Here is a 72,089-nt window from a genome sequence, read left to right as displayed (position 1 = left end):
TGTACCCGTCGCTAAATAGAAATCTCATACTAACTACATAGTCTCTAATACCACCAACTATTTCAGATCTACATCCACCTCGTGACCCTATCACAATTGTGATGATTAGGCAATTAATTAAACCTTCTTAATATCATACTTATCAACCAGATGTCAGAACCTGCGACACCTCAATGTACACAACTGAATGATCTCTCAATACTTTCGCATCTTTGATCTGGACGACACGTTGTAATAATGGTTGAGCAACCCTAGCTCCCTTATAACCCCTCTATAGTATCACGAACCATTGGCGCATTGTTGATACCGAGTGCACAATTTCATACACGAGTAGATGAAAAAGTACATAAGATATATGCTTCAAGCCGAATAAATGCCGCACGATAAGAAATGAAAGAAGTAAAATTTCCTAACAGTTCTGTAGCCTCTCGAAAATAAGTCCAGACATCTCCGTACCGATCCGCAAAACTCTACTAAACTCGTTCGTGACTCATAGAACCTATGAACCTAGAGCTTTGATACCAACTTGTCACGATCCAAAGTCCAACCACAAGCGTCGTGATGGTACCTAGTCTCTAAGACTAGGTAAGCCGATTTTCATGACATTTCGAAGCCATTTTTTTGTTTACTTTGTTTTTATAAACGAAACCAACAACGAAAATAATTATAACAACCTCCCAAGACTGGCAGTACTGAGTTATGAACTCTAACATAATACATGAAATGATCTCAATGATCGAATACTCAATACTGTTTGATTAAAAATTAACAGTGCAATAAAATGAACTAACTCCAAGGGACTGCAACGACCAAGCAACTCTACCATGAATCCTTGCGATCACACTCTAACTCTGTCCAGGTCCGATACCTCCAATACATGGCTCTGCACAAAAATGTGCAGAAGTATAGTACGAGTACACCATAGTCAGTACCCAGTAAGTATCAAGACTAACCTCAATGGAGTAGAGACGAGGTACAGTCAAGACACTCACTAGTCAAATAACCTGTACAATATAGCAGTATACAATAGTACTGGAAAACAACTAGCAATGATAACAACAAACTCAACTAGTGATATAACAACAAGGCAATAAGAGCATCATAATTATTACTCAGGCGAATAAGGAACACAAGTACAATCAACAAGTCAAGTCCTTCAAATATAAATCCTTCACATATTATTCTTTAAGATAAATATCTTACGAATATACTTCTTTTGAATAACTATCTTTCAAATATAATTCTTTTCAATAAATATATTTTCAAGTAAAAGTCACCATGTGACACCTCATTTCATAATCATAAAAACTACGGGTCTCAGTCCACCTTCATATTTTTCACGGCACCTCGTGCCCATATTTCTATCACCAGCACACCGACAACTCACTTGTCAATAATAAAATCATTATATTTTTCTCTGGCACCTCATGCCTATATTATTTTCATAACTGCAAGGACAACTCACGTACCAAAATATCAATGTATATAAGATCCGCATGATCAATTTATTTTCAATAAAGTAAGGTTAAAAATCTTTAAATCAAGTAAGAAATCAACAAAAATATAAGTTTATTTTAGAAATCGTTTGAGTGAGGAAAAATGACATTTCCATTAAAATAAAGCATCAACTAAACTACTGATTTGGATATAGAATTTATTAAATTAAACATACTAGAATTTTTTATTTATTTAAAACAACTCAATCATAAAAAACAAGTACAACCCAAAAATACAAATCCTCAAAGGCTTGTACGAAAAAGTCAAGGTCAACACAATACATCAAGAAATACAAAACACTTAATATTAAGTCAAATAATACATCACGGAAAATACAAGAATTTACAAATTACGGAAAAACAAAAATAACCAAAGGTAAGTGCATCCATAGAAAAAAATCAACAAAAGGGCACTCCTGAAGTACCGACTCGTAGTCCCAAAAGTAAATATGCAAGACAGAGAGAATCTCCCGAGGTACCGCCTCGTAGTCCCAAAAGTAAATATGGTGAGGAATCTCCCGGAATACCGTTCCGTAGTCCCAAAGTAAATGTGCAGGGAAATCTCTCGAAATACCGTTCCGTAGTCCAAAAGTAAATGTGTATGGGAATCTCCCGGAATACCGTTCCGTAGTCCCAAAGTAAATGTGCAGGGCAGGGGGATCTCCCGGAATACCGTTCCCTAGTCCCAAAGTAAATATGATTTCAACAACTGCACATCAAGTGCTCACATATCACAACTTGCCACATAAATCAACAATACATCATTTTCCACAATAAGGAGCCCATGGCTCGACCATAATGTGTACAAAATCTTAACAAAATATATTTCACATAAATTCAAGGTGGCAATCACACCAAATCATCATATAGAAATAATTTCAACAAACAAGGATCTAGGCATGACAAATAGAAGATTTAATAAGTGCCAATAATTTCTAATTTAATACATAAGGGCATCTAAGGATTTATAATCAATGAAAATCTAAGGATTTTTAATCAATGAAATTCACACATATAAACCAAGTACGTACTCGTCACCTCGTGTACATGGTTTTCAATTACACAATTTGCACATAAGACTCAATGCCTAAGGGAAAATTTCTCCACTCGAGGTTAAGCAAGACACTTACCTTTTTGAAGTTAGACCGATATTCCAAAATCGCCTTCTTGCTTGAATTGACCTCCGGATGGCTCCAATCTTTCTTGAGCCTTCCTTACATTACTACGAGGTTCCAAAAATTCTAGCAACTTCAATATATTTAGAAGCATAACAAAAGTGAACCATAATTAAGAAGATTTTCATGGTTTCAGCTCATTTGAGCATTTTATCAAACACTAGGTGTGCAAATTTGATTACAAGGTTCTTCTACAAGATTTTCCTTCATTCCACAACCCAATATTTACTTATTTGATATCAACAATCTTTCCACAAACCTTATTTTTACAAGCATATATACATAATACTCTTACATCCAAGAATCATACTCTCAATCACCAATCTTTTACCCCAAACTCGAAATTGAAGACTAGGGGTTGAATCTTACCTCTTTGATGAAGATCTTGTGATTAACTTCCTTGATTCTTGAAGATTGGATGATTAGAATGTTAGGTTCCTCCTTCTCTCTCTAAAATGCTCTCACCTCTCTCTAAAACCCTCAGAAAAATACCCCAAAATAAGCCCCAAAGCCTATTTATCAAAATGGGGTCGGGTTATGAAAATAAAAAAATTAACCCTCCGAAAGCAGGTATGTGGCCGCATAATGGACCGCATAATGGGTATGCGGGCCGCAAAACTAATCGCAAAATCGGTCCCAGAACTGGGCTCTTCTGGTCCATTATGCGACTAGTTTTGCGGTCGCAGAAACAGTTTTGCGATCGCATAATTGGTCGCAGAATTGCATTTTTTTCAGCCTTTGGCAATATGGTCATAACTTTGTGTAGAAGTGTCCAAATGACGAACGGTTTAAAGTGTTGGAAACTAGACACATATACCTTTCTTTTGATAGGTAACACACTATATAACTCTTTATATCAAGAGAGGTATGTTTGTTTGAAGCTAGATCTTATGCGAACTCACTTGAACTTTAGTCTATTATGAAATTTTCAACTTCAACATTCGATGCCGAAACCTATCGAATCAAGTCCATTGACCTCAAATTTTGCAAACAAGTCATAAGTGACATAGCAGACCTATTCCAATTTTCAGAATCATATTCTGACCTCGTTATCAAAAATTCAACCTTCGATCGAACTTTTCGAAAATCGTCTATTTTCCAACTTTCCCCAAAATGCGTCGAATTGTCTTATGGACTTCCAAATCCAAATCCGAACGCGCGCCTAAGTCCAAAATCACCATACGAAGATATTGACATCATCAAAATTCTATTCTGGGGTCGTTTGCTCAAAAGTCAACTCTTTCTATTTAAGCTTCAAAATGAGAATTTCTCTTTCAATTAAATTCTAAATCCTTCGAAAATCAAATTCGACCACACCCGCGGGTCATAATACATATTATGAAATTGTCCGGGACCTTAAATCGTTGAATTGGACGTTAATTATTAAAACGACAAGTCGGATCGTTACAGATTAGTAGGTTAATTCCTTGTGGCATTTGACTACAGCCTTGTAAATCAAATTATATTTGCAACGATCGCCGAGCATAGTTAGACCTGATCAGAAAGTCAATGCTAGAGAGTTATTGACAAATTCGAAGAAAGAGTAAAATATATTCATGTCCATTGTCCACACTGAAATTTCTGTGCGGCAAATTTCGACAGACATATAAAAAGGATATGACAAAACTTCAGAACTAAAGAATACAGTGGTAGGAGCCAATAGAATAGGTTCTGTTCTAGTAAAAGACCGTAAAAGAATACGACAAAGCTTGTGGGATTGTTTTACCTTATTTAGACATGTCCATTTCCACTATTTAATGACTAACGATTTTCTCACACCAAAAGTTCCGAACAATTTCTATTGACACATGAAAATTTGAACACTAACGTGAGGATATTGATACATGATTGAGCCTGAAAAATCTTTATTAGTTACTTACGGTTATGTGGATCTCTTGCCTGATTTTAACTTGTAATTGAAAAATAGTCATAATTTTAAAATTAATTAAAATTTAATTATTTTTTCATATAAAGATAAAATATGAACAAAAATATTTTTTAAAAGTCGGAAAGATTCCACCATAATATGCTGGAGTTCGAATTTTTTATATTTAAGATTCCAACATAATGTGCTGGAATTTCATAATGTGATGGAGTTCCAACATAATATGTTGAAAGTTTATACGCGGGAACTCTATAATTTAGTATATTATGCTGGAACTTTCCGTATTTCAGTTAAAATAATGATTATTTTTTAATGACTTTATAAACGCTAGCTATTTTTCAATTATCAATCCGAAAATTGACTCGCCCATGTTATTTTCACCTTTTATTTTGTTTAGTTTTACTGCAGTAGGGGGACATTTGGTTTAAAAACACGTTATGCATTACAATAACTATTTGAGAATCACCTTTACATATTTTGGATGAATACATTAGTTATATTTTTAGTTTCGTTTCCTTCTTCCACCATGTCATATAAAGGCTCCCAACAAAGCTAATGTAAAAGAGAACAAAAATTCTTTGTGAATACACTATAATTACATGTCCAATTTAATTATCAACAAATAAATTAAAAGTAAGGGGACCCTTGAATTGCCAATGTATCATCATAAAATAATATTCTTCTTTTCTTTTGAAAGAGAACTTTGGCATAACTGGTAAAATTGTTGTCATGTGACCAGGAGGTCACAGATTCAAGTCATGAAAACAGCCTCTTGCATAAATGAAGGGTAAAACTAGGTACAATAGACCCTAGTGGTCCGACCTTTTTCCGGACTTCACGCATAGCGGGAGCTTAATTAGTGCACCGGACTGCCCTTTTTTTTCATTAATGAGGTTAGAGTAAGCATAAGCAAAAGTAGGGCAGGGTTTTAACGGGGCAGGCAAGGGCGGAGGGAAAGTATTATCTTACGGGTTCACACGAACCCAGTAACCTTTTTGCTTAGACATTATATTTGTATTAGAATATCTATTAAATATGTATAGATACTTAATTGCGAACCCAATAACTAACGAGCTACGAGTTTGATTGCAAATTCAGAACCCATAAACTTTAAATTCTGTCAACGTCTATGAGATGAGAGAAGGGCAAGGAAATATTTAAACGGGACAGGGCAGGGAAATACTTAAATGGGGCAAAGCAGGGCAAGGTAGGGTGGGTCAAAAACAAATTGTAAGAAACTCTTGTTTCTATAACTACGAAATTTGAATGCAGGGTCTGTGCTATGCAAAAATGAGTTGCTTAATGGGCAAAGTATCAATAACTTCTTAGTTTGCTTCTTTTTTTTTTTCTTTCTTTTTTTAATTATTTATTTGCATTTTAGTTTAATATAGGCTTAAATATTTTATTAATTATTCAAATTAAAGTTTCAAGAACGGACAATTATCCTGTAATAGTCTCTTTTGTAAAATATATTTTCTTCTCCATGCAAGTCTTTGAAATGATAATACTACAATATTTTGGACCAAAAAGAAGATAATATTGCAATATCTCCTTTTCCAATTTATATTCTGGCACTTTTCACTCTAAACTTCCCGGAAAATTTATTGAGTCAACCTAATAATTTTTTCGGAGGAAGCAAAAATAGTTCTTTTGACCGACGTACTCTAATATTTTTCAATTAGTTGTATAATTCCAAGTAAATATAAATCTTATGAAGTACAATCTTTATTTTCCCTTTAATAAAGCTTGTACTTCATAAGATTTATATTCCCTTTAATAAAATTGATAATTTGTTTGTTTGTTAAAATTCTCTTATGTTAAACAGTTATCACATTTTAAAGGTTATTAAATTTTATTGGCATTGTTTTGTTTCACTTTTGCCCATTGTAACATTGATATTTATATTTATACTAAATAATATTACTTTTTTTTAATATACATAGACAACTCTTATTCACATGTTAATTTTAAATATTATATTAAAAAGGACAAAAAAATTAATAAAAATTGAATAGAATATTACAAAATAAAAAAAAATAAAAAATAAAGGAGAGTCTAAATGGGGCGGGACATGGCTTGATAGGGCGTGTCAGGGCAAGATAAAAGTTTGAAAAATTAGTAAATAGGACAGGGCAGGGCGGATCGACAACTTATATCAAGACAAAACTTATCTCGTCACTTTAATTGTTTTAAATTGAGATTGTATCTTGAATCTGAAATAGGTTAGCTTATATCATTATAGTTGTTACCCTTTTATATATGCTTTCCCAGGAAAAGAAAATTTAGAAAAATATATTTTCTCCAATTTTGCATCATTCTAGAAATTTTGGCAGACGCTTGCAATTTTCATGTTATATATAGGAATATTGGTTTTAATCTAGGATAGGTAGGTGATTTGAATTTCTTTTTTCCATTTTCCTTCCCAATAAAGTTAGTTAATTTCCATTTTTTAAACTTCATATTTATCTTGGTTTTCCGAAATTAGTAAAATGAATGGAGAGAGTACGTTAAAAATAAAGGAAGAGAAGACAAAAAATAAAAAGATACTGACTTTTACAGAAACCTATGCTATGCTTCTCAGCATAAAAGCATGCAAACTTTTACAGGGACAATAAGTATTTCCTTTTCTAGCTATACCAAAAAACTGAAAATTCCAATTTCTGTCTTAGAGCAAACTATAAGTTGAAAGATACTTCATAATTGTAAAAAAAAAAAAATATAATAATAATAATAATATCAGGGATTTTATTAAAAATGTCATATCAGAGAAAGCTACTACTCCTACTTGTTTAAAATTCGAAGAGCTTTCCTTTGTTTCATTAATTTGGATCCATTTTCTTTTTTAAAACTATTGATGTGACGGATCGTTTATATAAATAGTATGTTCCCACAATACTATCCGTCTATCCATAATATATCAACCCTAAATTCCTATGGTCTTGAATCTATCATGAATGAATATAATACGGTATTCAACTAAGCAAGATTGTTAGGTATATTTCTATCCTATCCGCGAAATTTTTCCCCGAGCCATGGGTTCAGAAACAAGCTCTCTCCAATTCTACTCTAATCTAAACACGACTTTCCCAATCATAGCATAGATAGTAAATAGAACTCAACCGATGGCCAAACAATTAAGCAATTATACACAGAATTAAAGAAACAACCAAAGATGATAACTCGAATTAACGGTAATATAATTAATAAACTTCAATATCTATGACAACCACAATCCTAGAACGTGAAATTTAGCTCCACATAGACATGGTAGAAAAATAACAAATCACCAAGAAAAAAAGTAAAGATTACTAAATTTGATGGAAGAAAGATGAGATCTGATGAATTCCGGCCTCCACGGCGGCTCCGTGCTATCCCTTCGTCAAAAGTCTCTCCAAAGTCGGTCTCCTCTCTCTAAAAATAGTGTTTAATGACTATTTATATGTGTAAGAAAAAGACATAAACAAAATAACTAAGTCCAAAATAAAAAAAAGAGACAAAATAGACTTGAAACCGGGAACACACTCGCTACATACCTCGCCTAGCGAGCTCAAACGCTAGCTCCATCTCGCTGCAGGCCTGGCGACGCGAGCTGTTTCGCGAGAAAATTCCTTCGCTACGCCTGTTGCTTCTCATCAATTCAATTCTGCTGCCTAACTCTTCAAAGTCACGTTTTCTCTTCTTTTTCAAAAATCCTTTGCATTATTTCCTAGCCAATCATTGCCCAATTCCAATGACTTTCGTTTCTTAGCTTTCCAATTCATTCTTTTGTCTTTTTTTCTCTCTTTTAAAAAAAAAATAATATTAACCTTAAATCATTGTACAATAATTAAATACTCATCTACCATTCTTGTAGCAGTGTATAAAATACACATGAAATCTCTACTTTGATTCCAATTTCGTCTTTAAAGAACCTACACATGAAATCAACTCAATTAAGCACAAATATAATATAGTTTAACATTAAAGTCCCAAAATATAAGGAAAGTAATGCACTAAAAATATGAAATTATAGCCAAACATCATATATACACATACTTGCTTTCATTTCCTTTGCATATTTGTTTCCAAATTAATAGACTCTATTTTATCTCAAATGATGATACTGATTTTTTATAGATAAAAATTGGCCGCAATATAGTTATATTAGACAATTGATAGAAATATATTAAATGTAAAAGAAGAAAGACAAATCTAGCAAACTTTTTATTTTAAAAAAAAAACAAAGGAAAAAAAAGTAGCAGACTATGCTAAGGTTGTGCTTTCTTGGCATAGGTAAATAATGATGGTGCCTTTTGGAAGGAGACAAATATACAAAAGAAAATGTAATAATAATGAAAAAATGCAGTACAAGTAAACTCTAATTCTTATAAAAATACGCATATTTGTTATTTCACAAAAGATAATTGTTTGACCAATCTTCACTTGGAAGTTGAATCCTTCAAAGACCGTATCTCATGGCTATGAGTAAGTCAAGAGTGTTAAGCATACCTTATCCTTCTCTAGTAAGGTAGAGAGATTCAAAATATAAAGAAATAAAAATTTAATGAAATTATATACCTATTTACATACCTAATGGTATAATTTTTCGACGAATGAATTTTTAACTATCGAACTTTGTGGTCACTCAGCTAATATGTGCAGTAATCGGGACTTTCTATTCTTTCATTACATCATAGTACTATGCAAAAAGTTGCATTTTATACTTCATTATTTCTATAACTCAAAACAATGTTTTCATAATAAATGTATGCCTTTATAAATTTAATAAGATTTTTTGCATATAAAATAATTGTCAAAGAATATAGTAGTAGATAACAATATAATGCACGTGCGTAAAAACTTGTTATAGTTAAATATGTAGATAAATTGAACTTTCATTGAAGCTACGAATTGTCAGCAGTTTTTCTAAATGAAACAATATTGAAAAAGTAAATAGATTGGAGGAGTTGATTTCTTTTATACAAAATAGTACTTAGTACAAATAAGGAACGAAGATGATAATACTAGTAAATTTAAATGTTGAGAGAGAAAAGTCTAAAGCTTTTCACCTTAGTACTACTTTAATGTTAAGCACAGAGCCTTTGTCCGCGATTTTCAGCAAAAAACTCGGAGCTTAATTAAGTCTTAAGAGGTAAAACTTTAAAAGGCTGACATATATTTGACTTGGTTAAAGTAGTTTGACTTGGTTCCAAATTGAATTAAATTGATTTAAAAGGTTGACATGTATTTGATTTGGTACTGACACTTAAACATCAAACTATATATATATATATATATATATATATATATATATATATATATAGCTTAGTCATATTTGCAATTCTTTTTTGCGATTTAATATTTAATGTGTATATATATATATATATATATATATATTTACAAAATAATTTAAAATATTAAATAATTTTTAGGAGAATATTAGCTAAGTCATATTTGCGATCCTTTCTTGGAATTTAATATTTAATGTGTGTGTGTATATATATAATTTTATAAAATAATTTATAAAATTAAATAATTTTTAAGAGAATATTCGCTTAGTCATATTTCGATCTATTTTTGGGATTTAATTATTTATTGTATAAGTATTGTAAACTTTCCATGCTTTATTCTAATGTATATGGTCACTTTTTTTATCAAGTCTTAATTAAATACTCTAATATAGCACTTTGTTCTTTCAAGCCAGAATTTTTTAAGCTCATACATATGGTGTATATATATACCTTTACCAATTTTGAGATATTGTTTTATTTACAATCTTAGAATAAACGAACCATATTATCTAGGAGTCATATTTTTCATTTATTAGAGTTTGGCTAAGCTTGAAATATATTAATGTAAAATTTTTGTTACATTTATGAAAAAGAAGAATTATCATGTATCACGAATTTTTTTGTCATAGATCATGACCTACCATCCTCCCATGGCCTTATCCATTTCATCTCCCATTGTGTTTGCCTAAATTATATATTTTCAAAAATATTTTTTACTACCTAACCAAACGTCAAATCAAAATAAGTAAGTTCTAAGGAAAATATTTCCCAAAGGTACCAAACAATCCCACAGTTGATTCAATTTTCTTTTTGATGAAAAGCGGGAAAAACAATATAATTTGTTTGAATATTCTATGTCTTTCTATTTCATCTTAGAAAAATCATGTGCATGCACGTATGTATACATGCATACATATGCACACGAAAAAAAACACTATTTTTACGTAAACCCCAAAATGAGCTTGTCTTAAACATTAATGAATTGAGCCAGGGCAGTCGTTTTCAAAATTTAAAAAGTTTAACCACTAAATTTGTTCTATATCATTTAGAATTGAAGCGAGGAAATAGTGTTGGAATATTTACGTACACACACAGTGGCGGACCGAGGATTTTGTGCAAGCGGGTTCAATCTTAGAAGTATATAAATTTAGTCGTAAAATAGTAGTTGTCAAGTGGATTCAAATAAAATATTTATGCAAAATTTAAACAACTTTAATCCTAATTTATATATATACACAGTATTATTTTTTGTGAAGCGGGTTCAGTTGAACCCGCTAGCCACCACTTGGATCCGCCACTGTACACACATATGTATACACACAAATAGCATATAAATATAATTGAAATTAAATACGCATGTCCTTGATTATCACTAAGAATATCTCCAATAATTTGATCTAAGAAATTTTAACATAAATATTAAATTAAGTATTGAGGGGAAAATCAATCTGGTTGTTATACTACTTTAGAATATTTATCTTATATGTCTTTCTCTATTTTTTTCCTTAGGAGATGGAGTATGACATAGCTCAAACTGTGTAAATACTTATTATGTCTAGTTTAACTGATTTTTAAAAAAATATATAATTACGCCTAAGGTGGCGTCCCCCTTGTATTGAACACCAAAAAAAGAGAGTTTACAAATTACAACAGCCCAAAAGGAAAGAGAGTTTAACTGATTAAAAGTCATAACAAACGGCTTAGTATTATTTTTCAAGATTACAATAACAACAAGAAGCCATTAAAATTTTACAAGTAGGGTCTGAGTAGAATAGTGTATACGCAGACCTTACCCCTGCTTCGGAGGAATATAGAGGTTACTCCATTGAGTGGTAAGCTCTCCTATCTCTCTCTCTAGAATTGTTTTTCAAGAGCTTCTCATTTTTCTGAAGCTCAATGTTTCTTAGTTGAACTATTAGGTTGACAAAAATGTTTGATTGATTTTTTTTATTTTGTTTTTCTGAAGCTCAATGTCTCTTCACTTTTTCCATTTTCCAAAGCTACTGAGGTTGAATATTTTCACCATTATCAGTTTAGTTTGGAAGATTAACAAGGTACCCAAAAAATATTACACATTTCTAGCTAAAATCTAAAATACTCCTAGCATGTGTAATTTGAGTGTATTATTTTGAACCAAAATCTACATTATCTCGCTTTTCTAAGCTCAATCTTTCTCATGCTGCACCTTTAATTTTTTTTAGGGTTTGCGACCTGGAATCTGATCTGTTTCTTGACGACCACTAAGAATATTGTAAGAAATATTTTTAATGGATTTCTTGTAGTGTCATAAAACTCCCCATTTTTTTCTATTTTTAAGAGCTATAGAATCTCCTCATAATCTCTGCCCGTTTTAGAAATATTTGAAGCAATTTAATTTAGACAACTTTTTACGTTGATGATTGTGGTTAGGCCATACAGATAGATGTCTTTCCAAATATCAAAGAAAGAATGTTTTAGGGGAGTTATAAACCACTGTTCTTAATTAAATATGGTGTTTTACAAGATTTGTAAAAACAAAATAGAATTGTACAACCCCTATAACGTCCTACTACTTACTGCACAAAATTCCGTCCCTTGCATTGCAGACTTGCAGTTGCAGTCCAGAAAAACCATCACCTTCTCCTTTTAAATTTTACTTCTTCTCTTTGTTTCTGAAGCTCAATCTTTCTTACTTGAACTTTTGGGGTTTGTGAGTTTATACAAGTTAGTAGAAACTTTTAGGTTGACAAAAATGTTTGTTTTTTTCGAAAATCTGGAAAACAGAAAAAAGTGATGCAACATACTTACCCATGTTGCATCCTGGAAACTGATCTGTTTGCCAAAATATTGTTAATGGATTTCTTGTAGTGTTTTGGTACTAAGGGGTTTCATGGTTTGGATTTATAAAAAAGGAAACAAAACACACCCTATATATATATCGCTTCATGATTTTCTCTTTTCTTAAACATACTTACCCATTTATGGTGTTTTTCAAGAATCGTTTCTTTCATTTTCTGTGTTGTTTGTTACGTTCTCCTTTTTCTTTTGTAGTCATAATGGCAGATGTAGAATTTAGTTTGAAAGATAGTGGGATACTTCTTCCGAACGTCCGAAAACAAGGCAGGATGAGTAAGTATGACCTATGTTTATGTGATAAATTAAATATCAATTATTTTATACTTTTTTAATACGAATTGATGGGTTGAGCAGTACAGTTAGACGTGAGATCAATTTAACTCATTAGGTAATTATATTAACCCACTATTAAATAATCTTGAAGATTTATGCAAACTGATAATCATACAAATTTTATAGTACTAGTTAATTACTACTAAGATGGTTCCGATCGAGTAGATGCACTAAACCAGACAAAGATATGTTAGCTCATTTTTTATCCATTTTAAATATGGGCACGTCCAATACTTATATATTGTCCATTTTACATAACCCGTCAACCCGTACATATTTGACCCGACCCGACCTGATCCGCATATTTTCTGCTTTAATGTTCTTATTGCATGTGTCTGTTGATGCCCTTTTATATTTTGTTATATGGCGATTGAACTCAGTTTTTTACCACACAAACTAGCTTTGTGCTGCTGTTTTGAATGAAATGTTACCGTTCCTCAAAAGAGTTTCTATTTTAATTTTATAGATGTGTGCTATGCATATAGCACGGGAGAAGCCGTATCGGCTCTATTTGCAAAAGAATTCAGTGAACCTCCTGTTGAACTCTCTATACAACAAATCGCAGATCTATTGCCAATAAACTTTAATTACGAAAATAGACTTCACAGAACAGATGAAGTCGGGTGTTATTTTGGTTCGCATGTTGATGCTCTTCTATACGCAAGAGACTTTGGTTTGTTCAAAGAATGTGACTATCCCAGAAGAGGGAGTAGAAATAAAGATGATATCCCTCCTATCCCTGATGTATGTATGTTTCTTCCTCTTCAAAAATATTTTATATTCTGAAAATATTAAACTTATTTCTTTATTTTTGTAACACATGTTAGAAACCGAGATATCGAATTGGACATGCCAATCGTGTGTGTATTGCTGGGGATCCACATAGGAAGGATTCTGAGAGATTAGTCACTGCAGAAGAGATTAATCGAGTGTTGGCATATCAACCTATGGTTGGTGCAATCGATATCTATGACAGTTTCGCCAACTTCAAGGGAGATGTATGTACTATTTTTATTCTTATACATAGTATTTAATTGTTGAAAGAATTACTAAATCTGTTTTTATTATAAAAGCTGAATTTAACTTAAATTGATATTGTTTACATTATTGTGTAGGGTGTCTATACGGGATGCATTGCTGAAGAAACGGATCAAGGTGGACATTCTATTCTCATAATAGGATGGGGCATTAAGGATGGAATAGAATACTACTTGATTAAGAACTCATGGAGTGAGAACTGGGGGGATGGAGGTTATGCTAAAGTTAGAAGGGATTTAGTATACAGGTTGGCTTATCCTGAAGGTGTCGATAAAGTGGGTAATCATTATGAGGATTATAACAGCAGTGAAGCCAAAAAGGAGAAGGGAAAAGATGCTCCTAACATCAGTAGGACCAAAAAGGAGAAGGGGAAAAGTGCTCCTAGCAGTGGTGGATCCAGAAAAAGAAAGGAGAAAGCCCGATAGATTATTATTTTTAGTATATGTTTATGTTTAAGTTTATGTTTTTGTTGTTAGAGCTGGTACACTCTACTATGCATATTGTTATAGAAACTAGCATATTAGAATCAACTGTGACAAAATATTTAAGAAAGCAGGATATTTTCCTAAGTTTATTTAGTACTACATAATGATGAAAAACACATTATTCTTCGTAAAGGCAGGGTCTTTAATGATGTAATCATTTTAGCTATGTCTTGAGAAACAACCATTTTTCTTTTTTTCTCTTAGAAATTGGATGTTTGTTTTCTTGCTATATGTAGGTCTTCCCATGTTGCTACATTTTGCTTTCAAATTTTTGCTCCATTTCATGTCTTATGTCTTCTAAGTGCTGTTGAACAAGCACATTCACCTCAAGATCGAAGCCTCTTGAAATAATTGCAATGTTCAGTTCAGATCATTGCAAGGACTACTTTCTGAAAGATTTTGATTACTTTCATCAACTATTTGAGGATTCTTAGGACGAATTTCATGTCTTATCGATATCCTCATCTCTTCTTCAATCGCTCAGATAAAGAGCAACAAAAGTGCCGGATAAGCGTTCCAAGTTTGGCTATTTTCACATGCAATTCTGGAAAAAGAATTGACTAAATTTTAGCTCACAACTGTTGACAAGATTATATTAAGTATTAATGTACCAATAACAAAAATATTTCAGGCAACAGTAAAACAATATTTTGCCAATTTATTTATATTTTGGTAGCTTACTGCTTAAAATCTCGGATGAATTTAGTTTCGATAGTAGTAGAGAATCCATCCCAAGGTTCAACGTCAAAATTATTAATGCTTTGTCATTTTTAAACTTAATACATATAATATATTTTATTCATATAAATTTATTCGACTTTTTTCAGTTTCCTTTTAGAAAAACTAACACAAATATAACCGAACATCAAAAGTAAACTTCTGGTCATTTTTTATTTGAAGGGTCATAAGTTTAGAAAAACCAACGTGACAAATTCATAATAAACTCCAAAATCCTAAAGATGATTCAAAGCAAAAATATTAATGGAGCTTTCTGCTTTTATAATAGTATAAGTATACTTATTTATCCTTAGCCAGAGGTCTCGGCTTCAAGCCCTAAATATAAGGTCGCTTTACCCCCAATATGCAATTTTTCGGCACAAATCCAAATTTAGTCAGGCTCCAATGCGGATACAGAACAATAACAACAACAACAACAATCTCACTATATTCCCATAAGTAGGGTCTAAGAATGGTAGTGTGTATGCAAGTCTTACCCCTGTCTAGTGAAGATAGAGAGGTTGTTTCCAATAGACCCTCGGCAATGCGGATACAGAACACCTGGATATAAAAAATTTTTATTAGGAAGCGCTTTACCCCAATATACAATTTTTCGGCATGAATCCAAATTTAATTAAGCCCCAATAAGAATAAAGAACACCGGATGAGAAATAAAAAAAAAAAAAAAAGCTATTGGGTACCGAAGTTAAACATGTTTCATGTAGAAATGACACTAGCTAGTCGGTCTAGAGGGCTATTATTTAGTATTTAGCCGGTCTATCTGCGTTATAACCCTATGAATATTCTAGCGAGCCTTTTTCTTTCCCCTCCTTTCGGCATTCACTGCTATAAGTTAAGTTTCATGTGAAAACTTCCATGTTTCTTTTAGTTCATGGTCATTTCAGAAAACACGTCTCAATTGCACTAAGATCACTCTCAGTTTTGTAGATTAGGGATAGCTACATTTAACAAAACAAAGTCATTAAAAGGCCGAGAATTTTCACTTTTTAAGTTTTATATACTCGATCCAATATGCTCTTGCTTGGAAAATTTGAAGTTCCAGATAACATTTATTTACACATAAAAGATTCAGTATCATTAGTTATTTTTTGAATTTTCGGCTTAAACAGAGAAAATATCTCATTTTAACAGTTGAGGTGTTCAAATGATTATATAGACTACACTCAACAGTAGCTATTTTATCACACCATCCACGTACTCATGATTAGAATAAAATTTAAGGCAAAGTATAGACATCTCCCTGAAGTTGGCCACTATTTTCGTTTAGCTACTTCAACTGAGTCTCGTACCTTTAGACACCCCAACCTCACTCAATATGTGTCTAATAAACAACTTGGAGCAGTATAGTATAGGCCAATTTTAGAGAGCCAAAAATTAACCAAAATAGTGTACTACCATAGATCAAAGCGAAACAACCAACCATCTACAGAGGATTTCTCAACACCAAGTTACTCTAATAAAAGCTTCCTCCTCAAACATAACCAGAATCATAACATCGGAGCACATTTTTCCTTGTCTTAGTAATAAAACACAGATAACCCTACATTCTTAAAGACATAACTAGGAGCGTAGATGACAAATCACAACAATATGTTTTCATGTCTTAGTAATAACACAACTAAATGACACTACATTCTCAATAATAATTAAGATAGTAGATAAGAGTTTAAAGAGATGACTAGTTCACTGAGTAGCTTTCACATCGACATTGGAATCAGGAGGCCGCTCACCACCTGCCAAAAATAAAATGATAATTACAACAAAGAAAAGCAGAGCAGGGCAGACCCAAAATAAATTTAAAGCATCAATTTTCTCATCTTTCTGTATATAAAACAATTTGGAACTTCCAAACTGCACAAAGCAAACACCTTGAAAGCTTGACCAGAAAATGCAGACCTTGCGATCGAGTAGACAAGTTGCAATGACAAGGGAGTTGAATGTTTTAGGTATAACATTATTTTGATGTGAAACAAAACTTCTGTCCTACTAAAGAATTTTCCAAAGGAACCTAACTATACTACGCGAAAACAGACTATACCCACGAAGTCGCCATGAAATCAAGGGTTTTTCGTGACGACATATAGTTGCATGAAAAGTAAAGAGTTTAGACCTGAAAAGTCGTCACATGTCATCGAGACTATAGGCTAAATTTTTGTCCCCTGAAAACAAAATATTTTGAAATATTCGGCATGGAAAGTTTTCGTGGTGACCTGCTGAAAGTCACCACAGATAGGCATTTGGGGTGACCTAGTCCCTTCGTTTGGTCCTTGTTTCCTGTTAAGCTGGAATCTTTTCACCAATGCAAGAAGCTCTTGCAATGAATCATGTACTCTTTGAGTAATTTATAACATCAGATTCCCTAGGTTAGAAAACAGTTTTTGTGAGAATCTGAATGAGTAATCATTTCTTGGTAGATAAGAAAAATGAGATGGGAAAAGAAGCAACACATTCTCTTAGTTCGACTCTTGAATGAATTGTTTCTTTTCTTCAGTACCAAAAGATCATTGCCATCATCAAGGAAAAAAAAAGCCGTATCCCCAAGGGGTGTGATGTAGACAGCCTACCCTAATGCAAGCATTAGTGGCTGCTTCCACGCTCGAACCCGTGACGTACAGGTCACACAGAGGCAGCTTCACCATTGCTCCAAGGAGTGTTCCTAAAAATTGTTGTTCATGGGAGACTTGTAATAACAACATCAAAACTGCAGCTAAAAGTGATTTTCTAATTCATTTCTTGACACAACAAAGAATGGCAAAACAAAGAATAACACATATCACAACAGCATTGATCAATGCAATCATGTGAATTCTCTTATAAACAAGAATATTCCCAAGGGCACTTATAGTTATGGTAAAGTGAAAAAATGTAGATACAATTTCTAAGTACTAAATTCCCCAGATCAATTTGACCATAATACAAAGAAAGAGGCTAAGTCTAAGTCTATAAGATCCTCGAAAGCTTTGTGGTTCTCTTTTTGTGTACATACAATTAAAATGTATTATGAAATTTCTCTATAATGATAATGTACTATGAAGTGTTGTGTACTCTATATCATGACTTTTATCATAAAAGACTTATTGAGAAATGTCTGCAAATCGGTGATGGTCGCTGGTATATTGTTGGGCAAACTAATAGGAACATACAGTTGATATAAATTAATTAAAATGAAATTGGTATTTGGGGCAACCCGCAGTCGCCACCAAATGTATGCTACAATAAACCAATAAATATCCGTGACGGCATGATCACATAGGATAGCCGCTACAGAGGTTTATTTGTGGCGACTAGGGCTGCCACTGAAAAGGAATGTTTTTTGTGGCGACTGATGTCGTAGCTAATATATACTTATTACACAAGTTGCCACTAAAAGCTACTCAACTATAGCGACTGCATAGTCACCACTAAAGGTCATTCGAGGCAAGTTTAGAGTTTCAGTAATGACTTAGTTGGCACAAAAGCCCTCATCTCTTGCAGTGCAATTAGACGAGGTAAGGTCAAAGACAACTAAAAGAGCCATCAACAGTCCAAGACATCACACTCAGCTGCACCCACGACTTTTATCCACATGGACATGAATTTTCAAGAATCTCAAGTCTCCATAGCAAAAGAAGGCTATGCATTAGATTTCGAAATTGTGAAAGAGACCAAAGACTTCAAATGCCTTTATGAGTTCCTATACCGACCAAACAAATATATCCACCAAGCCAGATCAAACCACGAGTATCGAAATAGTCCAAAATGTCAGTTGCTTGGGAAGCCATTTTGATAGAAGATATTCCACAAAGATGATTTCACTTAAGTTAGTCTTTGATGAGCTAAAAGATCATGGAGATGTTAATTATTTGATGTTAAACTTATCGCCAAGTGGACTACTGATACCTTTTTCGAATATAAAAGATCCAAATGGAGTGAAATGGACAGCGATATGACAGACCTCAGGATTGAGACATAGTTGTTGTAATTTGTTGTGTAGCAAAATGCACATGCATAAATCAATGGGTAGTAACATACACCACACACCTCCCCCCCCCCCAACCCAAACACACGCCGGTCAATGCAAGAAAAAAACCCCACAAGGGACAAGGTAATCCTAAGAGGGAACAAATATTGGAAGTTTATATATATTTAGCATAATCACGTTGCATATAAAAGCATTGTAAGTAACAAGGGAGAAGATGCATATTAAAAGGTTTACCTTCACCACTGGATTGTTTCTTAAGCCTGCAAAATATAACTTCTTTGTCTCCATCAATTCCCCACCACGCCAATGTTTGAAAGGTCTTTACAGCATCAGAAGCATCAGCATCCCTGGCTTGAAAGGTGATACGACACCAAAACCCAGCAGCAAGTGATGTGTTCACAGTCAAATTTTTGACAAATTCGTACCTTTTATTCTAACAAATAGAAGAAAGCCAAATTAAAAGGGACAGACAGAATAACATTTTTCTCCAAGGATAAGGCAATTATATAAGAAATATTTACTTACATTCTGTGAATTGAAATCGCCAATGGCCATACGAGACAGCTCGGTATATCTTGGGATGTTCTCGAAACCCCGTTGTGGATTAATTGGAGCCACCATACGAACCCCCAATGGCAAATCCAAATTGATATCAAAACCCTATTTTGCATAATACACGAACAACAAAAAGGACAAATCAAAAAAAAAAAAAAAAAAGACAAGTAGAAAAAGCATTGGTCTGGTCTAGTAGTCAATAAATTGGAACGAGAACTATAAGGTATAAGTATGAAAGGAGGGCAGGGTACGCACCTCGCTCTCATCCACCTGCCGATTATATTCCTCCCGAAGTTTCCGGGACATACTGCGACCGTCGACATACATACCATAATCGTGATCAGAATCAGAATCGGAATCAGCGACATTTGAACCTACTCCATTACTGCTCTCCTCTTCCAACTTTTTTTTCCCTCGGCCATCAATCTCTGGAGGTGCCATCTGCAATCGGAATCGGAAGCTGCTGAAAATGCGAGAGAGAGTGTCTTCTTAACCCTAACCCTAGAAACCTCTTTCCCAAATTCTGTAACGTTGAGATTTCCAATATATTTCGCTGGCAAGGGGGGTGGGGGCGGGGATGATAAGTATTTTCTACATGAGCGGTTCAAATGTTTATGTTGAGTTAAAAGAAAAATAGAAATATATCATAATATTTGTTGTATGGTTTAAAATTTGTGATGCTATAACAATATAACATAACTATAAAAGTTTTTTATTAAAGGTACAATAAAAAAATTTAAAAGTTAAAGTTATTTTAAATTTTGAAAAATATCATTCCTTTGGAACGAACTAAGAAGGACATATTGCTACATAACCACCTCTCGTAGTCAATAAAGTGGTTGAGAATCATAAGATCTCGTGTTCAAATCCTAGCAGAGGTTAAAAATATTAGGTGGTTTCTTCTCGTCTATCCATAGAGTTACATGGTACTTGTTGCTGGTGGGAGGCAACACATATCCCATATAAATTAGTTTTTAATTAAAAATAAGTGTGAACTTTATCGAAAATATTTTTTTGTTTTATCGATATATAGAAGAAGTATAATTTTTCTATATAATCCATGAAAAACATGTTAAATTTAACCAAATTAACTCAAAACATACTGAGCGGAATCGAAATGAAGGTACCGCTGCATAGAGTAATCTTCTTTAATTTGCGAGTTTGAAGGGTAGAGCAAGGGAAGATCAAGGCTTTCCTCTCATTACTTGTTCATCATTAGAGAGGAGACAACCCGCTCAAAAAATCTCAATTTTCCGATCAAGACAATCAAAAATAGCGGGCGGGGTGCAACTTATGCACTTCTACTAAAGTTAAGGCTAGTGTAACATACACATGAGACGCACAAGATGCATTCAATTTGTGGGCTCCCTTATGTTGAGAACTACTAACAACTTAGTGTTCGAATTATCTAATAAAAGAAGCCAATTTTAATTCTTTTACAAATTGACTATATATAACTTATTTAACACCTAATAATTTAGAGGGTAGTAATTGACCATAAAAAATTTAAGAAATCTAATTGAGTGATTTTTTAAGTACAATATGCATAGTTAAATGACTTTTCATTTATAAACAAAAGAAGCACGATGTTACTATGTAATTTCCAAGACGGAACGTGACTATTTGAATAATGAACTCGAGATACGAGCGTACCCAAATACTAGTAATAGTATTATAAAGTTTTGTTCATACTATCAAAATCAGACACAATAATGGAGGACTGTTGTAGTAAAACAAATGAGACTCGTTACAAACAAAACTATATTCACATCCCTAGTCTTCTTATAATTAAATTCATTGTTAGTTACAATTTATCTTTGTTGCAAATAGTAGAATTGGTCTATTTTTTATCATTCCTGAGCCGAGAATCTATCGAAAATAACATCTCTATTCCATCGGGGTAGGGTAAGGTCTGTGTATACACTACCCTCCTCAGACCCACTTGTGAAATTATACTGTATCGTTGTAATTGATCTATTTTTTATCAAACACGTCCACTTTTTATTTTAAAATTTGTTCATTTAGACGTTCAAACATAAAAGTTAAATCACAACTGGTAAGCAATTTCTAAATGAAGAAGCTCCATTGGTCCAATAGCAAATAAACCATGTTCACATATTTCAATTCGGATGTTATCAATTTGTCACTTAAAAGTTCACATAAATAAACATATCCCTCTCCATCCGATAAGTATGCAACACAGCATTGAAGATATTTCTCTCGGACATTAAATTGATAAAAATTACAGTCTGGTACACAAGACATCTTCTTCACGTAGGATCTGAGAAGGGACACACCCCAAGGGGTGTGATGTACACAGTTTACCTAAATGTAAACATTAGTGATTGATTTTGGGGTATAGGTCATACGGATACAACTTTACTATTGTTTCAAGACAGCCACAAAAAGTAAAAAAGAATAATGATAACTTGTGACACTGAATTATATGAACCTACCCCAAAGATAATTTTAAACTCAGCAAAACTCTTATCTCTTGAAAAAAAATCAGTGGTTAAAATCTGATGGTTCTGCCGGCGTCGCCCTTACTATGCCTCAAGTTTTGGCTAAATGAACTTGCACAAAATTCTGCGTACGCTATTGTATCCACTTACAACTGCTGTGAAAATGCCATATAAATCACACAGGAGAAGATGAGTCCTTCGGTGATAGCTACGACCCCACCTTTGCCACATGTCTTTATATTATTGGTTCTTCTTTACTTGATCCTACATTTCTTTTAACCCTCGTTATGTATAATTAACCATGTCTAATCCGATAAAATCCAACCATCTTTTAACCCAACCCCTAATTCCTTGTCACGACCCAAAATTCAACTAGTCGTGATGACACCTAACCCAACCCGCTAGGTAAGCAAATTAACAACTATCCAATTTAATGAAATTTTTTTAAAAACAAATAAATGATAAAATAACTTATTAAATCTCAGTGAAAAATATATTAAGGTTCAGTTATTTTATCACTCCGTCTCTATCCACATTCTACAACAAGTATGCACACAGAAATGGTTAAATTTCTGTAAAGCCAATTTTGACAGTCATATGAAGGAAAAAAAGAATATGATAAAACTTATGCAACTATAAGTACTCTCAACAACACTCTTTTACCTTTGGGAAGGAAAAACAACTGTGGTTAAAATCTGCTTGTGCCGGAATCGTTCCTGCTGTCAAGATGGCTAATTCTGCCTCAGTTTTTGGATGAACTCACTTGCACAAAATCATGTGTACGCTACTACAATTTGTACTTACAATAGCTTTGAATATGTAATATATCACACGAGACGACCTTCCTCAGGCGACAAGCTAGGATCCTAAACATCAACCTTTGGCATAAGAATGTACGAGGAACATGGACTTCAATGAACAAGAACAATAAAGATTTCGGGAAGATCCCCTTGAATTGAAACGTTCTTTCCAATTATTCAGCAGTGTGTTGTTTGCAGCCCTTAGGTCCATAATGCTGGGAGCTTCACTTCACTATCTTTCTACAAAAGTACAACACCAACAACATACTTAGTGTAATCCCATAAGTAGGGTCTGGGGAGGGTAATAAATACGCAGCCTTACCCCTACCTGCACTGAGAGGCTGTTTTCGATAGACGCTCGGCTCAAACCGGACATCTTTCTACAAAGGTAACAATAATAATTCTGGCATGCCCAGCATAATATGTGATTCTTATTACGAACCTGTGACGACGAAAAGGAAAAAGGGGTACAACTTGGTTACAAAATAAAACAGAAAGAGGGAAAATGAAGAGAATAGATCTGTTCAAAGGCCGTAAAAACAGATTTTCAACTACAAAAGTAGATGAGGCGAAAGACGGTAGATGTGACTATTTCTTTATTGATTATTCTTTTAAAACCAAAGACGGTATGTCGAAACTTATTTCTAATATGTTTAAGTGTCCTAAATGCCCTGCTATTATTGATAAAAAAATAATTAAATTTAGGCTTTAAATATGTTTGGGGGGGGTCAAGGTGACGTAGTTGTTGTTACTTGGAAATTTGATCAAGAAGAGTGTAGGAAGGCGTTATGTCGTATGGTAATAGTTGATGAACTTCCTTTTAGCTTTGTTGAGAAATAAGATTTTAGAGACTTTATGAAAGTGGCGTAACCTTATTTTCGGATCCCTTCCCATAGTACTATAACTAGAGATTGTTTTGATCTTTTTAATGAAGAAAAGCAAAAGTTGAAGAGGTCTTTTATAGAAACGAAACAAAGAGTATGTATTACCACTGATACTTCGACTTCTATACAAAGAATCAATTACATGTGTATCACTTCCCATTGGATTGATAGTGAATGGAATATGCATAAGAGAATAATTAATTTTTGTCCTATTGTTAGTCATAAAGGTGAAGATATGGAAAATGGTATTGGTAGGTGCTTACGTGAGTGGGGGATAAATAAGATCTTCATTGTCACAGTTGATAATGCAAGCTCAAATGATGTGATAGTAAAAGAATTGTCTAAGCAATTAACAAAAATGGGAACTAATTTGATGAACGGTAATCACCTTCACGAAAATATACGAAAATATACGAAAATATAGGGTGTAACAGGTATTCCGGTAGATTTCCCTTGTGGTTATATCTGTGTTCAGAGCTGCTAATCTTTCATGCTTAGGTGTCACATAGTGACTTATGCTCGAAGGATAATATTTGAAAAGTATTTATCTTGAAAGAACTATGTTTCAAGGCTAATTATTTGAAGAGTTTATATTTGAAAGGTTTTATCTTGAAAGAACTATGTTTGAAGGCTAATTATTTGAAAAGTTTATATTTGAAATGTTTTATCTTGAAAGAATTATGTTTGAAAGATATTTATTTGAAGGAAGTATATTTCAAAAAAATAATTTTTTATTGGAAAGTATTATATTCTAAAGACTTCAATTTTTTTTTTTAAAACTTACGGGTGAAAGTTTACACTTGAAGGATTTGACTAATTTATTGGGGTTGTTGGCTGAGACCTGATGTGAAAACTATTGCAGCTGCTGAGTTACTACTTGCCTTTACTGTATTATGATTTTTGGATTGGGTTATGTTTTCGTTCATTCTTCTGTGTCTTATTCTGGTGTTCCGCTGTTACTTGATGTTTTTCCTTCCTTATTGCAGTTGCTATGTTGTTAGCCATATTGCGGGGTCCTTAGATAGATGTCATGTTCTGTCATCCCTATACTTATACTTGTTCAGTTTGTTAGACAAGTGGGTGTCTTGACTAGTCCTAGTCACTACTTCACCGAGGTTAGTCTTGATACTTACTGGGCACCGTTGTGGTGTGCTCATGTTACTCTTCTGCTCATTTCTTTTGTGCAGATCCAGGTACTTGTTCGTTAACTATCTGTGTGGACTGTTACTTTGGAGACTCAAGGTAAACCCACTGTTGCGTTCGCAAGCTTCGGAGTCACCTTCGACTTTTCATTTTGCACTGTTTATTCTTATTTCTAGACAGTTGTATTTAGAAGTTTTCTAGCAAACACTCTGCCGAGCTTATGACTTGTACTACCAGTTTTGGGAGTTTTAAGAGATTCTATTTAAATAATATTGTTTTAATTATTGTTAGGCTTACCTAGTCTCTAAGACTAGGTACCATCACGATACCCAGACAGAGGAAAAATTGGGTCGTGACAAAAGTTAGGCCAATATTCCAAAATCGCCTTCTTGCTTGAATTGACCTCCGGACGGCTCCAATCTTTCTTGAGCCTTCCTTACATTTCTATGAGGTTCCGAAAAATTCTAGCAATTTCAATCTATTTAGAAGCATAACAAAAGTGAACCATAATTAGGAAGATTTTCATGGTTCTAGCTTATTTGAGCATTTTATCAAACACTAGGTGTGCAAATTTGGTTACAAGGTTCTTCTACAAGATTTTCCTTCATTCCACAACCCAATATTTACTTATTTGATCTCAACAATCTTCCCACAAACCTTATTGTTACAAGAATATATAAATAATACTCTTACACCCAAGAATCATACTCCCAATCACCAATCATTTACCCCAAACTCGAAATTGAAGACTAGGAGTTGAATCTTACCTCTTTGATGAAGATCTTGTGATAGCTTCCTTGATTCTTGAAGATTGGATGATTAGAATGTTAGATTCCCTCATCCTCTCTCTAAAATTCTCTCACCTCTCTCTAAAACCCTCAGAAAAATATCCCAAAATAAGCCCAAAGCCTATTTATCAAAATGGGGTCGAGTTATGAAAATAAAAAAATTAACCCTCCGAAAGCAGGTCTGCGATCGCATAATGGACCACAGAATGGGAATGCGGGCCGAAAAACTGATCGCAAAATTGGTTCCCAGAACTGGGCTCTTCTGGTCCATTCTGCGACCAGTTTTGCGGCCATAGAAGCAGTTTTGCAATCGCATAATTGGTCGCAGAATTGCATTTTTTCCAGACTTTGGTAATTTGGTCATAACTTCGTGTAGGAGTGTCCAAATGCCGAACGGTTTGAAGAGTTGGAAACTAGACACATAGAATTTTCTTTTGATAGGTAACACACTATATAACTATTCATATCAAGAGAGGTATGGTCGTTTGAAGTTAGGTCTTATGCGAACTCACTTGAACTTTAGTCTATTATGAAATTTCCAACTTCAACATTCGATGCCGAAACCTATGGAATCAAGTCCGATTGACCTTAAATTTTGCACACAAGTCATAAGTGACATAACAGACCTATTCTAATTTCCAGAATTATATTCTGACCTCGTTATAAAAAATTCAACCTTCGATCGAACTTTCCAAAAATCGTCTATTTTTCAACTTTCGCCAAAATGCATCGAATTTTCCTACGGACTTCCAAATCCGAACACGTGCCTAAGTCCAAAATCACCATACGAAGATATTGAAATTATCAAAATTCTATTCCGAGGTCGTTTGCTCAAAAGTCAACTCTTTCCATTTAAGCTTTAAAATGAGAATTTCTCTTTCAATTAAATTCTAAATCTTTCGAAAATCAAAATCGACCACACCCGCAGGTCATAATACATATTATGAAGTTTCCCGGGACCTTAAGTCGATGAATGGGCGTTAATTATTAAAACGACAAGTCGGGTTGTTACATTCTCCATCTCTTAAACATACGTTCGTCCTCGAACATGCCAAGAAATTTTCTGGGGACTTTAAATTACTGAGTGTATTCTTACACACATACTTGTGGGTGATTCTACGTTCCCGCAATTTAACACAGGTCCGACGACACCATCTCAATTGAGATTATTTCTTTTCTCCATTCTTATAAGCTTTAAAGCAAATTCCCTAACTCTCCAATCATTTCCAAAAGGTCTCAGTTTCACTTCGACACACGGTATTAGTCTCAACTGGTTATAGTAACTCGTGCCTACACACACATCAACTTTTTTGATAGTGTTGAAGTACTTCAAAATGGTTTTTCCGGGTTGCTACATTCTTCCCTGCTTAGGATCATTCGCCCTCAAACACATAATATATTTATCTCTTTCTTTGTAAATCTCAATTCTCCAAATTTTACTAACTCCTAAATTTTTCAGAAATTTCGACAGAGTCCCCCCCTGTAATTGGGCCTATCCACTTGTCAGAGTAACACCAAAACTACTCCTAACAACAAATCCACAAGCTAACAAAATATCACAAGGTATATATCAATAACACCAATCTCAGCATTACAAGCACTGTATTATCATAATGATATCAGGACATGAAGCACATCATATGTATGCTCATCACCACATCTCTGGTCTTAAAAGTTGTTCATAATTAATTCTAGCATCATCAATTAATCTCATATTAACCACCACCTCATTTCGAATTTTCACAACACCGACAACAGAATGTGAGGCATGGAGACCTCATGATTGTTTACTCGGATTGATGAGTCACATTTAACGCCACCTGGGCACTTATCTCGTAGGTTAAAACTCAATGTTTACAACATGAAAATGACTGAATATGCACATAAAATATACAAGAATTATCAGATAAGCCTAACATACACGACTCCCAATTAATATTATTGTACCATTAAATTTCACAAAGTGAAAAGTTTTTAACTCATAAGTATTTCACCACAAGGATCTCGTCCTTATATAACTTCCACCAAGACTTGTAACCCGGTTTAAATATTTCACATCATATATAAAATGCGAGGATCTCGTCCTCAACTCCAAATCACAATATTTTGCACATTGTGCCAACTGAAATTTCAATTTCCTTTCTTTCTTCTTTTCAATATATTTTATAAACAGTTTTCACAACACATAATGAACCCTCATACATGTAGGGCATATAATTCATAAAATTGAAATCAATTATTCCGAAATCACATCAAAACTCACAGTAGTGAGAAATAAAAAGTCACGTTTGGACTTATAGCCCTCAATGATGTACAAAATAAGAATGATAGACACAGGCTAACATCATCAAACCTCCCAACAAGGATACACATGTGAGTGGTTCACAAAAATTTGAAGCATACCCATAAGCAGAGCATAATAGGAGGACTCACCTCAATATTCGGATCCGAATCAAACTAAGAGAAAATATTATTTTATAACCAATCGGGATCATACCTGTAATGACACCATCTAGTGTATCGGCCTCAGCCAAAACATATCGATTATATCAACAGGTCGGACCTCCACCTCTCAAGTGCCCACTACCCGCCCGTCCTCCACCTCTAACTGACTGTGCATGTGGAGTATTAACTGGAATAAAGCTTGTAACTGGAGTGCTCTGATGAAATCCACCCTCCCAAGTCTGGGACAATCTCTCATGATGTGCCTAGTGTCACCACACTCATAACAACCCATCACCACACTCATAACAACCCATCTGAGGATTCGGCTGCTCACACTGAGTCTGTGCCAGATAACTGGAATAACCATTATAGGAACCCCGTGCTGGTGGTGCATTAAAGAACTTACTGGAATACCCCGAGTATTCTGAAATTGTTTTCATGACCCAGTTGATACTGAAATGTAGAATTATTAACGACGCGAGGATACCGCAAGTCCCAACATCATCCCATACTAATCTCAGCTCTTAATCATATACAGGTTTCAGAGACCCTTTCAATACCACATAAATACATCTCAGGCCGAATCTCATATAACACATGACCCCCTCAATTTGATCGTTTATAGTGGACTCCCTCATTTGGTGCGGAGCCATATGACACATTCCGATGATCCACAATACTAACCTTCATCGCTCGTAGGACACCAGTCATAAGACATCTCAAGCCATTTATTTGGCGCATGCCATCCTCATGACAAGTAAACTCGCTTCCCCTAGTGCCTTGGTTGCGTATGTACCCGTCGCTAAATAGAAATCTCATACTAACTACATAGTCTCCAATACCACCAACTATTTCAGATCTACATCCACCTCGTGACCCTATCACAATTGTGATGATTAGGCAATTAATTAAACCTTCTTAATATCATACTTATCAACCAGATGTCAGAACCTGCGGCACCTCAATGTACACAACTGAATGATCTCTCAATACTTTCGCATCTTTGATCTGGACGACACGTTGTAATAATGGTTGAGCAACCCTAGCTCCCTTATAACCCCTCTATAGTATCACGAACCATTGGCGCATTGTTGATACCGAGTGCGCAATTTCATACACGAGTAGATGCAAAAGGACATAAGATATATTCTTCAAGCCGAATAAATGCCGCACGATAAGGAATGAAAGAAGTAAAATTTCCTAACAGTTCTGTAGCCTCTCGAAAATAAGTCCAGACATCTCCGTACCGATCCGCAAAACTCTACTAAACTCATTCGTGACTCGTAGAACCTATGAACCTAGAGCTTTGATACCAACTTGTCACGATCCAAAGTCCCACCACAAGCGTCGTGATGGTACCTAATCTCTAAGACTAGGTAAGCCGATTTTCATGACATTTCGAAGCCATTTTTTTGTTTACTTTGTTTTTATAAACGAAACCAACAACAAAAATAATTATAACAACCTCCCAAGACTGGCAGTATTGAGTCATGAACTCTAACATAATACATGAAATGATCTCAATGATCGAATACTCAATACTGTTTGATTAAAAATTAACAGTGCAATAAAATAAACTAACTCCAAGGGACTGCAACGACCAAGCAACTCTACCTTGAATCCTTGCGATTACACTCTAACTCTGTCCAGGTCCGATACCTCAAATACATGGCTCTGCACAAAAATGTGCAGAAGTATAGTACGAGTACACCACAGTCGGTACCCAGTAAGTATCAAGACTAACCTCAATGGAGTAGAGACGAGGTACAGTCAAGACACTCACTAGTCAAATAACCTGTACAATATAGCAGTATACAATAGTACTGAAAAACAACTAGCAATGATAACAACAAACTCAACTAGTGATATAACAACAAGGCAATAAGAGCATCATAATTATTACTCGGGCGAATAAGGAACACAAGTACAATCAACAAGTCAAGTCCTTCAAATATAAATCCTTCACATATTATTCTTTAAGATAAATATCTTACGAATATACTTCTTTTGAATAACTATCTTTCAAATATAATTCTTTTCAATAAATATATTTTCAAGTAAAAGTCACCATGTGACACCTCATTTCACAATCATAAAAACTACGGGTCTCAGTCCACCTTCATATTTTTCACGGCACCTCGTGCCCATATTTCTATCACCAGCACACCGACAACTCACTTGTCAATAATAAAATCATTATATTTTTCTCCGGCACCTCATGCCTATATTATTTTCATAACTGCAAGGATAACTCACGTACCAAAATATCAATGTATATAAGATCCGCATGATCAATTTATTTTCAATAAAGTAAGGTTAAAAATCTTTAAATCAAGTAAGAAATCAACAAAGATATAAGTTTATTTTAGAAATCGTTTGAGTGAGGAAAAATGACATTTCCATTAAAATAAAGCATCAACTAAACTACTGATTTGGATATAGAATTTATTAAATTAAACATACTAGAAATTTTTCTTTTATTTAAAACAACTCAATCATAAAAAACAAGTACAACCCAAAAATACAAATCCTCAAAGTCTTGTACGAAAAAGTCAAGGTCAACACAATACATCAAGAAATACAAAACACTTAATATTAAGTCAAATAATACATCACGGAAAACACAAGAATTTACAAATTACGGAAAAACAAAAATAACCAAAGGCAAGTGCATCCATAGAAAAAATCAACAAAAGGGCACTCCTGAAGTACCGACTCGTAGTCCCAAAAGTAAATATGCAAGACAGAGAGAATCTCCCGAGGTACCGCCTCGTAGTCCCAAAAGTAAATATGCTGAGGAATCTCCCGGAATACCGTTCCGTAGTCCCAAAGTAAATGTGCAGGGAAATCTCTCGAAATACCATTCCGTAGTCCAAAAGTAAATGTGCATGGGAATCTCCCGGAATACCGTTCCGTAGTCCCAAAGTAAATGTGCACGGCAGGGGGATCTCCCGAAATACCGTTCCGTAGTCCCAAAGTAAATATGATTTCAACAACTGCACATCAAGTGCTCACATATCACAACTTGCCACATAAATCAACAATACATCATTTTCCACAATAAGGAGCCCATGGCTCGACCATAATGTGTACAAAATCTTAACAAAATATATTTCACATAAATTCAAGGTGGCAATCACACCAAATCATCATATAGAAATAATTTCAACAAACAAGGATCTAGGCATGACAAATAGAGGATTTAATAAGTGCCAATAATTTCTAATTTAATACATAAGGGCATCTAAGGATTTTTAATCAATGAAAATCTAAGGATTTTTAATCAATGAAATTCACACATATAAACCAAGTACGTACTCGTCACCTCGTGTACATGGTTTTCAATTACACAATTTGCACATAAGACTCAATGCCTAAGGGAAAATTTCTCCACTCGAGGTTAAGCAAGACACTTACCTTTTTGAAGTTAGACCGATATTCCAAAATCGCCTTCTTGCTTGAATTGACCTCCGGACGGCTCCAATCTTTCTTGAGCCTTCCTTACATTACTACGAGGTTCCGAAAATTCTAGCAACTTCAATATATTTAGAAGCATAACAAAAGTGAACCATAATTAAGAAGATTTTCATGGTTTCAGCTCATTTGAGCATTTTATCAAACACCATGTGTGCAAATTTGATTACAAGGTTCTTCTACAAGATTTTCCTTCATTCCACAACCCAATATTTACTTATTTGATATCAACAATCTTTCCACAAACCTTATTTTTACAAGCATATATACATAATACTCTTACATCCAAGAATCGTACTCTCAATCACCAATCTTTTACCCCAAACTCGAAATTGAAGACTAGGGGTTGAATCTTACCTCTTTGATGAAGATCTTGTGATTAACTTCCTTGATTCTTGAAGATTGGATGATTAGAATGTTAGGTTCCCTCCTTCTCTCTCTAAAATGCTCTCACCTCTCTCTAAAACCCTCAGAAAAATACCCCAAAATAAGCCCCAAAGCCTATTTATCAAAATGGGGTCGGGTTATGAAAATAGAAAAATTAACCCTCCGAAAGCAAGTATGCGGCCGCATAATGGACCGCAGAATGGGTATGCGGGCCGCAAAACTAATCGCAAAATCGGTCCCAGAACTGGGCTCTTCTGGTCCATTATGCGACCAGTTTTGCGGTCGCAGAAACAGTTTTGCGATCGCATAATTGGTCGCAGAATTGCATTTTTTCCAGCCTTTGGCAATATGGTCATAACTTTGTGTAGAAGTGTCCAAATGACGAACGGTTTAAAGCGTTGGAAACTAGACACATATACCTTTCTTTTGATAGGTAACACACTATATAACTCTTCATATCAAGAGAGGTATGTTTGTTTGAAGCTAGGTCTTATGCGTACTCACTTGAACTTTAGTCTATTATGAAATTTTCAACTTCAACATTCGATGCCGAAACCTATCGAATCAAGTCCATTGACCTCAAATTTTGCACACAAGTCATAAGTGACATAGCAGACCTATTCCAATTTTCAGAATCATATTCTGACATCGTTATAAAAAATTCAACCTTCGATCGAACTTTTCGAAAATCGTCTATTTTTCAACTTTCCCCAAAATGCGTCGAATTGTCTTACGGACTTCCAAATCCAAATCCGAACGCGTGCCTAAGTCCAAAATCACCATACGAAGATATTGACATCATCAAAATTCTATTCCGGGGTCGTTTGCTCAAAAGTCAACTCTTTCCATTTAAGCTTCAAAATGAGAATTTCTCTTTCAATTAAATTCTAAATCCTTCGAAAATCAAATTCGATCACACCCGCGGGTCATAATACATATTATGAAGTTGTCCGGGACCTTAAGTCGTTGAATGGGACGTTAATTATTAAAACGAAAAGTCGGATCGTTACAGATTAGTAGGTTAATTCCTTGTGGCATTTGACTACAGCCTTGTAAATCAAATTATATTTGCAACGATCGCCGAGCATAGTTAGACCTGATCAGAAAGTCACACTGCTAGAGAGTTATTGACAAATTCGAAGAAAGAGTAAAATATATTCATGTCCATTGTCCACACTGAAATTTCTGTGCGGCAAATTTCGACAGACATATAAAAAGGATATGACAAAACTTCAGAACTAAAGAATACAGTGGTAGGAGCCAATAGAATAGGTTCTGTTCTAGTAAAAGACCGTAAAAGAATACGACAAAGCTTGTGGGATTGTTTTACCTTATTTAGACATGTCCATTTCCACTATTTAATGACTAACGATTTTCTCACACCAAAAGTTCCGAACAATTTCTATTGACACATGAAAATTTGAACACTAACGTGAGGATATTGATACATGATTGAGCCTGAAAAATCTTTATTAGTTACTTACGGTTATGTGGATCTCTTGCCTGATTTTAACTTGTAATTGAAAAATAGTCATAATTTTAAAATTAATCAAAATTTAATTATTTTTTTATATAAAGATAAAAATATAAACAAAAATATCCTTTAAAAGCCGGAAAGATTCCACCATAATATGCTGGAGTTCGAATTTTTTATATTTAAGATTCCAACATAATGTGCTGGAATTTCATAATGTTATGGAGTTCCAACATAATATGTTGAAAGTTTATACGCGCGAACTCTATAATTTAGTATATTATGCTGGAACTTTCCGTATTTCAGTTAAAATAGTAATTATTTTTTAATGACTTTGTAAACGCCAGCTATTTTTCAATTATCAATCCGAAAATTGGCTCGCCCATGTTATTTTCACCTTTTATTTTGTTTAGTTTTACTGCAGTAGGGGGACATTTGGTTTAAAAACACGTTATGCATTACAATAACTATTTGAGAATCACCTTTACATATTTTGGATGAATACATTAGTTATATTTTTAGTTTCGTTTCCTTCTTCCACCATGTCATATAAAGGCTCCCAACAAAGCTAATGTAAAAGAGAACAAAAATTCTTTGTGAATACACTATAATTACATGTCCAATTTAATTATCAACAAATAAATTAAAAGTAAGGCGACTCTTGAATTGCCAATGTATCATCATAAAATAATATTCTTCTTTTCTTTTGAAAGAGAACTTTGGCATAACTGGTAAAATTGTTACCATGTGACCAGGAAGTCACAGATTCAAGTCATGAAAACAGCATCTTGCATAAATGCAGGATAAAACTAGGTACAATAGACCCTTGTGGTCCGACCTTTTCCCGGACTCCATGCATAGCGGGAGCTTAGTGCACCGGACTGCTCTTTTTTTTCATTAATGAGGTTAGAGTAAGCATAAGCAAAAGTAGGGCAGGGTTTTAACGGGGCAGGCAAGGGCGGAGGGAAAGTATTATCTTACGGGTTCAGACGAACCAAGTAACCTTTTTGCTTAGACATTATATTTGTATTAGAATATCTATTAAATATGTATAGATACTTAATTGCGAACCCAGTAACTAACGAGCTACGAGTTTGATTGCAAATTCAGAATCCATAAACTTTAAATTCTGTCAACGTCTATGAGATGAGAGAAGGGCAAGGAAATATTTAAACGGGACAGGGCAGGGAAATACTTAAATGGGGCAAAGCAGGGCAAGGTAGGGTGGGTCAAAAACAAATTGTAAGAAACTCTTGTTTCTATAACTACGAAATTTGAATGCAGGGTCTGTGCTATGCAAAAATGAGTTGCTTAATGGGCAAAGTATCAATAACTTCTTAGTTTGCTTCTTTTTTTTTTTCTTTCTTTTTTTAATTATTTATTTGCATTTTAGTTTAATATAGGCTTAAATATTTTATTAATTATTCAAATTAAAGTTTCAAGAACGGACAATTATCCTGTAATAGTCTCTTTTGTAAAATATATTTTCTTCTCCATGCAAGTCTTTGAAATGATAATACTACAATATTTTGGACCAAAAAGAAGATAATATTGCAATATCTCCTTTTCCAATTTATATTCTGGCACTTTTCACTCTAAACTTCCCGGAAAATTTATTGAGTCAACCTAATAATTTTTTCGGAGGAAGCAAAAATAGTTCTTTTGACCGACGTACTCTAATATTTTTCAATTAGTTGTATAATTCCAAGTAAATATAAATCTTATGAAGTACAATCTTTATTTTCCCTTTAATAAAGCTTGTACTTCATAAGATTTATATTCCCTTTAATAAAATTGATAATTTGTTTGTTTGTTAAAATTCTCTTATGTTAAACAGTTATCACATTTTAAAGGTTATTAAATTTTATTGGCATTGTTTTGTTTCACTTTTGCCCATTGTAACAGTTATCTTATTCACATGTTAATTTTAAATATTATATTAAAAAGGTCAAAAAATTAATAAAAATTGAATAGAATATTACAAAATATAAAAAATAAAAAATAAAGGAGAGTCTAAATGGGGCGGGACATGGCTTGATAGGGCGTGTCAGGGCAGGATAAAAGTTTGAAAAATTAGTAAATAGGACAGGGCAGGGCGGATCAACAACTTATATGGGACAAAACTTATCTCGTCTCTTTAATTGTTTTAAATTGAGATTGTATCTTGAATCTGAAATAGGTTAGCTTGTATCATTATAGTTGTTACCCTTTTATATATGCTTTCCCAGGAAAAGAAAATTTAGAAAAATATATTTTCTCTAATTTTGCATCATTCTAGAAATTTTGGCAGACGCTTGCAATTTTCATGTTATATATAGGAATATTGGTTTTAATCTAGGATAAGTAGGTGATTTGAATTTCTTTTTTCCATTTTCCTTCCCAATAAAGTTAGTTAATTTCCATTTTTTAAACTTCATATTTATCTTGGTTTTCCGAAATTAGTAAAATGAATGGAGAGAGTACGTTAAAAATAAAGGAAGAGAAGACAAAAAATAAAAAGATACTGACTTTTACAGAAACCTTCTCAGCATAAAAGCATGCAAACTTTTACAGGGACAATAAGTATTTCCTTTTCTAGCTATACCAAAAAACTGAAAAGCACCAATTTCTACTCTAATTTAAACACGATTTTTCCAAGCATAGCATAGATAGTAAATAGAACTCAACTGACGGCCAAATAATTAAGCAATTATACACAGAATTAAAGAAACAACCAAAGATGATAACTCAAATTAACGGTAATATAATTAATAAACTTCAATATCCATGACAACCACAATCCTAGAACGTGAAGTTTAGCTTCACGTAGACATGGTAGCAAAACAACAAATCACCAAGAAAAAAAAGTAAAGATTACTAAATTTGATGGAAGAAAGATGAGATCTGATGAATTCCGGCCTCCACGACGGTTCTGTGCTCTCCCTTCTTCAAAAGTCTCTCCAAAGTCGGTCTCCTCTCTCTAAAAATAGTATTTAATGACTATTTATATGTGTAAGAAAAAGACCTAGACAAAATAACTAAATCCAAAATAAAAAAAGACACAAAATAGGCTTGAAACCCGGAACACACTCACATACTGCGCCTAGCGAGCTAAAACGCTAGCTCCATCTCGCTGCAGCCCTGGCGACGCGAGCTGTTTCTGTTGCTTCATCAATTCAATTCTGCTGCCTAACTCTTCAAAGTCACGTTTTCTCTTCTTTTTCAAAAATCCTTTGCATTATTTCCTAGCCAATCATTGCCCAATTCCAATGACTTTCGTTTCTTAGCTTTCCAATTCATCCTTTTGTCTTTTTCTCTCTCTTTTTAAAAAAAAATAATATTAACCTTAAATCATTGTACAATAATTAAATACTCATCTACCATTTTTGTAGTGTATAAAATACACATAAAATCTCAACTTTGATTCCAATTTCGTCTTCAAAGAACCATAAAATAAACTCAATTAAGCACAAATATAATATAGTTTAACATTAAAGCCCCAAAATGTAAGGAAAGTAATACACTAAAAATATGAAATTATAGCCAAACATCACATATACACATACTTGCTTTCATTTCCTTTGCATATTTGTTTCCAAATTAATAGACTCTATTTTATCTCAAATGATGATACTGATTTTTTATAGATAAAAATTGGCCGTAATATAGTTATATTAGACAATTGATAAAAATATATTAAATGTAAAAGAAGAAAGACAAATCTAGCAAACTTTTTATTTTTTAAAAAAAACAAAGGAAAAAAAAGTAGCAGACTATTATGCTAAGGTTGTGCTTTCTTGGCATAGGTAAATAATGATGGTGGCTTTTGGAAGGAGACAAATATACAAAAGAAAATGTAATAATAATGAAAAAATGCACTACAAGTAAACTCTAATTCTTATAAAAATACTCATATTTGTTATTTCACAAAAGATAATTGTTTGACCAATCTTCACTTGGAAGTTGGATCCTTCAAAGACCGTATCTCATGGCTATGAGTAAGTCAGAGCGTTAAAGCAAACCTTATCCTTGTCTAGTAACCCACATAGATTCAAAATATAAAGAAATAAAAATTTAATGAAATTATATACCTATTTACATACATAATAAAATTAATAGTATAATTTTTCGACGAGTGAATTTTTAACTACTGACCTTTGTGGTCACTCAGTTAATATGTGCAGTAATCGGGACCTTCTATTCTTTCATAACATCATAGTACCATGCAAAAAGTTGCATTTTATACTTCATTATTTCTATAACTCAAAACAATGTTTTCATAATAAATGTATGCCTTTATAAATTTAATAAGATTTTTTGCATATAAAATAATTGTCAAAGAATATAGTAGTAGATAACAATATAATGCACGTGCGTAAAAACTTGTTATAGTTAAATATGTAGATAAATTGAACTTTCATTGAAGCTACGAATTGTCAGCAGTTTTTCTAAATGAAACAATATTGAAAAAGTAAATAGATTGGAGGAGTTGATTTCTTTTACACAAAATAATACTTAATACAAATAAGGAACGAAGATGATAATACTAGTAAATTTAAATGTTGAGAGAGAAAAGTTTAAAGCTTTTCACCTTAGTACTACTTTAATGTTAAGCACAGAGCCTTTGTCCGCGATTTTCAGCAAAAAACTCAGAGCTTAATTAAGACTTAAGAGGTAAAACTTTAAAAGGCTGACATATATTTGACTTGGTTAAAGTAGTTTGACTTGGTTCCAAATTGAATTAAACTGATTTAAAAGGTTGACATGTATTTGATTTGGTATTGACACTTAATGTATATAATATATATATACATTAAATTAGTTTGCGATTCTTTTTTGAGATTTAATATTTATTATATATATATATATATATTTTTTGAGATTTAATATTATATATATATATATATATATACAAAATAATTTAAAATATTAAATAATTTTTAGGAGATTAGCTAAGTCATATTTGCGATCCTTTCTTGGAATTAATGCTCAGTTCAAATCATATATATATATATATATATATATATAATTTTACAAAATAATTTAAAAAATTAAATAATTTTTAAGAGAATATTCGCTTAGTCATATTTCGATCTATTTTTGGGATTTAATTATTTATTGTATAAGTATTGTAAACTTTCCATGCTTGATTCTAATGTATATGGTCACTTTTTTATCAAGTCTTAATTAAATACTCTAATATAGCTCTTTGTTCTTTCAAGCCAGAATTGTTTAAGCTCATACATATGGTGTATATATATACCTTTACCAATTTTGAGATATTGTTTTATTTACAATTAATCTTAGAATAAACGAACCATATTATCTAGGAGTTATATTTTTCATTTATTAGAGTTTGGCTAAGCTTGAAATATATTAATGTAAAAATTTTGTTACATTTATGAAAAATAAGAATTATCATGTATCACGAATTTTTTTTGTCATAGATCCTGACCTACCATCCTCCCATGGCCTTATCCATTTCGTCTCCCATTGTGTTTGCCTAAATTATATATTTTCAAAAATATTTTTTACTACCTAACGTCAAATCAAAATAAGTAAGTTCTAAGGAAAATATTTCCCAAAGGTACCAAACAATCCCACAGTTGATTCAATTTTCTTTTTGATGAAAAGCGGGAAAAACAATATAATTTGTTTGAATATTCTCTGTCTTTCTATTTCATCTTAGAAAAATAATGTGCATGCACGTATGTATACATGCATACATATGCACACGAAAATAAACACTATTTTTACGTAAACCCCAAAATGAGTTTGTCTTAAACATTAATGAATTGAGCCAGGGCAGTCGTTTTCAAAATTTAAAAAGTTTAACCACTAAATTTGTTCTATATCATTTAGAATTGAAGCGAGGAAATAGTGTTGGAATATTTACGTACACACACAGTGGCGGACCGAGGATTTTGTGCAAGCGGGTTCAATCTTAGAAGTATATAAATTTAGTCGTAAAATAGTAGTTGTCAAGTGGATTCAAATAAAATATTTATGCAAAATTTAAACAACTTTAATCCTAATTTATACATATACACAGTATTATTTTTTGTGAAGCGGGTTCAGTTGAACCCGCTAGCCACCACTTGGATCCGCCACTGTACACACATATGTATACACACAAATAGCATATAAATATAATTGAAATTAAATACGCATGTCCTTGATTATCACTAAGAATATCTCCAATAATTTGATCTAAGAAATTTTAACATAAATATTAAATTAAGTATTGAGGGGAAAATCAATCTGGTTGTTATACTACTTTAGAATATTTATCTTATATGTCTTTCTCTATTTTTTTCCTTAGGAGATGGAGTATGACATAGCTCAAACTGTGTAAATACTTATTATGTCTAGTTTAACTGATTTTAAAAAAAATATATAATTACGCCTAAGGTGGCGTGCCCCTTGTATTGAACACCAAAAAAAGAGAGTTAACAAATTACAACAGCCCAAAAGGAAAGAGAGTTTAACTGATTAAAAGTCATAACAAATGGCTTAGTATTATTTTTCAAGATTACAATAACAACAAGAAGCCATTAAAATCTACGAGTAGGGTCTGAGTAGGATAGTGTATACGCAGATTTTACCCATGTTCCAGAGGAATATATTGGTTATTTCCGATAGATACTCGGTTCAAGAAAATGAAAAAAGACAGCGAAGCAGTATCATCAACTCAACGGAAGCTAGAAAAATAATACTAGCAATGTAATATAGATAATTTTGAATAACTTGAGTGTAGTCCATTAATAGTACAATTATAGTAGTAAGATAAAGTCAATTACATAATGCAACCTAGTTATTTGATTTGGAACCAAAAAAAAAAAAAACTTGTACAGTTGTACGTCCCCTGTCCCACTTCTCACTGTACAAAATTCCGTCCCTTGCATTGCAGACTTGCAGTCCAGAAAAACCGTCACCTTCGCCTTTTAAATTTTACTTCTTTCTCTTTGTTTTGCACTCATCTTCATTACCTTCTCCATTGAGTGGTAAGCTCTCCTATCTCTCTCTCTAGAATTGTTTTTCAAGAGCTTCTCATTTTTCTGAAGCTCAATGTTTCTTAGTTGAACTATTAGGTTGACAAAAATGTTTGATTGATTTTTTTTATTTTGTTTTTCTGAAGCTCAATGTCTCTTCACTTTTTCCATTTTCCAAAGCTACTGAGGTTGAATATTTTCACCATTATCAGTTTAGTTTGGAAGATTAACAAGGTACCCAAAAAATATTACACATTTCTAGCTAAAATCTAAAATACTCCTAGCATGTGTAATTTGAGTGTATTATTTTGAACCAAAATCTACATTATCTCGCTTTTCTAAGCTCAATCTTTCTCATGCTGCACCTTTAATTTTTTTTAGGGTTTGCGACCTGGAATCTGATCTGTTTCTTGACGACCACTAAGAATATTGTAAGAAATATTTTTAATGGATTTCTTGTAGTGTCATAAAACTCCCCATTTTTTTCCATTTTTAAGAGCTATAGAATCTCCTCATAATCTCTGCCCGTTTTAGAAATATTTGAAGCAATTTAATTTAGACAACTTTTTACGTTGATGATTGTGGTTAGGCCATACAGATAGATGTCTTTCCAAATATCAAAGAAATTAAAGAATGTTTTAGGGGAGTTATAAACCACTGTTCTTAATTAAATATGGCGTTTTACAAGATTTGTAAAAACAAAATAGAATTGTACAACCCCTATAATGTCCTACTACTTACTGCACAAAATTCCGTCCCTTGCATTGCAGACTTGCAGTTGCAGTCCAGAAAAAAAACCATCACCTTCTCCTTTTAAATTTTACTTCTTCTCTTTGTTTTGCACACATCTTCCATTACCTTCTCCATTGAGTGGTAAGCTCTCTCTCTCTCTAGATTGTTTTTCAAGAGCTTCTCATTTTTCGAAGCTCAATCTTTCTTACTTGAACTTTTGGGGTTTGTGAGTTTATACAAGTTAGTAGAAACTTTTAGGTTGACAAAAATGTTTGTTTTTTTTGAAAATCTGGAAAAAAGAAAAAAGTGATCGATGCAACATACTTACCCATGTTGCATCCTGGAAACTGATCTGTTTGCCAAAATATTGTTAATGGATTTTCTTGTAGTGTTTTGGTACTAAGGGGTTTCATGGTTTGGGTTTATAAAAAAGGAAACCAAACACACCCTATATATATATCGCTTCATGATTTTCTCTTTTCTTAAACGTACTTACCCATTTATGGTGTTTTTCAAGAATCGTTTATTTCATTTTCTGTGTTGTTTGTTACGTTCTCCTTTTTCTTTTGTAGTCATAATGGCAGATGTAGAATTTAGTTTGAAAGATAGTGGGATACTTCTTCCGGACATCCGAAAACAAGGCAGGATGAGTAAGTATGACCTATGTTTATGTGATAAATTAAATATTAATTATTTTATACTTTTTTAATACGAATTGATGGGTTGAGCAGTACAGTTAGACGTGAGATCAATTTAACTCATTAGGTAATTATCCATGCTAAATATGGGCAGGTCATTTTACATAACCCGTCAACCCGCCCATATTGGCTCAACCCGCCCCGCCCGTTTAGTTTCTTATTGCATATGTCTGTTGATGCCCTTTTATATTTTGCTATATGGAGATTGAACTCAGTTTTTTACCACAAGCTTTGTGCTGCTGATTTGAATGAAATGTTACCATTCCTCAAAAGAAAATTATCACTTCAATTCATCACACTTATTTGACTTTGTTTTTATTAATTTCTATTTTAATTTTATAGATGTGTGCCACGGGAGAAGCCGTATTATCGGCTCTATTTGCAAAAGAATTCAGTGAAGCTCCTGTTGAACTCTCTATACAACAAATCGCAGATCTATTGCCAATAAACTTTAATTACAAAAAAAGACTTCACAGAACAGATGAAGTCGGGTGTTATTTTGGTTCGCATGTTGATGCTCTTCTATACGCAAGAGACTTTGGTTTGTTCAAAGAATGTGACTATCCCAGAAGAGGGAGTAAAAATAAAGATGATATCCCTCCTATCCCTGATGTATGTATGTTTCTCCCTCTTCAAAAATATTTTATATTATGAAAATATTAAACTTATTTCTTTTTTTTTTTGTAACACATGTTAGAAACCGAGATATCTAATTGGACATGCCAATCGTGTGTGTATTGCTGGGGATCCACATAGGAAGGATTCTGAGAGATTAGTCACTGCAGAAGAGATTAATCGAGTGTTGACATATCAACCTATGGTTGGTGCAATCGATATCTATGACAGTTTCGCCAACTTCAAGGGAGATGTATGTACTGTTTTTATTCTTATACATAGTATTTAATTGTTGAAAGAATTACTAAATCTGTTTTTATTATGTAAGCTGAATTTAACTTAAATTGCTATTATTTTCATTATTGTGTAGGGTCTCTATACGGGATGCATTGTTGATGAAACGAATCAGGGTGGACATTCTATTCTCATAATAGGATGGGACATTAAGAATGGAATAGAATACTACTTGGACATGCCAATCGTGTGTGTATTGCTGGGGATCCACATAGGAAGGATTCTGAGAGATTAGTCACTGCAGAAGAGATTAATCGAGTGTTGACATATCAACCTATGGTTGGTGCAATCGATATCTATGACAGTTTCGCCAACTTCAAGGGAGATGTATGTACTGTTTTTATTCTTATACATAGTATTTAATTGTTGAAAGAATTACTAAATCTGTTTTTATTATGTAAGCTGAATTTAACTTAAATTGCTATTATTTTCATTATTGTGTAGGGTCTCTATACGGGATGCATTGTTGATGAAACGAATCAGGGTGGACATTCTATTCTCATAATAGGATGGGACATTAAGAATGGAATAGAATACTACTTGATTAAGAACTCATGGGGTGAGAACTGGGGGGATGGAGGTTATGCTAAAGTTAGAAGGGACTTAGTATACAGGTTGGCTTATCCTGAAGGTGTCGATAAAGTGGGTAATCATTATGAGGATTATAACAGCAGTGAAGCCAAAAAGGAGAAGGGAAAAGGTGCTCCTAGCATCAGTAGGACCAAAAAGGAGAAGGGGAAAAGTGCTCCTAGCAGTGGTGGATCCAGAAAAAGGAAGGAGAAAGCCCGATAGATTATTATTTTTAGTATATGTTTATGTTTAAGTTTATGTTTTTGTTGTTAGAGCTGGTACACTCTACTATGCATATTGTTATAGAAACTAGCATATTAGAATCAACTGTGACAAAATATTTAAGGAAGCAGGATATTTCCCTAAGTTTATTTAGTACTACATAATGATGAAAAACACATTATTCTTCGTAAAAGCAGGGTCTTTAATGATGTAATGATTTTAGCTATGTCTTGAGAAACAACCATTTTTCTTTTTCTCTTAGAAATTGGATGTTTGTTTTCTTGCTATATGTAGGTCTTCCCATGTTGCTACATTTTGCTTTCAAATTTTTGCTCCATTTCATGTCTTATGTCTTCTAAGTGCTGTTGAACAAGCACATTCACCTCAAGATCGAAGCCTCTTGAAATAATTGCAATGTTCAGTTCAGATCATTGTAAGGACTACTTTCTGAAAGATTTTGATTACTTTCATCAACTATTTGAGGATTCTTAGGACGAATTTCATGTCTTCTCGATATCCTCATCTCTTCTTCAATCGCTCAGATAAAGAGCAACAAAAGTGCCGGATAAGCGTTCCAAGTTTGGCTATTTTCACATGCAGTTCTGAAAAAAGAATTGACTAAATTTTAGCTCACAACTGTTGACAAGATTATATTAAGTATTAATGTACCAATAACAAAAATATTTCAGGCAACAGTAAAACAATATTTTTGCCAATTTATTTATATTTTGGTAGCTTACTGCTTAAAATCTCGGATGAATTTAGTTTCGATAGTAGTAGAAAATCCATCCCAAGGTTCAACGTCAAAATTATTAATGCTTTGTCATTTTTAAAATCCTAAAGATTATTCAAAGCAAAAATATTAATGGAGCTTTCTGCTTTTATAATAGTATAAGTATACTCATTTATTCTTAGCCAGAGGTCTCGGCTTCAAGCCCTAAATATAAGGTCGCTTTACCCCCAATATGCAATTTTTCGGCACAAATCCAAATTTAGTTAGGCTCCAATGCGGATACAGAACAATAACAACAACAACAACAATCTTACTATATTCCCATAAGTAGGGTCTAAGAATGGTAGTGTGTACGCAAGTCTTACCCCTGCCTAGTGAAGATAGAGAGGTTGTTTCCAATAGACCCTCGGCAATGCGGATACAGAACACCTAGATATAAAAAAAATTTATTAGGAAGTGCTTTACCCCAATATACAATTTTTCGGCATGAATTCAAATTTAATTAAGCCCCAATGAGAATAAAGAACACCGGGTGAGAAATCAAAAAAAAAAAAAAAAAAGCTATTGGGTACCGACGTTAAACATGTTTCATGTAGAAATGACACTAGGTAGTCGGTCTAGAGGGCTATTATTTAGTATTTAGCCGGTCTATCTGCGCTATAACCCTATGAATATTCTAGCGAGCCTTTTTCTTTCCCCTCCTTTCGGCATTCACTGCTATAAGTTAAGTTTCATGTGAAAACTTCCATGTTTCTTTTAGTTCATGGTCATTTCAGAAAACACGTCTCAATTGCACTAAGATCACTCTCAGTTTTGTAGATTAGGGATAGCTACATTTAACAAAACAAAGTCATTAAAAGGCCGAGAATTTTCACTTTTTAAGTTTTATACACTCGATCCAATATGTTCTTGCTTGGAAAATTTGAAGTTCCAGATAACATTTATTTACACACAAAAGATTCAGTATCATTAGTTATGTTTTGAATTTTCGGCTTACACAGTAAATATCTCTCATTTTAACAGTTGAGGTGTTCAAATGATTATATAGACTACACTCAACAGTAGCTATTTTATCACACCATCCACGTACTCATGATTAGAATAAAATTTAAGGCAAAGTATAGACATCTCCCTGAAGTTGGCCACTATTTTCATTTAGCTACTTCAACTGAGTCTTGTACCTTTAGATACCCCAACCTCAATATGTGTCTAATAAACAACTTGGAGCAGTATAGTATAGGCCAATTTTAGAGAGCTAAAAATTTAACCATAATAGTGCACTACCATAGATCAAAGTGAAACAACTAACCATCTACAGAGGATTTCTCAAGACCAAGTTACTCTAATAAAAGCTTCATCGTCAAACATAACCAGAATCATAACATCAGAACACATTTTTCCTTGTCTTAGTAATAAAACACAGATAACCCTACATTCTTAAAGACATAACTAGGAGCGTAGATGACAAATCACAACAATTTTTTTTCATGTCTTAGTAATAACACAACTAAATGACACTACATTCTCAATAATAATTAAGATAGTAGATAAGAGTTTAAAGAGATGACTAGTTCACTGCGTAGCTTTCACATCAACATTGGAATCAGGAGGCCGCTCACCACCTGCCAAAAATAAAATGATAATTACAACAAAGAAAAGCAGAGCAGGGCAGACCCAAAATAAATTTAAAGCATCAATTTTCTCATCTTTCTGTATATAAAACAATTTGGAACTTCCAAACTGCACAAAGCAAACACCTTGAAAGCTTGACCAGAAAATGCAGACCTTGCGATCGAGTAGACAAGTTGCAATGACAAGGGAGTTGAATGATTTCGGTATAACATTATTTTGATGTGAAACAAAACTTCTGTCCTACTAAAGAATTTTCCAAAGGAACCTAACTATACTACGCGAAAACAGACTATACCCACGAAGTCGCCATGAAATCAAGGGGTTTTCGTGACGACATATAGTTGCATGAAAAGTAAAGAGTTTAGACCTGAAAAGTCGTCACATGTCATCGAGACTATAGGCTAAATTTTTGTCCCCTGAAAACAAAATATTTTGAAATATTCGGCATGGAAAGTTTTCGTGGTGACCTGCTGAAAGTCACCACAGATAGGCATTTGGGGTGACCTAGTCCCTTCGTTTGGTCCTTGTTTCCAGTTAAGCTGGAATCTTTTCACCAATGCAAGAAGCTCTTGCAATGAATCATGTACTCTTTGAGTAATTTATAACATCAGATTCCCTAGGTTAGAAAACAGTTTTTGTGAGAATCTGAATAAGTAATCATTTCTTGGTAGAAAAGAAAAATGAGATGGGAAAAGAAGCAACACATTCTCTTAGTTCGACTCTTGAATGAATTGTTTCTTTTCTTCAGTACCAAAAGATCCTTGCCATCATCAAGGAAAAAAAAAAGTGGAGATCTTTCATTTGGTTCTAGGAGGGTATAATCATGATGAAAATGAAAAAAATAGATTATGGTAAGGACAAGCTCAAACTCATAATAAAATGAGAAATTTTTGACAAAAGACAAATAGAAATACACATTTATAGCAAAGAAAGAGGGAAGTGTTATGAGGAAAGAGTTTTTTTTTTTTTTAAAAAGACAGCCCGATGCACAAAGTATCCCGCATTGACGTATGATCCGGGGAAGAGCCGTATCCCCAAGGGGTGTGATGTAGACAGCCTACCCTAATGCAAGCATTAGTGGCTGCTTCCACGCTCGAACCCGTGATGTACAAGTCACACAGAGGCAGCTTCACCATTGCTCCAAGGAGTGTTCCTAAAAATTGTTGTTCATGGGAGACTTGTAATGTTTCTACCTGAACAACATCAAAACTGCAGCTAAAAGTGATTTTCTAATTCATTTCTTGACACAACAAAGAATGGCAAAACAAAGAATAACACATATCACAACAGCATTGATCAATGCAATCATGTGAATTCTCTTATAAACAAGAATATTCACAAGGGCACTTATAGTTATGGTAAAGTGAAAAAATGTAGATACAATTTCTAAGTACTAAATTCCCCAGATCAATTTGACCATAATACAAAGAAAGAGGCTAAGTCTAAGTCTATAAGATCCTCGAAAGCTTTGTGGTTCTCTTTTTGTGTACATAAAATTAAAATGTATTATGAAGTTTCTCTATAATGATAATGTACTATGAAGTGTTGTGTACTCTATATCATGACTTTTATCATAAAAGACTTATTGAGAAATGTCTGCAAATCGGTGGTGGTCGCTGGTATATTGTTGGGCAAACTAATAGGAACATACAGTTGATATAAATTAATTAAAATGAAATTGGTATTTGGGGCAACCCGCAGTCGCCACCAAATGTATGCTACAATAAACCAATAAATATCCGTGACGGCATGATCACATAGGATAGCCGCTACAGAGGTTTATTTGTGGCGACTAGGGCTGCCACTGAAAAGGAATGTTTTTTGTGGCGACTGATGTCGTAGCTAATATATACTATTACACAAGTCGCCACTAAAAGCTACTCAACTATAGCGACTGCATAGTCACCACTAAAGGTCATTCGAGGCAAGTTTAGAGTTTCAATAATGACTTAGTTGGCACAAAAGCCCTCATCTCTTGCAGTGCAATTGGACGAGGTAAGGTCAAAGACAACTAAAAGAGCCATCAACAGTCCAAGACATCACACTCAGCTGCACCCACGACTTTTATGCACATGGACATGAATTTTCAAGAATCTCAAGTCTCCATAGCAAAAGAAGGCTATGCATTAGATTTCGAAATTGTGAAAGAGACCAAAGACTTCAAATGCCTTTATGAGTTCCTATACCGACCAAACAAATATATCCACCAAGCCAGATCAAACCACGAGTATCGAAATAGTCCAAAATGTCAGTTGCTTGGGAAGCCATTTTGATAGAAGATATTCCACAAAGATGATTTCACGTAAGTTAGTCTTTGATGAGCTAAAAGATCATGGAGATGTTAATTATTTGATGTTAAACTTATCGCCAAGTGGACTACTGATACCTTTTTCGAATATAAAAGATCCAAATGGAGTGAAATGGACAGCGATATGACGGACCTCAGGATTGAGACATAGTTGTTGTAATTTGTTGTGTAGCAAAATGCACATGCATAAATCAATGGGTAGTAACATACACCACACACCTCTCCCCCCCCCCCCCCCCCCCAAACCCAAACACACGCCGGTCAATGCAAGAAAAAAACCCCACAAGGGACAAGGTAATCCTAAGAGGGAACAAATATTGGAAGTTTATATATATTTAGCATAATCACGTTGCATATAAAAGCATTGTAAGTAACAAGGGAGAAGATGCATATTAAAAGGTTTACCTTCACCACTGGATTGTTTCTTAAGCCTGCAAAATATAACTTCTTTGTCTCCATCAATTCCCCACCACGCCAATGTTTGAAAGGTCTTTACAGCATCAGAAGCATCAGCATCCCTGGCTTGAAAGGTGATACGACACCAAAACCCAGCAGCAAGTGATGTGTTCACAGTCAAATTTTTGACAAATTCGTACCTTTTATTCTAACAAATAGAAGAAAGCCAAATTAAAAGGGACAGAGAGAATAACATTTTTCTCCAAGGATAAGGCAATTATATAAGAAATTTTTACTTACATTCTGTGAATTGAAATCGCCAATGGCCATACGAGACAGCTCGGTATATCTTGGGATGTTCTCGAAACCCCGTTGTGGATTAATTGGAGCCACCATACGAACCCCCAATGGCAAATCCAAATTGATATCAAAACCCTATTTTGCATAATACACGAACAACAAAAAGGACAAATCAAAAAAAAAAAAAAAAAGACAAGTAGAAAAAGCACCGGTGTGGTCTAGTAGTCAATGAATTGGAACGAGAACTATAAGGTATAAGTATGAAAGGAGGGCAGGGTATGCACCTCGCTCTCATCCACCTGCCGATTATATTCCTCCCGAAGTTTCCGGGACATACTGCGACCATCGACATACATACCATAATCGTGATCAGAATCAGAATCGGAATCAGCGACATTTGAACCTACTCCATTACTGCTCTCCTCTTCCAACTTTTTTTCCCCTCGGCCATCAATCTCTGGAGGTGCCATCTGCAATCGGAATCGGAAGCTGCTGAAAATGCGAGAGAGAGTGTCTTCTTAACCCTAACCCTAGAAACCTCTTTCCCAAATTCTGTAACGTTGAGATTTCCAATATATTTCGCTGGCAATCCCCATTTTGGGGGTGGGGGGCGGGGATGATAAGTATTTTCTACATGAGCGGTTCAAATGTTTATGTTGAGTTAAAAGAAAAATAGAAACATATCATAATATTTGTTGTATGGTTTAAAATTTGTGATGCTATAACAATATAACATAGCTATAAAAGTTTTTTATTAAAGATACAATAAAAAAAATTAAAAGTTAAAGTTATTTTAAATTTAAAAAAATATCATTCCTTTGGAACGAACTAAGAAGGATATATTGCTACATAACCACCTCTCGTAGTCAATAAAGTGGTTGAGAATCATGAGGTCTCGTGTTCAAATCCTAGCAGAGGTTAAAAATATTAGGTGGTTTCTTCTCGTCTATCCATAGAGTTACATGGTACTTGTTGCTGGTGGGAGGCAACACATATCCCATAGAAATTAGTTTTTAATTAAAAATAAGTGTGAACCTTATTGACAATATTTTTTTGTTTCATCGATATATAGAAGAAGTGTAATTTTTCTATATAATCCATGAAAAACATGTTAAATTTAACCAAATTAACTCAAAACATACTGAGCGGAATCGAAATGAAGGTACCGCTGCATAGAGTAATCTTCTTTAATTTGCGAGTTCGAAGGGTAAAGCAAGGGAAGATCAAGGCTTTCCTCTCATTACTTGTTTATCATTAGAGAGGAGACAACCCGTTCAAAAAATCTCAATTTTCCGACCAAGACAATCAAAAATAGCGGGCGGGGTGCAACTTATGCACTTCTACTAAAGTTAAGGCTAGTGTAACATGCACATGAGACGCACCAGATGCATTCAATTTGTGGGCTCCCTTATGTTGAGAACTACTAACAACTTAGTGTTCGAATTATCTAATAAAAGAAGCCAATTTCAATTCTTTTACAAATTGACTATATATAACTTATTTAACACCTAATAATTTAGAGGGTAGTAATTGACCATCAAAAGTTTGAGAAATCTAATTGAGTGATTTTTTAAGTACAATATGCATAGTTAAATGACTTTTCATTTATAAACAAAAGAAGCACGATGTTACTATGTAATTTCCAAGACAGAACGTGACTATTTGAATAATGAACTCGAGATACGAGCGTACCCAAATACTAATAATAGTATTATAAAGTTTTGTTCATACTATCAAAATCAGACACAATAATGGAGGACTGTTGTAGTAAAACAAATGAGACTCGTTACAAACAAAACTATATTCACATCCCTAGTCTTCTTATAATTAAATTCATTGTTAGTTACAATTTATCTTTGTTGCAAATAGTAGAATTGGTCTATTTTTTATTATTCTTGAGCCGAGAATCTATCGAAAATAACATCTCTATTCCATCGGGGTAGGATAAGGTCTATGTATACACTACCCTCCTCAAACTCCACTTGTGAAATTATACTGTATCGTTGTAGTTGATCTATTTTTTATCAAACACGTCCACTTTTTATTTTAAAATTTGTTCATTTAGACGTTCAAACATAAAAGTTAAATCACAAGTGGTAAGCAATTTCTAAATGAAGAAGCTCCATTGGTCCAATAGCAAATAAACCATGTTCACATATTTCAATTCAGATGTTATCAATTTGTCACTTTAAAGTTCACATAAATAAACATATCCCTCTCCATCCGATAAGTATGCAACACAGCATTGAAGATATTTCTCTCGGACATTAAATTGATGACCACAAAAAAAAAAAAAAATTACAGTCTGGTACACAAGACATCTTCTTCACGTAGGATCTGAGAAGGGACACACCCCAAGGGGTGTGATGTACACAGTTTACCTAAATGTAAACATTAGTGATTGATTTTGGGGTATAGGTCATACGGATACAACTTTACTATTGCTTCAAGACAGCCACAAAAAGTAAAAAAGAATAATGATAACTTGTGACACTGAATTATATGAACCTACCCCAAAGATAATTTTAAACTCAGCAAAACTCTTATCTCTTGAAAAAAAATCAGTGGTTAAAATCTGATGGTTCTGCCGGCGTCGCCCTTACTATGCCTCAAGTTTTGGCTAAATGAACTTGCACAAAATTCTGCGTACGCTATTGTATCCACTTACAACTGCTGTGAAAATGCCATATAAATCACACAGGAGAAGATGAGTCCTTCGGTGATAGCTACGACCCCACCTTTGCCACATGTCTTTATATTATTGGTTCTTCTTTACTTGATCCTACATTTCTTTTAACCCTCGTTATGTATAATTAACCATGTCTAATCCGATAAAATCCAACCATCTTTTAACCCAACCCCTAATTCCTTGTCACGACCCAAAATTTAACTAGTCGTGATGACACCTAACCCAACCCGCTAGGTAAGCAAATTAACAACTATCCAATTTAATGAAATTTTTTTAAAAACAAATAAATGATAAAATAACTTATTAAATCTCAGTGAAAAATATATTAAGGTTCAGTTATTTTATCACTCCGTCTCTATCCACATTCTACAACAAGTATGCACACAGAAATGGTTAAATTTCTGTAAAGCCAATTTTGACAGTCATATGAAGGAAAAAAAGAATATGATAAAACTTATGCAACTATAAGTACTCTCAACAACACTCTTTTACCTTTGGGAAGGAAAAACAACTGTGGTTAAAATCTGCTTGTGCCGGAATCGTTCCTGCTGTCAAGATGGCTAATTCTGCCTCAGTTTTTGGATGAACTCACTTGCACAAAATCATGTGTACGCTACTACAATTTGTACTTACAATAGCTTTGAATATGTAATATATCACACGAGACGACCTTCCTCAGGCGACAAGCTAGGATCCTAAACATCAACCTTTGGCATAAGAATGTACGAGGAACATGGACTTCAATGAACAAGAACAATAAAGATTTCGGGAAGATCCCCTTGAATTGAAACGTTCTTTCCAATTATTCAGCAGTGTGTTGTTTGCAGCCCTTAGGTCCATAATGCTGTGAGCTTCACTTCACTATCTTTCTACAAAAGTACAACACCAACAACATACTTAGTGTAATCCCATAAGTAGGGTCTGGGGAGGGTAATAAATACGCAGCCTTACCCCTACCTGCACTGAGAGGCTGTTTTCGATAGACCCTCGGCTCAAACCGGACATCTTTCTACAAAGGTAACAATAATAATTCTGGCATGCCCAGCATAATATGTGATTCTTATTACGAACCTGTGACGACGAAAAGGAAAAAGGGGTACAACTTGGTTACAAAATAAAACAGAAAGAGGGAAAATGAAGAGAATAGATCTGTTCAAAGGCCGTAAAAACAGATTTTCAACTACAAAAGTAGATGAGGCGAAAGACGGTAGATGTGACTATTTCTTTATTGAGTATTCTTTTAAAACCAAAGACGGTATGTCGAAACTTATTTCTAATATGTTTAAGTGTCCTAAATGCCCGGCTATTATTGATAAAAAAAATAATTAAATTTAGGCTTTAAATATGTTTGGGGGGGGGGGAGTGACGTAGTTGTTGTTACTTGGAAATTTGATCAAGAAGAGTGTAGGAAGGCGTTATGTCGTATGGTAATAGTTGATGAACTTCCTTTTAGCTTTGTTGAGAAATAAGATTTTAGAGACTTTATGAAAGTGGCGTAACCTTATTTTCGGATCCCTTCCCATAGTACTATAACTAGAGATTGTTTTGATCTTTTTAATGAAGAAAAGCAAAAGTTGAAGAGGTCTTTTATAGAAACGAAACAAAGAGTATGTATTACCACTGATACTTCGACTTCTATACAAAGAATCAATTACATGTGTATCACTTCCCATTGGATTGATAGTGAATGGAATATGCATAAGAGAATAATTAATTTTTGTCCTATTGTTAGTCATAAAGGTGAAGATATGGAAAATGGTATTGGTAGGTGCTTACGTGAGTGGGGGATAAATAAGATCTTCATTGTCACAGTTGATAATGCAAGCTCAAATGATGTGATAGTAAAAGAATTGTCTAAGCAATTAACAAAAATGGAAACTAATTTGATGAACGATAATCACCTTCACGAAAATATACGAAAATATACGAAAATATAGGGTGTAACAGGTATTCCGGTAGATTTCCCTTGTGGTTATATCTGTGTTCAGAGCTGCTAATCTTTCATGCTTAGGTGTCACATAGTGACTTATGCTCGAAGGATAATATTTGAAAAGTATTTATCTTGAAAGAACTATGTTTCAAGGCTAATTATTTGAAGAGTTTATATTTGAAAGGTTTTATCTTGAAAGAACTATGTTTGAAGGCTAATTATTTGAAAAGTTTATATTTGAAATGTTTTATCTTGAAAGAATTATGTTTGAAAGATATTTATTTGAAGGAAGTATATTTCAAAAAAATAATTTTTTATTGGAAAGTATTATATTCTAAAGACTTCAATTTTTTTTTTTAAAACTTACGGGTGAAAGTTTACACTTGAAGGATTTGACTAATTTATTGGGGTTGTTGGCTGAGACCTGATGTGAAAACTATTGCAGCTGCTGAGTTACTACTTGCCTTTACTGTATTATGATTTTTGGATTGGGTTATGTTTTCGTTCATTCTTCTGTGTCTTATTCTGGTGTTCCGCTGTTACTTGATGTTTTTCCTTCCTTATTGCAGTTGCTATGTTGTTAGCCATATTGCGGGGTCCTTAGATAGATGTCATGTTCTGTCATCCCTATACTTATACTTGTTCAGTTTGTTAGACAAGTGGGTGTCTTGACTAGTCCTAGTCACTACTTCACCGAGGTTAGTCTTGATACTTACTGGGCACCGTTGTGGTGTGCTCATGCTACTCTTCTACTCATTTCTTTTGTGCAGATCCAGGTACTTGTTCGTTAACTATCTGTGTGGACTGTTACTTTGGAGACTCAAGGTAAACCCACTGTTGCGTTCGCAAGCTTCGGAGTCACCTTCAACTTTTCATTTTGCACTGTTTATTCTTATTTCTAGACAGTTGTATTTAGAAGTTTTCTAGCAAACACTCTGCCGAGCTTATGACTTGTACTACCAGTTTTGGGAGTTTTAAGAGATTCTATTTAAATAATATTGTTTTAATTATTGTTAGGCTTACCTAGTCTCTAAGACTAGGTACCATCACGATACCCAGACAGAGGAAAAATTGGGTCGTGACAAAAGTTAGGCCAATATTCCAAAATCGCCTTCTTGCTTGAATTGACCTCCGGACGGCTCCAATCTTTCTTGAGCCTTCCTTACATTTCTATGAGGTTCCGAAAAATTCTAGCAATTTCAATCTATTTAGAAGCATAACAAAAGTGAACCATAATTAGGAAGATTTTCATGGTTCTAGCTCATTTGAGCATTTTATCAAACACTAGGTGTGCAAATTTGGTTACAAGGTTCTTCTACAAGATTTTCCTTCATTCCACAACCCAATATTTACTTATTTGATCTCAACAATCTTCCCACAAACCTTATTGTTACAAGAATATATAAATAATACTCTTACACCCAAGAATCATACTCCCAATCACCAATCATTTACCCCAAACTCGAAATTGAAGACTAGGAGTTGAATCTTACCTCTTTGATGAAGATCTTGTGATAGCTTCCTTGATTCTTGAAGATTGGATGATTAGAATGTTAGATTCCCTCATCCTCTCTCTAAAATTCTCTCACCTCTCTCTAAAACCCTCAGAAAAATATCCCAAAATAAGCCCAAAGCCTATTTATCAAAATGGGGTCGAGTTATGAAAATAAAAAAATTAACCCTCCGAAAGCAGGTCTGCGATCGCATAATGGACCACAGAATGGGAATGCGGGCCGAAAAACTGATCGCAAAATTGGTTCCCAGAACTGGGCTCTTCTGGTCCATTCTGCGACCAGTTTTGCGGCCATAGAAGCAGTTTTGCAATCGCATAATTGGTCGCAGAATTGCATTTTTTCCAGACTTTGGTAATTTGGTCATAACTTCGTGTAGGAGTGTCCAAATGCCGAACGGTTTGAAGAGTTGGAAACTAGACACATAGAATTTTCTTTTGATAGGTAACACACTATATAACTATTCATATCAAGAGAGGTATGGTCGTTTGAAGTTAGGTCTTATGCGAACTCACTTGAACTTTAGTCTATTATGAAATTTCCAACTTCAACATTCGATGCCGAAACCTATGGAATCAAGTCCGATTGACCTTAAATTTTGCACACAAGTCATAAGTGACATAACAGACCTATTCTAATTTCCAGAATTATATTCTGACCTCGTTATAAAAAATTCAACCTTCGATCGAACTTTCCAAAAATCGTCTATTTTTCAACTTTCGCCAAAATGCATCGAATTTTCCTACGGACTTCCAAATCCGAACACGTGCCTAAGTCCAAAATCACCATACGAAGATATTGAAATCATCAAAATTCTATTCCGAGGTCGTTTGCTCAAAAGTCAACTCTTTCCATTTAAGCTTTAAAATGAGAATTTCTCTTTCAATTAAATTCTAAATCTTTCGAAAATCAAAATCGACCACACCCGCAGGTCATAATACATATTATGAAGTTTCCCGGGACCTTAAGTCGATGAATGGGCGTTAATTATTAAAACGACAAGTCGGGTTGTTACATTCTCCATCTCTTAAACATACGTTCGTCCTCGAACATGCCAAGAAATTTTCTGGGGACTTTAAATTACTGAGTGTATTCTTACACATATACTTGTGGGTGATTCTACGTTCCCGCAATTTAACACAGGTCCGACGACACCATCTCAATTGAGATTATTTCTTTTCTCCATTCTTATAAGCTTTAAAGCAAATTCCCTAACTCTCCAATCATTTCCAAAAGGTCTCAGTTTCACTTCGACACACGGTATTAGTCTCAACTGGTTATAGTAACTCGTGCCTACACACACATCAACTTTTTTGATAGTGTTGAAGTACTTCAAAATGGTTTTTCCGGGTTGCTACATTCTTCCCTGCTTAGGATCATTCGCCCTCAAACACATAATATATTTATCTCTTTCTTTGTAAATCTCAATTCTCCAAATTTTACTAACTCCTAAATTTTTCAGAAATTTCGGCAGAGTCCCCCCCTGTAATTGGGCCTATCCACTTGTCAGAGTAACACCAAAACTACTCCTAACAACAAATCCACAAGCTAACAAAATATCACAAGGTATATATCAATAGCACCAATCTCAGCATTACAAGCACTGTATTATCATAATGATATCAGGACATGAAGCACATCATATGTATGCTTATCACCACATCTCTGGTCTTAAAAGTTGTTCATAATTAATTCTAGCATCATCAATTAATCTCATATTAACCACCACCTCATTTCGAATTTTCACAACACCGACAACAGAATGTGAGGCATGGAGACCTCATGATTGTTTACTCGGATTGATGAGTCACATTTAACGCCACCTGGGCACTTATCTCGTAGGTTAAAACTCAATGTTTACAACATGAAAATGACTGAATATGCACATAAAATATACAAGAATTATCAGATAAGCCTAACATACACGACTCCCAATTAATATTATTGTACCATTAAATTTCACAAAGTGAAAAGTTTTTAACTCATAAGTATTTCACCACAAGGATCTCGTCCTTATATAACTTCCACCAAGACTTGTAGCCCGGTTTAAATATTTCACATCATATATAAAATGCGAGGATCTCGTCCTCAACTCCAAATCACAATATTTTGCACATTGTGCCAACTGAAATTTCAATTTCCTTTCTTTCTTCTTTTCAATATATTTTATAAACAGTTTTCACAACACATAATGAACCCTCATACATGTAGGGCATATAATTCATAAAATTGAAATCAATTATTCCGAAATCACATCAAAACTCACAGTAGTGAGAAATAAAAAGTCACGTTTGGACTTATAGCCCTCAATGATGTACAAAATAAGAATGATAGACACAGGCTAACATCATCAAACCTCCCAACAAGGATACACATGTGAGTGGTTCACAAAAATTTGAAGCATACCCATAAGCAGAGCATAATAGGAGGACTCACCTCAATATTCGGATCCGAATCAAACTAAGAGAAAATATTATTTTATAACCAATCGGGATCATACCTGTAATGACACCATCTAGTGTATCGGCCTCAGCCAAAACATATCGATTATATCAACAGGTCGGACCTCCACCTCTCAAGTGCCCACTACCCGCCCGTCCTCTACCTCTAACTGACTGTGCATGTGGAGTATTAACTGGAATAAAGCTTGTAACTGGAGTGCTCTGATGAAATCCACCCTCCCAAGTCTGGGACAATCTCTCATGATGTGCCTAGTGTCACCACACTCATAACAACCCATCACCACACTCATAACAACCCATATGAGGATTCGGCTGCTCACACTGAGTCTGTGCCAGATAACTGGAATAACCATTATAGGAACCCCGTGCTGGTGGTGCATTAAAGAACTTACTGGAATACCCCGAGTATTCTGAAATTGTTTTCATGACCCAGTTGATACTGAAATGTAGAATTATTAACGACGCGAGGATACCGCAAGTCCCAACATCATCCCATACTAATCTCAGCTCTTAATCATATACAGGTTTCAGAGACCCTTTCAATACCACATAAATACATCTCAGGCCGAATCTCATAAAACACATGACCCCCTCAATTTGATCGTTTATAGTGGACTCCCTCATTTGGTGCGGAGCCATATGACACATTCCGATGATCCACAATACTAACCTTCATCGCTCGTAGGACACCAGTCATAAGACATCTCAAGCCATTTATTTGGCGCATGCCATCCTCATGACAAGTAAACTCGCTTCCCCTAGTGCCTTGGTTGCGTATGTACCCGTCGCTAAATAGAAATCTCATACTAACTACATAGTCTCCAATACCACCAACTATTTCAGATCTACATCCACCTCGTGACCCTATCACAATTGTGATGATTAGGCAATTAATTAAACCTTCTTAATATCATACTTATCAACCAGATGTCAGAACCTGCGGCACCTCAATGTACACAACTGAATGATCTCTCAATACTTTCGCATCTTTGATCTGGACGACACGTTGTAATAATGGTTGAGCAACCCTAGCTCCCTTATAACCCCTCTATAGTATCACGAACCATTGGCGCATTGTTGATACCGAGTGCGCAATTTCATACACGAGTAGATGCAAAAGGACATAAGATATATTCTTCAAGCCGAATAAATGCCGCACGATAAGGAATGAAAGAAGTAAAATTTCCTAACAGTTCTGTAGCCTCTCGAAAATAAGTCCAGACATCTCCGTACCGATCCGCAAAACTCTACTAAACTCATTCGTGACTCGTAGAACCTATGAACCTAGAGCTTTGATACCAACTTGTCACGATCCAAAGTCCCACCACAAGCGTCGTGATGGTACCTAATCTCTAAGACTAGGTAAGCCGATTTTCATGACATTTCGAAGCCATTTTTTTGTTTACTTTGTTTTTATAAACGAAACCAACAACAAAAATAATTATAACAACCTCCCAAGACTGGCAGTATTGAGTCATGAACTCTAACATAATACATGAAATGATCTCAATGATCGAATACTCAATACTGTTTGATTAAAAATTAACAGTGCAATAAAATAAACTAACTCCAAGGGACTGCAACGACCAAGCAACTCTACCTTGAATCCTTGCGATTACACTCTAACTCTGTCCAGGTCCGATACCTCCAATACATGGCTCTGCACAAAAATGTGCAGAAGTATAGTACGAGTACACCACAGTCGGTACCCAGTAAGTATCAAGACTAACCTCAATGGAGTAGAGACGAGGTACAGTCAAGACACTCACTAGTCAAATAACCTGTACAATATAGCAGTATACAATAATACTGAAAAACAACTAGCAATGATAACAACAAACTCAACTAGTGATATAACAACAAGGCAATAAGAGCATCATAATTATTACTCAGGCGAATAAGGAACACAAGTACAATCAACAAGTCAAGTCCTTCAAATATAAATCCTTAACATATTATTCTTTAAGATAAATATCTTACGAATATACTTCTTTTGAATAACTATCTTTCAAATATAATTCTTTTCAATAAATATATTTTCAAGTAAAAGTCACCATGTGACACCTCATTTCACAATCATAAAAACTACGGGTCTCAGTCCACCTTCATATTTTTCACGGCACCTCGTGCCCATATTTCTATCACCAGCACACCGACAACTCACTTGTCAATAATAAAATCATTATATTTTTCTCCGGCACCTCATGCCTATATTATTTTCATAACTGCAAGGATAACTCACGTACCAAAATATCAATGTATATAAGATCCGCATGATCAATTTATTTTCAATAAAGTAAGGTTAAAAATCTTTAAATCAAGTAAGAAATCAACAAAGATATAAGTTTATTTTAGAAATCGTTTGAGTGAGGAAAAATGACATTTCCATTAAAATAAAGCATCAACTAAACTACTGATTTGGATATAGAATTTATTAAATTAAACATACTAGAAATTTTTCTTTTATTTAAAACAACTCAATCATAAAAAACAAGTACAACCCAAAAATACAAATCCTCAAAGTCTTGTACGAAAAAGTCAAGGTCAACACAATACATCAAGAAATACAAAACACTTAATATTAAGTCAAATAATACATCACGGAAAACACAAGAATTTACAAATTACGGAAAAACAAAAATAACCAAAGGCAAGTGCATCCATAGAAAAAATCAACAAAAGGGCACTCCTGAAGTACCGACTCGTAGTCCCAAAAGTAAATATGCAAGACAGAGAGAATCTCCCGAGGTACCGCCTCGTAGTCCCAAAAGTAAATATGCTGAGGAATCTCCCGGAATACCGTTCCGTAGTCCCAAAGTAAATGTGCAGGGAAATCTCTCGAAATACCGTTCCGTAGTCCAAAAGTAAATGTGCATGGGAATCTCCCGGAATACCGTTCCGTAGTCCCAAAGTAAATGTGCACGGCAGGGAGATCTCCCGAAATACCGTTCCGTAGTCCCAAAGTAAATATGATTTCAACAACTGCACATCAAGTGCTCACATATCACAACTTGCCACATAAATCAACAATACATCATTTTCCACAATAAGGAGCCCATGGCTCGACCATAATGTGTACAAAATCTTAACAAAATATATTTCACATAAATTCAAGGTGGCAATCACACCAAATCATCATATAGAAATAATTTCAACAAACAAGGATCTAGGCATGACAAATAGAGGATTTAATAAGTGCCAATAATTTCTAATTTAATACATAAGGGCATCTAAGGATTTTTAATCAATGAAAATCTAAGGATTTTTAATCAATGAAATTCACACATATAAACCAAGTACGTACTCGTCACCTCGTGTACATGGTTTTCAATTACACAATTTGCACATAAGACTCAATGCCTAAGGAAAAATTTCTCCACTCGAGGTTAAGCAAGACACTTACCTTTTTGAAGTTAGACCGATATTCCAAAATCGCCTTCTTGCTTGAATTGACCTCCGGACGGCTCCAATCTTTCTTGAGCCTTCCTTACATTACTACGAGGTTCCGAAAATTCTAGCAACTTCAATATATTTAGAAGCATAACAAAAGTGAACCATAATTAAGAAGATTTTCATGGTTTCAGCTCATTTGAGCATTTTATCAAACACCATGTGTGCAAATTTGATTACAAGGTTCTTCTACAAGATTTTCCTTCATTCCACAACCCAATATTTACTTATTTGATATCAACAATCTTTCCACAAACCTTATTTTTACAAGCATATATACATAATACTCTTACATCCAAGAATCGTACTCTCAATCACCAATCTTTTACCCCAAACTCGAAATTGAAGACTAGGGGTTGAATCTTACCTCTTTGATGAAGATCTTGTGATTAACTTCCTTGATTCTTGAAGATTGGATGATTAGAATGTTAGGTTCCCTCCTTCTCTCTCTAAAATGCTCTCACCTCTCTCTAAAACCCTCAGAAAAATACCCCAAAATAAGCCCCAAAGCCTATTTATCAAAATGGGGTCGGGTTATGAAAATAGAAAAATTAACCCTCCGAAAGCAGGTATGCGGCCGCATAATGGACCGCAGAATGGGTATGCGGGCCGCAAAACTAATCGCAAAATCGGTCCCAGAACTGGGCTCTTCTGGTCCATTATGCGACCAGTTTTGCGGTCGCAGAAACAGTTTTGCGATCGCATAATTGGTCGCAGAATTGCATTTTTTCCAGCCTTTGGCAATATGGTCATAACTTTGTGTAGAAGTGTCCAAATGACGAACGGTTTAAAGCGTTGGAAACTAGACACATATACCTTTCTTTTGATAGGTAACACACTATATAACTCTTCATATCAAGAGAGGTATGTTTGTTTGAAGCTAGGTCTTATGCGTACTCACTTGAACTTTAGTCTATTATGAAATTTTCAACTTCAACATTCGATGCCGAAACCTATCGAATCAAGTCCATTGACCTCAAATTTTGCACACAAGTCATAAGTGACATAGCAGACCTATTCCAATTTTCAGAATCATATTCTGATATCGTTATAAAAAATTCAACCTTCGATCGAACTTTTCGAAAATCGTCTATTTTTCAACTTTCCCCAAAATGCGTCGAATTGTCTTACGGACTTCCAAATCCAAATCCGAACGCGTGCCTAAGTCCAAAATCACCATACGAAGATATTGACATCATCAAAATTCTATTCCGGGGTCGTTTGCTCAAAAGTCAACTCTTTCCATTTAAGCTTCAAAATGAGAATTTCTCTTTCAATTAAATTCTAAATCCTTCGAAAATCAAATTCGATCACACCCGCGGGTCATAATACATATTATGAAGTTGTCCGGGACCTTAAGTCGTTGAATGGGACGTTAATTATTAAAACGAAAAGTCGGATCGTTACAGATTAGTAGGTTAATTCCTTGTGGCATTTGACTACAGCCTTGTAAATCAAATTATATTTGCAACGATCGCCGAGCATAGTTAGACCTGATCAGAAAGTCACACTGCTAGAGAGTTATTGACAAATTCGAAGAAAGAGTAAAATATATTCATGTCCATTGTCCACACTGAAATTTCTGTGCGGCAAATTTCGACAGACATATAAAAAGGATATGACAACTTCAGAACTAAAGAATACAGTGGTAGGAGCCAATAGAATAGGTTCTGTTCTAGTAAAAGACCGTAAAAGAATACGACAAAGCTTGTGGGATTGTTTTACCTTATTTAGACATGTCCATTTCCACTATTTAATGACTAACGATTTTCTCACACCAAAAGTTCCGAACAATTTCTATTGACACATGAAAATTTGAACACTAACGTGAGGATATTGATACATGATTGAGCCTGAAAAATCTTTATTAGTTACTTACGGTTATGTGGATCTCTTGCCTGATTTTAACTTGTAATTGAAAAATAGTCATAATTTTAAAATTAATCAAAATTTAATTATTTTTTTATATAAAGATAAAAATATAAACAAAAATATCCTTTAAAAGCCGGAAAGATTCCACCATAATATGCTGGAGTTCGAATTTTTTATATTTAAGATTCCAACATAATGTGCTGGAATTTCATAATGTTATGGAGTTCCAACATAATATGTTGAAAGTTTATACGCGCGAACTCTATAATTTAGTATATTATGCTGGAACTTTCCGTATTTCAGTTAAAATAGTAATTATTTTTTAATGACTTTGTAAACGCCAGCTATTTTTCAATTATCAATCCGAAAATTGGCTCGCCCATGTTATTTTCACCTTTTATTTTGTTTAGTTTTACTGCAGTAGGGGGACATTTGGTTTAAAAACACGTTATGCATTACAATAACTATTTGAGAATCACCTTTACATATTTTGGATGAATACATTAGTTATATTTTTAGTTTCGTTTCCTTCTTCCACCATGTCATATAAAGGCTCCCAACAAAGCTAATGTAAAAGAGAACAAAAATTCTTTGTGAATACACTATAATTACATGTCCAATTTAATTATCAACAAATAAATTAAAAGTAAGGCGACTCTTGAATTGCCAATGTATCATCATAAAATAATATTCTTCTTTTCTTTTGAAAGAGAACTTTGGCATAACTGGTAAAATTGTTGCCATGTGACCACGAAGTCATAGATTCAAGTCATGAAAACAGCATCTTGCATAAATACAGGATAAAACTAGGTACAATAGACCCTTGTGGTCCGACCTTTTCCCGGACTCCATGCATAGCGGGAGCTTAGTGCACCGGACTGCTCTTTTTTTTCATTAATGAGGTTAGAGTAAGCATAAGCAAAAGTAGGGCAGGGTTTTAACGGGGCAGGCAAGGGCGGAGGGAAAGTATTATCTTACGGGTTCAGACGAACCAAGTAACCTTTTTGCTTAGACATTATATTTGTATTAGAATATCTATTAAATATGTATAGATACTTAATTGCGAACCCAGTAACTAACGAGCTACGAGTTTGATTGCAAATTCAGAATCCATAAACTTTAAATTCTGTCAACGTCTATGAGAGAAGGGCAAGGAAATATTTAAACGGGACGGGGCAGGGAAATACTTAAATGGGGCAAAGCAGGGAAAGGTAGGGTGGGTCAAAAACAAATTGTAAGAAACTCTTGTTTCTATAACTACGAAATTTGAATGCAGGGTCTGTGCTATGCAAAAATGAGTTGCTTAATGGGCAAAGTATCAATAACTTCTTAGTTTGCTTTTTTTTTTTTCTTTCTTTTTTTAATTATTTATTTGCATTTTAGTTTAATATAGGCTTAAATATTTTATTAATTATTCAAATTAAAGTTTCAAGAACGGACAATTATCCTGTAATAGTCTCTTTTGTAAAATATATTTTCTTCTCCATGCAAGTCTTTGAAATGATAATACTACAATATTTTGGACCAAAAAGAAGATAATATTGCAATATCTCCTTTTCCAATTTATATTCTGGCACTTTTCACTCTAAACTTCCCGGAAAATTTATTGAGTCAACCTAATAATTTTTTCGGAGGAAGCAAAAATAGTTCTTTTGACCGACGTACTCTAATATTTTTCAATTAGTTGTATAATTCCAAGTAAATATAAATCTTATGAAGTACAATCTTTATTTTCCCTTTAATAAAGCTTGTACTTCATAAGATTTATATTCCCTTTAATAAAATTGATAATTTGTTTGTTTGTTAAAATTCTCTTATGTTAAACAGTTATCACATTTTAAAGGTTATTAAATTTTATTGGCATTGTTTTGTTTCACTTTTGCCCATTGTAACAGTTATCTTATTCACATGTTAATTTTAAATATTATATTAAAAGGTCAAAAAATTAATAAAAATTGAATAGAATATTACAAAATATAAAAAATAAAAAATAAAGGAGAGTCTAAATGGGGCGGGACATGGCTTGATAGGGCGTGTCAGGGCAGGATAAAAGTTTGAAAAATTAGTAAATAGGACAGGGCAGGGCGGATCAACAACTTATATGGGACAAAACTTATCTCGTCTCTTTAATTGTTTTAAATTGAGATTGTATCTTGAATCTGAAATAGGTTAGCTTGTATCATTATAGTTGTTACCCTTTTATATATGCTTTCCCAGGAAAAGAAAATTTAGAAAAATATATTTTCTCTAATTTTGCATCATTCTAGAAATTTTGGCAGACGCTTGCAATTTTCATGTTATATATAGGAATATTGGTTTTAATCTAGGATAAGTAGGTGATTTGAATTTCTTTTTTCCATTTTCCTTCCCAATAAAGTTAGTTAATTTCCATTTTTTAAACTTCATATTTATCTTGGTTTTCCGAAATTAGTAAAATGAATGGAGAGAGTACGTTAAAAATAAAGGAAGAGAAGACAAAAAATAAAAAGATACTGACTTTTACAGAAACCTTCTCAGCATAAAAGCATGCAAACTTTTACAGGGACAATAAGTATTTCCTTTTCTAGCTATACCAAAAAACTGAAAAGCACCAATTTCTACTCTAATCTAAACACGATTTTTCCAAGCATAGCATAGATAGTAAATAGAACTCAACTGACGGCCAAACAATTAAGCAATTATACACAGAATTAAAGAAACAACCAAAGATGATAACTCAAATTAACGGTAATATAATTAATAAACTTCAATATCCATGACAACCACAATCCTAGAACGTGAAGTTTAGCTTCACGTAGACATGGTAGCAAAACAACAAATCACCAAGAAAAAAAAGTAAAGATTACTAAATTTGATGGAAGAAAGATGAGATCTGATGAATTCCGGCCTCCACGACGGTTCTGTGCTCTCCCTTCTTCAAAAGTCTCTCCAAAGTCGGTCTCCTCTCTCTAAAAATAGTATTTAATGACTATTTATATGTGTAAGAAAAAGACCTAGACAAAATAACTAAATCCAAAATAAAAAAAGACACAAAATAGGCTTGAAACCCGGAACACACTCACATACTGCGCCTAGCGAGCTAAAACGCTAGCTCCATCTCGCTGCAGCCCTGGCGACGCGAGCTGTTTCTGTTGCTTCATCAATTCAATTCTGCTGCCTAACTCTTCAAAGTCACGTTTTCTCTTCTTTTTCAAAAATCCTTTGCATTATTTCCTAGCCAATCATTGCCCAATTCCAATGACTTTCGTTTCTTAGCTTTCCAATTCATCCTTTTGTCTTTTTCTCTCTCTTTTTAAAAAAAAATAATATTAACCTTAAATCATTGTACAATAATTAAATACTCATCTACCATTTTTGTAGTGTATAAAATACACATAAAATCTCAACTTTGATTCCAATTTCGTCTTCAAAGAACCATAAAATAAACTCAATTAAGCACAAATATAATATAGTTTAACATTAAAGCCCCAAAATGTAAGGAAAGTAATACACTAAAAATATGAAATTATAGCCAAACATCACATATACACATACTTGCTTTCATTTCCTTTGCATATTTGTTTCCAAATTAATAGACTCTATTTTATCTCAAATGATGATACTGATTTTTTATAGATAAAAATTGGCCGTAATATAGTTATATTAGACAATTGATAAAAATATATTAAATGTAAAAGAAGAAAGACAAATCTAGCAAACTTTTTATTTTTTAAAAAAAACAAAGGAAAAAAAAGTAGCAGACTATTATGCTAAGGTTGTGCTTTCTTGGCATAGGTAAATAATGATGGTGGCTTTTGGAAGGAGACAAATATACAAAAGAAAATGTAATAATAATGAAAAAATGCACTACAAGTAAACTCTAATTCTTATAAAAATACTCATATTTGTTATTTCACAAAAGATAATTGTTTGACCAATCTTCACTTGGAAGTTGGATCCTTCAAAGACCGTATCTCATGGCTATGAGTAAGTCAGAGCGTTAAAGCAAACCTTATCCTTGTCTAGTAACCCACATAGATTCAAAATATAAAGAAATAAAAATTTAATGAAATTATATACCTATTTACATACATAATAAATTAATAGTATAATTTTTCGACGAGTGAATTTTTAACTACTGACCTTTGTGGTCACTCAGTTAATATGTGCAGTAATCGGGACCTTCTATTCTTTCATAACATCATAGTACCATGCAAAAAGTTGCATTTTATACTTCATTATTTCTATAACTCAAAACAATGTTTTCATAATAAATGTATGCCTTTATAAATTTAATAAGATTTTTTGCATATAAAATAATTGTCAAAGAATATAGTAGTAGATAACAATATAATGCACGTGCGTAAAAACTTGTTATAGTTAAATATGTAGATAAATTGAACTTTCATTGAAGCTACGAATTGTCAGCAGTTTTTCTAAATGAAACAATATTGAAAAAGTAAATAGATTGGAGGAGTTGATTTCTTTTACACAAAATAATACTTAATACAAATAAGGAACGAAGATGATAATACTAGTAAATTTAAATGTTGAGAGAGAAAAGTTTAAAGCTTTTCACCTTAGTACTACTTTAATGTTAAGCACAGAGCCTTTGTCCGCGATTTTCAGCAAAAAACTCAGAGCTTAATTAAGACTTAAGAGGTAAAACTTTAAAAGGCTGACATATATTTGACTTGGTTAAAGTAGTTTGACTTGGTTCCAAATTGAATTAAATTGATTTAAAAGGTTGACATGTATTTGATTTGGTATTGACACTTAATGTATATAATATATATATACATTAAATTAGTTTGCGATTCTTTTTTGAGATTTAATATTATATATATATATATATATATACAAAATAATTTAAAATATTAAATAATTTTTAGGAGATTAGCTAAGTCATATTTGCGATCCTTTCTTGGAATTAATGCTCAGTTCAAATCATTGCAAGGACTACTTTCAGAAAGATTTTGATTACTTTCATCAACTATTTGAGACTTCTTAGGACGAATTTCATGTCTTCTCATTATCCTCGTCTCTTCTTCAATCTCTCAGATAAAGAGCAACAAAAGTGCCGGATAAGCGTTCCAAGTTTGGCTATTTTCACAAAAAGAATTGACTAAATTTTAGCTCACAACTGTTGACAAGATTATATTAGGTATTAATGTACCAATAACAAAAATATTTCAGGCAACAGTAAAGAAATGTTTTTGCCAATTTATTTATAATTTGGTAGCTTGCTGCTTAAAATCTCGGATGAATTTGGTTTCGATAGTAGTAGAGAATCCATCCCAAGGTTCAATGTCAAAATTATTAATGCTTTGTCATTTTTAAATTTAATACATATAATATATTTTATTCATATAGATTTATTCGACTTTTTTCAGTTTCCTTTTAGAAAAACTAACACATACAACGAAACATCAAAAGTAAACTTCTGGTCATTTTTTATTTGAAGGGTCATAAGTTTAGAAAAACCAACGTGAAAAATTCATAATAAACTCCAAAATCCTAAAGATTATTCAAAGCAAAAATATTTATGGAGCTTTCTGCTTTTACAATAGTATATGTATACCCCTTCATCCTTAACCAGATGTCTCAGCTTCAAGCCATAAGTTTAAGGTTGCTTTACCCCCAATATGCAATTTTTCGGCACAAATCCAAATTTAGTTAGGCTTCAATTCAGATACAGAACAATAACAACAACAACAATAACAATCCCATTGTATTCCCATAAGTGGGGTCTGAGAATGGTAGTGTGTACGCAAGCCTTACCCCTGCCTAGTGAAGATAGAGAGATTATTTCCAATAAACTCTCGGCAATGCGGATACAGAACACCTAGATATAATTTTTTTTTATTAGGAAGCACTTTATCCCAATATACAATTTTTCGGCATGAATCCAAATTTAATTAAGCCCCAATAAGAATAAAGAACACCGGGTGAGAAATAAATAAATAAAAAAAAAGCTATTGGGTACCGAAGTTAAACATGTTTCATGTAGAAATGACACTAGCTAGTCGGTCTAGAGGGCTATTACTCGTGATTAGAATAAAATTTAAGGCAAAGTATAGACATCTCCCTGAAGTAGGCCACTATTTTCATTTAGCTACTTCAACTGAGTCTTGTACCTTTAGATACCCCAACCTCACTCAATATGTGTCTAATAAACAACTTGGAGCAGTATAGTATAGGCCAATTTTAGAGAGCCAAAAATTAACCAAAATAGTGTACTACCATAGATCAAAGCGAAACAACCAACCATCTACAGAGGATTTCTCAACACCAAGTTACTCTAATAAAAGCTTCATCGTCAAACATAACCAGAATCATATCAGAACACATTTTTCCTTGTCTTAGTAATAAAACACAGATAACCCTACGTTCTTAAAGACATAACTAGGAGCGTAGATGACAAATCACAACACTTTTTTTTTTTCATGTCTTAGTAATAACACAACTAAATGACACTACATTCTCAATAATAATTAAGATGGTAGATAAGAGTTTAAAGAGAGGACTAGGTCACTGCATAGCTTTCACATCAACATTGGAATCCGGAGGCCGCTCACCACCTGCCAAAAATAAAATGATAATTACAACAAAGAAAAGCAGAGCAGGGCAGACCCAAAATAAATTTAAAGCATCAATTTTCTCATCTTTCTGTATATAAAACAATTTGGAAGTTCCAAACTGCACAAAGCAAACACCTTGAAAGCTTGACCAGAAAATGCAAACAATTTGGAAGTTCCAAACTGCACAAAGCAAACACCTTGAAAGCTTGACCAGAAAATGCAGACCTTGTGATCGAGTAGACAAGTTGCAACGACAAGGGAGTTGAATGTTTTAGGTATAACATTATTTTGATGTGAAACAAAACTTCTGTCCTACTAAAGAATTTTCCAAAGGAACCTAACTATACTACGCGAAAACAGACTTTACCCACGAAGTCGCCACGAAATCAAGGGTTTTTCGTGACATGTAGTTGCATGAAAAGTAAAGAGTTTAGACCTGAAAAGTAGTCACATGTCATCGAGACTATAGGCTAAATTTTTGTCCCCTGAAAACGAAATATTTTGAAATATTCGGCATGGAAAGTTTTCGTGGTGACCTGCCGAAAGTCACCAAGATAGGCATTTGGGGCGACCTAGTCCCTTCGTTTGGTCCTTGTTTCCAGTTAAGCTGGAATCTTTTCGCTAATGCAAGAAGCTCTTGCAATGAATCATGTACTCTTTGAGTAATTTATAACATCAGATTCCCTAGGTTAGAAAACAGTTTTCGTGAGAATCTGAATGAGTAATCATTTCCTGGTAGAAAAGAAAAAATGAGATGGGAAAAGAAAAGCTACACATTCTCTTAGTTCTACTCTTGAATGAATTGTTTTTTTTCTTCAGTACCAAAAGATCCTTGCCATCATCAAGAAGGAAAAAAAAGTGGAGATCTTTCATTTGGTTCTAGGAGGGTATAATCATGATGAAAATGAAAAAAAAAATTGCCCGTCAAGGACAAGCTCAAACTCATAATAAAATGAGAAATTTTTGACAAAAGACAGATAGAAATACACATTTATAGCAAAGAGAGGGAAATGTTATGAGGAAAGACAACAACAACAACCCAGTGTAATCTCACTAGTGGGGTCTGGGGAGGGTAGTGTGTACGCAGACCTTACCTCAACCCTGGGTTAGAGAGGCTGTTTCCAATAGACCCTCAACATCCTTCCCTCCAAGAACTCCCCACCTTGCTCTTGGGGTGACTCGAACTCACAACCTTTTGGTTGGCAGTGGAGGATGCTTACCATCAGAGCAATCCACTTTGTTATGAGCAAAGAGCTTTTTAAAAAAAAAAAAGAAAAAGAAAAGAAAAGGCAGCCCGATGCACAAAGTATCCCGCATTCACGTAGGATCCGGTGAAGAGCCGTATCCCAAGGGGTGTGATGTAGACAGTCTACCCTGATGCAAGCATTAGTGGCTTCTTCCACGCTCGAACCCGTGACGTACAGGTCACACAGAGGCAACTTCACCGTTGCTCCAAGGCTCCCCTTTAATTTATGAGGAGACAGTGTTCCTAAAAATTGTTATTCATGGGAGACTTGTAATGTTTCTACCTGAGCAACATCAAAACTGCAGCTAAAAGTGATTTTCTAATTCATTTCTTAACACAACAAAGAATAACACATATCACAACAGCATTGATCAATGCAATCATGTGAACTCTCTCATAAATAAGAATATTCAAAAGGGCACTTATAGTTATAGTAAAGTGAAAAAATGAAGATACAATTTCTAAGTACTAAATTCCCCAGATCAATTTGACCATAATACGAAGAAAGAGGCTAAGTCTAATTCTATAAGATCCTCGAAAGCTTTGTGGTTCTCTTTTTGTGTACATACAATTAAAATGTATTATGAAGTTTCTCTATAATGATATTGTACTATGAAGTGTTGTGTACTCTATATCATGACTTTTATCAATGAAAAGTTCATAAAAGACTTACTGAGAAATGCCTGCAAATCGGTGATGGTCGCTGGGATATTGTTGGGCAAACTAATAGGAACATACAGTTGATATAAATTAATTAAAATGAAATTGGTATTTGGGGCAACCCGCAGGCGCCACCAAATGTATGCTACAATAAACCAATAAATACCCATGACCACATAGGATCGCCGCTACAGAGGTTTATTTGTGGCGACTAGGGCTGCCACTGAAAAGGAATGTTTTTTTGTGGCAACTGATGTCGCAGCTAATATACACTATTACACAAGTCGCCACTAAAAGCTACTCAACTATAGCGACTGCAAAGTCGCCACTAAAGGTCATTCGAGGCAAGTTTTGAGCTTCAGTAATGACTTAGTTGGCACAAAAGCCCTCATTTCTTGTAGTGCAATTAGACGAGGTAAGGTCAGAGACAGCTAAAAGAGCCATCAACAGTCCAAGACATCACACTCAGCTGCACCCACGACTTTTATGCACATGGACATGAATTTTCAAGAATCTCAAGTCTCCATAGCAAAAGAAGGCTATGCATTAGATTTCGAAATTGTGAAAGAGACCAAAGACTTCAAAATGCCTTTGTGAGTTCCGATACAGA

At 34.0% G+C, this 72,089-nt stretch overlaps 3 protein-coding genes and 2 long non-coding RNA genes across 10 annotated transcripts in view; all 5 read right to left on the bottom strand.

The window, feature by feature from the left end:
• Positions 1–16,703: 16,703 nt before the first annotated feature.
• LOC138903497 (uncharacterized) lies at positions 16,704–20,428 on the bottom strand. 3 transcript variants are annotated; one of them, XM_070191717.1, is made up of 5 exons: positions 20,027–20,354; positions 19,742–19,876; positions 19,451–19,649; positions 17,820–17,911; positions 16,704–16,988 (listed from the first exon to the last, which is right to left on the bottom strand). In XM_070191717.1, exons 1-5 carry the CDS (start codon positions 20,210–20,212, stop codon positions 16,953–16,955), a joined length of 648 nt encoding a protein of 215 aa, XP_070047818.1. In that variant the 5' UTR covers positions 20,213–20,354; the 3' UTR covers positions 16,704–16,952. The 3 variants fall into 3 exon arrangements, with proteins under 3 accessions (XP_070047818.1, XP_070047820.1, XP_070047819.1); XM_070191718.1 differs by lacking the exon at positions 16,704–16,988 and adding an exon at positions 17,026–17,614; XM_070191719.1 differs by lacking the exon at positions 17,820–17,911 and having other exon boundaries at positions 20,027–20,428.
• Positions 20,429–22,849: 2,421 nt separating this feature from the next.
• On the bottom strand, positions 22,850–23,611 carry LOC138903521 (uncharacterized). The gene is made up of 2 exons (XR_011412708.1): positions 23,362–23,611; positions 22,850–23,273 (listed from the first exon to the last, which is right to left on the bottom strand). It is a non-coding gene; the product is annotated as an uncharacterized lncRNA (long non-coding RNA).
• A 22,174-nt stretch (positions 23,612–45,785) lies between these two features.
• Positions 45,786–49,762, bottom strand: LOC104092551 (uncharacterized). 4 transcript variants are annotated; one of them, XR_011413146.1, is made up of 5 exons: positions 49,384–49,717; positions 49,100–49,234; positions 48,809–49,007; positions 47,157–47,304; positions 45,786–46,085 (listed from the first exon to the last, which is right to left on the bottom strand). XR_011413146.1 is itself a non-coding variant. In XM_070192306.1 (5 exons), the coding sequence occupies exons 1-5, from the start codon at positions 49,567–49,569 to the stop codon at positions 46,050–46,052; spliced, it is 648 nt and encodes a 215-aa protein (XP_070048407.1). In that variant the 5' UTR covers positions 49,570–49,686; the 3' UTR covers positions 45,786–46,049. The 4 variants fall into 4 exon arrangements, 2 of the variants coding, with proteins under 2 accessions (XP_070048407.1, XP_070048408.1); XR_011413145.1 differs by having other exon boundaries at positions 47,157–47,288; positions 49,384–49,693; XM_070192306.1 differs by having other exon boundaries at positions 47,157–47,248; positions 49,384–49,686.
• A 2,471-nt stretch (positions 49,763–52,233) lies between these two features.
• Positions 52,234–52,998, bottom strand: LOC104092550 (uncharacterized). The gene is made up of 2 exons (XR_685466.4): positions 52,746–52,998; positions 52,234–52,657 (listed from the first exon to the last, which is right to left on the bottom strand). It is a non-coding gene; the product is annotated as an uncharacterized lncRNA (long non-coding RNA).
• Positions 52,999–69,273: 16,275 nt separating this feature from the next.
• The window catches only part of LOC104099558 (uncharacterized), a 5,058-nt gene continuing 2,242 nt past the window's right edge, over positions 69,274–72,089 (bottom strand). The window contains exon 4 of the mRNA XM_070192308.1: positions 69,274–69,573. Coding sequence (XP_070048409.1) covers positions 69,524–69,573 — 50 coding nt within the window. The 3' untranslated portion in view covers positions 69,274–69,523. The remainder of the gene's footprint in view (positions 69,574–72,089) is intronic.

The sequence above is a fragment of the Nicotiana tomentosiformis genome, chromosome 12 (genome assembly GCF_000390325.3).
Source record: "Nicotiana tomentosiformis chromosome 12, ASM39032v3, whole genome shotgun sequence".
Lineage (NCBI taxonomy): Eukaryota > Viridiplantae > Streptophyta > Magnoliopsida > Solanales > Solanaceae > Nicotiana > Nicotiana tomentosiformis.
The sequence above is the reverse complement of the archived record's forward strand: the minus strand, read 5'-3'. Positions and strand labels throughout refer to the sequence as shown.

Coding starts and splice junctions, on each gene's coding strand:
- LOC138903497 (XM_070191717.1), bottom strand. CDS start 20,212: ATGGCACCTCCAGAGATTGATGGCCGAGGGAAAAAAAAGTTGGAAGAG. Junction 19,650..19,741: donor GCGATTTCAATTCACAGAAT/GTAAGTAAATAT, acceptor TCTATTTGTTAG/AATAAAAGGTACGAATTTGT. Junction 16,989..17,819: donor CCACTAATGCTTGCATTAGG/GTAGGCTGTCTA, acceptor TATTTTTGGCAG/GTGGTGAGCGGCCTCCTGAT.
- LOC104092551 (XM_070192306.1), bottom strand. CDS start 49,569: ATGGCACCTCCAGAGATTGATGGCCGAGGGGAAAAAAAGTTGGAAGAG. Junction 49,235..49,383: donor GGCAGGTGGATGAGAGCGAG/GTGCATACCCTG, acceptor TATGCAAAATAG/GGTTTTGATATCAATTTGGA. Junction 49,008..49,099: donor GCGATTTCAATTCACAGAAT/GTAAGTAAAAAT, acceptor TCTATTTGTTAG/AATAAAAGGTACGAATTTGT.